The 54984-nt window shown below is 60.9% G+C and overlaps 3 protein-coding genes across 4 annotated transcripts; all 3 read left to right on the forward strand.

Moving 5' to 3' along the window:
* The first annotated feature begins 5567 nt into the window (after nucleotides 1-5567).
* On the forward strand, nucleotides 5568-20064 carry IL11 (interleukin 11). Its single transcript, XM_030544983.1, is given in 6 exon segments — nucleotides 5568-5681; nucleotides 16585-16748; nucleotides 17181-17267; nucleotides 17777-17935; nucleotides 19826-19882; nucleotides 19885-20064. Coding segments are annotated over 6 exon segments (576 nt in total). The 5' UTR covers nucleotides 5568-5674; the 3' UTR covers nucleotides 19987-20064.
* A 3401-nt stretch (nucleotides 20065-23465) lies between these two features.
* LOC115641541 (C-Jun-amino-terminal kinase-interacting protein 4-like) lies at nucleotides 23466-44980 on the forward strand. 2 transcript variants are annotated; one of them, XM_030544765.1, is made up of 27 exons: nucleotides 23467-24823; nucleotides 25169-25289; nucleotides 26337-26407; nucleotides 26800-26873; nucleotides 27175-27250; nucleotides 27642-27765; nucleotides 28022-28103; nucleotides 28680-28780; nucleotides 29784-29835; nucleotides 30637-30789; nucleotides 32633-32684; nucleotides 33130-33260; nucleotides 33418-33471; nucleotides 33593-33727; nucleotides 34317-34446; nucleotides 34607-34690; nucleotides 35862-35912; nucleotides 36422-36578; nucleotides 37560-37725; nucleotides 38794-38874; nucleotides 39708-39775; nucleotides 39850-39998; nucleotides 40940-41111; nucleotides 42227-42337; nucleotides 42598-42744; nucleotides 42993-43109; nucleotides 43616-44980. In XM_030544765.1, exons 1-27 carry the CDS (start codon nucleotides 24530-24532, stop codon nucleotides 43714-43716), a joined length of 3054 nt encoding a protein of 1017 aa, XP_030400625.1. In that variant the 5' UTR covers nucleotides 23467-24529; the 3' UTR covers nucleotides 43717-44980. The 2 variants fall into 2 exon arrangements, with proteins under 2 accessions (XP_030400626.1, XP_030400625.1); XM_030544766.1 differs by lacking the exon at nucleotides 35862-35912 and having other exon boundaries at nucleotides 23466-24823.
* A 1404-nt stretch (nucleotides 44981-46384) lies between these two features.
* On the forward strand, nucleotides 46385-49571 carry ISOC2 (isochorismatase domain containing 2). Its single transcript, XM_030544974.1, has 6 exons — nucleotides 46385-46555; nucleotides 47203-47341; nucleotides 47970-48182; nucleotides 48442-48512; nucleotides 48808-48925; nucleotides 49405-49571. Exons 2-6 carry the CDS (start codon nucleotides 47210-47212, stop codon nucleotides 49483-49485), a joined length of 615 nt encoding a protein of 204 aa, XP_030400834.1. The 5' UTR covers nucleotides 46385-46555; nucleotides 47203-47209; the 3' UTR covers nucleotides 49486-49571.
* The last annotated feature ends 5413 nt before the right edge of the window (nucleotides 49572-54984 follow it).

The raw sequence follows: 54984 nt of genomic DNA on the forward strand, positions 1-54984 counted from the left end.
TCGCCCTGCCTGCCTTGTGTTCTCCCCGCTCCCTCCACTGGCTCGCACTGCCTCCCCCCTCGGGCACGGGAGGGGAATTTCTGATGGCCTGTTTACAGCTGCGGCCGGGGGTTTCTATGGCGAGGGAGCTGGCACTGAGCCCGGCGCACACTGGGCCCATTCACATGCCGCCGGGGCCACGGCCCTGCCGGATACGCTGCTGCTTAACGCAGAAAAGGCTCATTTCCCACCCCCACCCCCGGAGCAGCTGCAAGGCTGGCCTGTCCCACCAGGGGGCCCTGGAGGGAGTGGGGCAGGGGACAGCTCCCAGATACTCCAGGCTCACACAGCGCCCCCTGCTGGCGGAGGTGGGGCTGGGATAGCCGGGAGCCCCCCCAGCTGGAGCCCCCACTCCATGCCCACAGTGCCCCTGCTGGCAGAGATGGGGCTGGGATAGCTGGGAGTCCCCCCCCCCCGCAGCTGGAGCTCTCACCCCATGCCCACAGTGCCCCCTGCTGGAAGAGATGGGGCTGGGGTAGCAGGGAGCCTCCCCCCCAGCTGGAGCCCCCACCCCATACCCCACAGTGCCCCCTGCTGGAAGAGATGGGGCTGGGGTAGCAGGGAGCCTCCCCCCACAGCTGGAGCTTTGACCCCATGCCCACAGTGCCCCCTGCTGGAAGAGATGGGACTTGGGTAGTAAGAAGCCCCTCCCCCCAGCTGGAGCCCCCATGCCATGTCCCACAGTGCCCCCTGCTGGCAGAGGTGATGCTGGGGTAGCCAGGAGGCCCCTGCCCCATGCCCACAGCACCTCCTGCTGGAAAAGGAGGCATTGGGGTAGCTGGGACCCCCCCCAGCTAGAGCCCCCGCCTATGCCCCACAGCGCCCTCTGCTGGGAAAGGAGGGGCTGGGATAACCGGGGGCACCCCCCCACACACACACACAGCTGATAGCCCCCTGGAGGCCATGGCCCTGTGAGGTCAGGGCCAGACACAATGGGGCCTATATTCCCCCCTGGCCCCGGGCTGGCTTGCCCAGCAGGCCGAGGGGTGGGCCTTCCCAGCAGCTGTGAAGTGGGGCACTTATACTGCTGGGTTGTCAATGGGGCTTGTGGGCTGAGAGCTCGGCTCCCATAGAGTCGGGGTCACACAGGGGCTGGACCTGGCCAGCTGGGTGTCTGGCTCTGGGAGGGGAGGAGGGTCTAGTGGTTAGAGCTGGAGGGCGGGGGTCTGGGAGCCAGGACTCCTGAGTTCTCTCCCTGGCTCTGGGAGGAGAGTGGGGGGCGGGCTGGGAGCCATCTGGTGGGTATAGGATCCCCTAGCTACCCCAGGCGTGGGGGCAACCCTCGGGGGGGCAGCTCTGGGGGAGAAAAGCGAGCTCCCTCTCACTTCTCCATTGCTCTGGCCTGGCAGCTGCCCCACGGGCTGGGCGGGGGCTGGGAGGGGAGGCAGCCTGGAGACGTAAATCGGGGTGCCAGTGACACACACCAGCTAGGGAGAGACACAGAGTCATCGGCTGCCTGCTGGGCACCTGGGAAGGCAGAAAGCAGGCAAAGGGGACCCTCCCCTAGGAGCAGTGTGGGCCACAGCAGGCCAGCAGCGGGGGGCTGGGAGCCAGGACTCCTGGGTTCTCTCCCTGGCTCTGGGAGGGGAGGAGTCTAATGGTTAGAGCAGGGAGGTTCTGGGAGCCAGGACTCCTGGGTTCTCGCCCTGGCTCGGGGAGGGGAGGGGCATCTAGTGGTTAGAGCAGGGGGGGCTGGGAGCTAGGACTCCTGGGTTCTCCCCCTGGCTCTGGGAGGGGGTGGGGGCTGGTGGTTGAGTCGGGGCCCCAAGCGATGGTGCCTGTGAGCTGGGAGGGCCGGCTGACACATCAGCCGCAGAGGAGCCAGAAGCCAGGGGGCTTGGAGCATGTCAAGTCCAGTCTGACGGCAGCTGCGGCTCCAGGGGTGACTCTGAACTGACCAGCATGGCTTTGACTCAGCTCTCAGTCCGGCGGTGGGGGGGGCACACCTGGGCTGGGGGGGCTTGTGAAATCCACACAGGGCCCTGGGCTGCACAGTCAGCGTCTCCCACGCCAGCAGAAGGCCAAAGCTTTCATCTCCTGGCCACCAGACCACAATGCACCAGGAAGGGGACCTAGGGGGCGCCCCCCCACACTTGGGCTCTTACGTGGGGCTGAATCTGAACTCAGGTGTCCTGGCTCCCAGCCTCCTGCTCTAACCACTAGACCCTCCCAGAGCCAGGATAGAACCCAGGAGTCCTGGCTTCCCTTCCCAGGTAGCTTTGGGGCCAGACTGGACACATGTAATGAGGAAAATGAAGGAACCAAAAAATCCTTTTAACCCTGAAAAGCCCAACTTTCAGTTCAGTGCAGTGACCCCACTGAGGCTCTGGGGAGGGATTTTCCCTGATTGTCTATTCCCCCCAAGGCCGTGGGGTCTAGTGGTTAGAGCTGGGGGGGGTGGGCTGGGAGTCAGGTCTTGGGGTGCTTTTTCCAGTGCGGCGCTAGGGGGGTGCTGTGCTGTGGGGGGGCATGTCTCAGTAGGGAGGGGATCTCCCCGAGCCATCAGTGCTGGCTCCCATGCCCCAGTGCGTGGCTCCATCCTAAACAGACCCCCTCGCTCCACCCCAGAGGGGCTGCATCTCGGCACTGGGTGAGAGGTTCCCTGCATGACCAGCCCCCGCGCTCCACCCCAGAGGGGCTGCATTGGTACTGTAGGATACACTAAGTTTCCGAAGAGCCTTCGGAAGTGTTTTGGGGGCCTCCTGGCCCAGGCTGCTGTCCCTCGTTCACCCCCTGAGCAGCCGGGGGGAGGGGCAGCTCGGCCCAGGGTCGGGGAGAGGGATGTGTGGGAGGATCGATTGGGCCTGGCTCTTGCTTAAGAGACAAACAAGGAAGGAAATTTCACCAGAATTCCCCTGAGAGTCCAGGGGAGCATTGGAGATAACAGAGCCGGACCCAGGGGAGAGGGAGTCCGGTTCCCAGTGACGTGGCGCGAGCCCCGGCACGGACACCCAGCCACGCCCCAATGACACGGTGTGAGCCCCAGCACGGACACCGCGCCACGCCCCAGTGACACGGAGCGAGCCCCCATGGACACCCCACTGTGCCCCCAGTGACACGGTGTGAGCCCCGGCACGGACACCGCGCCACGCCCCAGTGACACGGTGTGAGCCCCGGCACGGACACTGGGCCATGCCCCAGTGACACGGTGTGAGCCCCGGCACGGACACCGCGTCACACCCCAGTGACACGGAGCGAGCCCCCACGGACACCCCACTGTGCCCTCAGTGACACGGTGTGAGCCCTGGCACAGACACTGCACCGTGCCCCAGTGACACGGTGTGAGCCCCGGCACGGACACTGCGCCGTGCCCCAGTGACACTGTGTGAGCCCCGGCACAGACACCGCGCCACGCCCCAGTGACATGGAGCGACCCCCACGGACACCCCACTGTGCCCCCAGTGACATGGTGTGAGCCCCGGCACAGACACTGCACCGTGCCCCAGTGACACGGTGTGAGCCCCGGCACGGACACTGCGCCGTGCCCCAGTGACACTGTGTGAGCCCTGGCACGGACACCGCGCCACGCCCCCAGTGATGCGGCACGAGCCCCAGCATGGACAGCCCGCCATGCCCCAGTGACGCGGTGTGAGCCCCGGGAATGGACACAGTGCCACGCCCCAGTGATGCAGTGCAAGCCCTGGCACGGACAGCCCACTGTGCCCCCAGTAATGCAGTGAGAGCTCAGGCACAGTGACCCTGCTGTTCCCCAGTGATGCAATGCGAGCCCCGGCACAGACACCCCACTGCGCCCCAGTGATGCAGTGCAAGCCATAGCATGGACAGCCTGCTGTGTCCCAGTGATGCAGTGTGAGCCCTGGCACAGGGACCCTGCTGTGCCCCAGTGATGCAGTGCGAGCCCCAGCACAGAGACCCTGCTGTGCCCTCAGTGATGCAATGTGAGCTCCAGTAAAGGAACCCCACTGCACCCCCAGTGATGCAGTGCGAGCTCCAGTAAAGGGACCCTACTTCATCCCCAGTGGCACAGTGTGAGCTACAGTACAGAGACTCCACTGTACCCCCAGTAACACAGTGTGAGCCCCAGCAAAGGGACCCTGCTGTGCCCCAGTGATGCAGTGCAAGTCCCAGCACAGGGACCCTGCTGTGCCCCAGTGATGCAGTGCGAGCCCCGGCATGGGGACCCCGCTGTGCCCCAGACCCTGAACTGTCACTGCCAGTGGAGATGGGGTGACAGTTCCTGCTGTAGCACTGTCCCAAGGACACTGGTCATCAATTTCATGGCTATCCCTCTGGGGCTATGGGGGAGGTTATCGCAACCCCCATCCCCACTGCATTCCAGTGACCGCAGTTGGCCAGTGCATCGCATGTCTCCCAGCCAGCCAATAACGGGCGTCCAGCAGCACTGGGTCAGTTGGGTCCCCAGAGTGCCAGAGATAAAGGGCCAGATCCCCACTGCGGACCGGCCCACTAGACTGGGCTTAAAACAACTAGGAGCAGCCAGATCTCCATTGTGTCGGCCTGTGTCAGTTACTAGCTATTGCGATAGCCATATCTCTGGCTGGTCCTCTTCATCTTTCTTTCTTTCTTTCTTTCTTTCTTTCTTTCTTTCTTTCTTTCTTTCTTTCTTTCTTTCTTTCTTTCTTTCTTTTTCTCAATCACCTCCCCCCCTTCCTTTTTCATACCCCTTCATCCTTCCCAAAGTCTCCCCAGTAGCCAGCTCTCCTCTGAGGTGTGTGTGTGAAGGAGAAGAAAAGAAAGTCACCGATGTGTGTGTGGTGGGGGGGTGACGCCTCTCCCAGAGACCCCAGCGGTAGTGGTGGTGGCAGCGGTGGGATTAGAGCATGACTTCATCACCCTTTCCCTCCCCCCAAGAAACTTTTAAAGGGAGAGCGCGCCGGCTGGCAATGCATTCTAGAGATGTGTGTCATCTCTTGCCCTATTGCACGCCACCCACTTCAAACGTGCGCTGCAAGTCAGAGGAAGAGATTTTCGAGTGGTGATCTCTCCCTCTCCCTCTTGCGCTGCCTTTTTCTTTTTTTTCTGAATGGAAAGGAATGAGTCAAGATGTGTCATCCTTTGAAAAAACATTCACACACTTACAGAGAGGGCCCTGCGCCTGGTATATAAAGAGCAATTTGTAGTGGTGTGACATGCACACACACACACACACACATACACACACACAAAGTACAGGGAAGAGGTTGTGCGGCACTTCATTTTTTTTCACCTGCAAGGGGGGAGGGCGGGGTGGGAGGTGTGCGTGTGTTGATTTTTGTGCCTGTATGTGTGAGGGTGTGTGTGTGTTGGTGGAGAAAGTGTAGGGGAACGATCCCCTATTTTTTTTTCCAATCTACCTCAAAATAGTAATCAAAAAAGCCCAGGGATTTTTTGGAAAGCAGGTGGCCGCGAAGAAAATACGTTTGCCCCCAAACCCAACCAAAGTGGGAGAGCGAGAGAGAGAAAAAAGCCATCACCCAACTGTACAAACAAATGCAAAAAGCAACTGACCAAAAAAACCAAAATATATCAAACCAAAGCAAAGCGAACCACAAACTTTAAAATCCAAAGCAGAAGAAAGGACAAAATATTGTGGGAGAAGAAAGCGTTAAAACTCAGGGACCCCACAAAATTACCTTAACCTCAAAGCCACTCAGCCCTGGCCAACCCTAAAAACATGAAAAGTAAGTTCTGATTTTTTGCTGTTTTTTTTTTCCTTTTTGCCTCAATTTCCAAAAACGTTGCTGCTTTTTTTTTCTTCCTCTTTCATGAAGTAATTTCTTCCTTTACAATTCTCTTTCTTTCTAGCCCCAGCCGAGTAACTAGACCCTGCGTGTGCACGGAGAGATACCCGTGCACATGGATCTCCAGCTTTCAAGATGCATGTGCTTTGTATGTTTCATGGGCTGTGCTGATCAGTTACAATTGCTTCCTGGCTGGATGTACCGCTCAATGGTGTGTTTTGTGCGCGGGCGTGTGTATGGACACGCCCTGGGTATGTCTGAGGCGGTATCTGTATTGATCATTTGCAATTGGTAGGTGGATGGTTAATGCATAGATTGATGCTTCTGCCTCTCTCTCTCCATGCGTATCATTAGCATGCTGTGTCTATCTGAAGCCGTTGGTGTATCTGTTGCGCTACGTTTGCAATCTGTCTCTGCGGAGACTTGGGAGGGTGAGATTGTTATCAGTCAATGCCGGGATTAACCAAAAAATGTTTCCATTGGGAGCCATTGAACTTGACAGCAAAGTCAGAAAACTTCTGCTTGAGAACGTAGCCGAGTTTGATTGAAGGGTATTTGCTGGGCGTCTTTTTCAGGTGTGGACAATTTGTGCGATCTGGCGTTCGCTTTCGGGATCCCACAGGCCTCTGTTATCAAGCGTCTAGTGTCTCCTCCCCCCTGGAATGTCCTGTGACTGGGACTATTGAATATTGAAACGGATTTCAAAGATGCCTGAGCCCCATCGTTGTGCATAGCCGTGCAAATTTAAATGGGGGGGAAATACATCAAGATGAAATTATCTGTTGAACTGATGAAAATAGAAATTGAAATCTGCCAAGCCTAGGTTTATTTAAGGCAGAGATAGCTGCTTCTCATAGAAGTGTGTGTGTGTGTATATCTATACTGCATGCACAGATGCTTCTGTCTTACTCCGCTGTGTGCACGTGTTTATATTTACAGAGACACATCCATACTGTGTCTGCCCGATACTGATCCTTGGGAATCCATCTATTGCCTGTGCTTAGGCACATAGCCAGTGCCCAGCGAGTTGCATCTGTCTATAACAAGGGTGGGAAAACTACAGCCCAGGGGGCCACAGCCGGCCCTTCAGACGTTTTAATCTGGCCCTCAAACTCCTGCCTGCCTGCCTGCCAGGCTTGCTCCGCACGGCTCCCAGAAGCAGCGGCACGTCCCCTCTTTGGCTCCTATTTGCGGGGATAGCCGGGGGCTCCACACGCTGCCCCTGCCCCAAACACTGCTCCACAGATCCCATTGGCCAGCAAACAAGGCTAAAGGGAGCTGCGGAGGCGGCGCCTGCGGATGGGACAGCGCACTGAGCCACCTGGCTGCGCCTTCACATAGGAACCGGAGATGGGACGTGCCGCTGCTTCTGAGAGCTGCTCGAGGTAAGCGCCACCCAGAGCCTGCACCCCTGACCCCCTCCCGCCCTGCCCCAGCCCTGATTCCCCTCCCGCTACCCAGAGCCTGCACCCCTGACCCCCTCCTGCACGCCAAAGCCCTGCCCCAGCCCTGATTCCCCTGCCGCCCTCCGAACCCCTCGGTCCCACCCTCCTGAACCCCCAGCTGGAGCCCTCACTCGCTCCTGCACCCCAACCCCCAATTTTGTGAGCATTCATGGCCCACCATACAATTTCCATACCCAGATGTGGCCCTCGGGCCAAAAAGTTTGCCCACCCCTCGTCTGCAGCAATGCTATTGCCAACATGTTGTGTGGGTCTCATGGACCTATTGTTCCTCTGTACGGTTCAGGGTATGTTTAATGAACAGACAGATTTGTCTCCTGTATCGATGGCTGTGTATATATATGTCTGCATGCCCATGCCATGCAGATCTGACATGATCTATGGGTCACGTGCAGTGGGTGAGTTTCTTGCCCCATAGATGCGGCTGGCTCACCGAGGGGCACGATTGTGCCCTGGACACCCCAGGTGGCGTGTTGATGGAGTAGCCTGCTGAGTCCATTACCCGCTCTGCGGGGCAGGCCGGGGAAACACTCGGGCCGTACCGACGTGGGCAGATACGCAGCTCGTAGCAGGGTGGACCAGCTCCTCGGCCGGTGTGAGCCAATGAAGCTATGGCAAATGCCTCCGGCTGGGGACCTGGCCCAGTCTGTGTCTGGGGAGGGGTTTCATGTTGAGCAGGTGCTTGTGTTCGAATGACACGTGCAGCCCTATTGATCGATCTGTCCTCTGACACCCCCATCTAGCTAGCTATCCCCAGACTCCCCCTCTATCTATCTATCTGTCTATCCCCAGCCACCCCCTCTATCTATCTATCTATCTATCTATCTATCTATCTATCTATCTATCTATCTATCTATCTCCAGCCACCCCATCTATCTATCTATCTATCCCCAGCCACCCCATCTATCTATCCCCAGCCACCCCATCTATCTATCTATCTATCTATCTATCTATCTATCTATCTATCTATCTATCTATCTATCTATCTATCTATCTATCCCCAGCCACCCCATCTATCTATCTGTCTATTCCCAGCCACCCCATCTATCTATCTATCCCAAGCCACCCCCTCTATCTATCTATCTATCCATCTATCTGTCCTCAGCCACCCCCTCTATCTATCTATCTATCTATCTATCTATCTATCTATCTATCTATCTATCTGTCCCCAGCCACCCCCTCTATCTATCAACACCCCCCGATCTATCTATCCCCAGCCACCCCATTATCTGTCTCTCCCAACACCCCTCGATCTATCTATCCCCAGCCACCCCATCTATCTATCTATCTATCTATCTATCTATCTATCTATCTATCTATCTATCTATCCCCATACACCCCCTGCCCCTATATGGCTGGTACCACATATTGATCACATACAGTCTTGTCTGTTTTGGGTGTGGACCAAACCTGCCTTGCCATCGAAGGGCAGGTGGCTTGATACTGAGCTGAAAGCCCCGTGGCTGGCCCAGCTCGGCAATCAGGGCGCAGGCTCCGGGTTGCAGCGTAGATGGGCAGGCGCAGGCCGGAGCCCTGGCTCCGACACCCCTGGCTCTCCGACTCGGAGCCGCAGGCTGCGTCTGGCAGTGTGGACGTGCCGGAGTGAGATGCTAGGGCAGAGGTGGGCAAACATTTTGGCCCAAGGGCCACATTGGAGAATAGAAATTGTCTGGCGGGCCATGAATGCTCACAAAATTGGGGTTGGGTGTGGGAGGGGGTGTAGGCTCTGGGGTGGGACGAGGGATGAGGGGTTTGGGGTGTAGGAGGGAGCTCTGGGCTGGGACCGAGGGGTTTGGAGGGTGAGAGGGGGATCAGGGCTGGGGCAGGGGTGCGGGAAGGGGGGCAGGTTCTGGCTGGGGGCGTAGGCTCTGAGGTGGGATGGGGGATGAGGAGTTTGGGGTGCAGAAGGGTGCTCTGGGCTGGGACCAAGGGGTTCAGCGGGCAGGAGGGAGATCAGGGCTGGGGCAGGGGGTTGGGGCATGGGGAGTGGCTCAGGGGTGCAGGCTCCAGGCAGCGCTTATCTCAAGCCGCTCCTGGACGCTGTGTCATGTCCCTTCTCCTGCTCCTACGTGGAGGCGCGGCCAGGCGGTTCTGCGCCCTGCCCCATCCGCAGGCACCGCCCCTGCAGCTCCCATTAGAGCGTGTTGGAGCCGGAGCAGGGCCGAGCCGCATGGCGCAGCTCGCGGGCCAGCTTAAAATGGCCTGCCTGGGCTGGATTCCCTCCCCCGCCCAGGGCTGACCCAGGCCGGATTGCTCCCAGTGCCCTCTGGTGGCCAACCCCCAGATGCCTGTGACACGTGTAGGAAGTTTGGGGGTTCTCAGCTGTGGGTGGAGGGGGCGTTACATGGTGGGGGGAAGGCCTGGGCTCCTCCACGGGTGGGGTGCTGGGGGGCTGCAGAGGAGAGAGGGGCATAAAGTGGGAGGACGGGGGGTGGGGTGGGGGCAGCATAAGTTTGTGTAACCCCCACATGCTGGGAGAGCCTGGGGGCTGATGGGCACTTGGGGCGTGTGTGTGTGTGTGTGTTAGAGATGGGCGTAGATCTCTCTCTGTGTATCTGTGTATAGATGTCTGCATGATCTTATTTAGATTGTGTGTGTGTAGATCTGTGATTTCTCTGTGTGTGTGTGTGTGTTAGAGATGGGCGTAGATCTCTCTCTGTGTATCTGTGTATAGATGTCTGCATGATCTTATTTAGATTGGGTGTGTGTAGATCTGTGATTTCTCTGTGTGTGTGTGTGTGTGTGTGTGTGTGTGTGTGTGTGTGTTAGAGATGGGCGTAGATCTCTGTGTATCTGTGTATAGATGTCTGCATGATCTTATTTAGATTGGGTGTGTGTAGATCTGTGATTTCTGTGTGTGTGTGTGTGTGTGTGTGTGTGTGTGTGTGTGTGTGTGTGTGTGTGTTAGAGATGTGCGTAGATCTCTCTCTGTGTATCTGTGTATAGATGTCTGCATGATCTTATTTAGATTGGGTGTGTGTAGATCTGTGATTTCTCTGTGTGTGTGTGTGTGTGTGTGTAGATCAATGTGTGTTACAGCTGTGTGTAAATGTGTGTGTGTATCTCTGTGTGTAGATCTGTGATGTGTGTGTGTGTGTTAGAGCTGTGTGTAGAGCTTTGTGTGTGTGTTCTTGTCTACATCTGTGATTGTGTGTGTAGACGGGGGGGCAGTTGCTATAGGTCAGTGGAGCTGTGCTGATTTACACAAAAGCTCTGTGTGTGTGTGTGTGTGTGTGTGTGTGTGTGTGTGTGTGTGTGTGTGTGTGTGTTTAACCCTTTCCTACCCCATGGCTCTCCCCCAACCAGCGGGCCCTACAAATCCCACTACAACCCAGACCCTGCCCAAGCCCCTCTGCCGGGTGGCTCCAGGCCCAGGGTCCCATGCACTGCTGGCTCCGTGGGGTGGGGGTCCCAAATACCCCCCACATGCTGGAGAGGTGGTCGGGTCTGTGCAGGACTCCCACAGCATCCAAGCTGAGCGAAACGGAGGGCCTAGGGGCTGGTTACCCACCAGACACAGCTGGGAGGTAGAGGAGGATGGTGGATAATAGGGGCACAGGGAGATGGTGGGGGCGCAGAGGGGCAGTGGGGACATGGGGGGATGGTGGGGTGCAGGGGGATTGTGGGGGTGCAGGGGGACTGGACTGTATGGTGGCTCCTGGGGGTAGGGGGAGTTGGAAGGGATTTGGGGAATACGGGGGGCTGGGGTGGGGGGAACCCAGGTGGTTTGTACAGGATGGGGGAGGGGGTATCTGGAAGTTGTGGGGCAGGGGCCCCTTGCCATTAACTCTTGCATTGCTGGGTGGCAGGTGTCTTAGTCTGATGGGGGGGTCCCCATAAGGTCTTAACAGCTCTTCCCCGGGCCTTCCCTTCCTTTCCCTTCCGTTCCCTCCCCCCATTTGCTGGGCTCCTGGGTCTCTCTGGGAGCTCTCCCCCTCCAGTGCAATCTCTAGGGGGTGAGACCCAAGGTGGGAGCCCCCCCACCTCACAATAGCTCCCCCTCCCCCGTCCCAGCTCCTCTCTGGCCAATGAAATGCGGTGTGGGGGCAGGGTTGGGGTTCAGTCCAGCACCCCCTGACTTGCCCCTTTCAGACCCTGCACCCCATGAGCATTTCATCCCCAGGACCCAAACCTCCCCGCTCCTGCCCACTCCCCATCTCACCCCATGGGGCACCCCACCCTCCCCCTATTGCCCCCATCCCAACTCACTCTCCTCCTCCTCCTCCTGTCCCCTGGACCCCCAGACTCCCCCACAAACTATGTCCCTCCCCCCACCCTTGCATCCTACAGGCACCCTTCCCCCTCTTCCCCGTACACCCACCCCCCTCCTCTCGTGCCCCTGTGGATTCCCCTTCTGCACTCCAAGGGCAGCCCCAGCCCCACCCTGCCCCTCCCTCCGGGGCTGGGCCAGGTGTTCTGGGGCCTGCTGGGTGACTCAGGGGGAGCAGGTCCCGGCATGCGCCAGAGTGAGCTCATCACGGGCTGCAGGCCCCGGCGTGGCCCTTGGTCAGCCGTCCCGCTCGCTTCCCAGGGGTGGGGGGGGGGTGGCTGGGCAGGTGGAGGGGGCAGATGATGGATCAACCATTTATAGTAGTGATAAATCCTTTTATCTATCCCCATCTACCCCCTCTATCTATCTATCTATCCCCAGCCACCCCCTCTATCTATCTATCTATCTATCCCCATCAACCCCCTCTATCTATCTATCCCCAGCCACCCCCTCTATCTATCTATCTATCCCCATCAACCCCCTCTATCTATCTATCTATCTATCCCCAGCCACCCCCTCTATCTATCTATCCCCAGCCACCCCCTCTATCTATCCCCATCCACCCCCTCTATCTATCTATCCCCACCCACCCCCTCTATCTATCTATCTATCTATCTATCTATCTATCTATCTATCTATCTATTCCCATCCACCCCCTCTATCTATCTATCTATCTATCTATCTATCTATCTATCTATCTATCTATCTATCTATCTATCCCCACCACCCCCTCTATCTATCTATCTATCTATCTATCTATCTATCTATCTATCTATCTATCTATCTATCTATCTATCTATCTATCTATCTATCCCCACCCACCCCCTCTATCTATCTATCTATCTATCCCCATCAACTCCCTCTATCTATCTATCTATCCTCATCTACCTCATCTATCTATCTATCCCCAGCCACCCCTCCATCTATCTATCTATCCCCAGCCACCCCCTCTATCTATCTATCTATCTATCTATCTATCTATCTATCTATCTATCTATCTATCCCCATCCACCCCCTCTATCTATCTATCTATCTATCTATCTATCTATCTATCTATCTATCTATCTATCTATCTATCTATCTATCTATCCCCAGCCACCCCCTCTATCTATCTATCTATCTATCTATCTATCTATCTATCTATCTATCTATCTATCTATCCTCAGCCACCCCCTCTATCTATCTATCTATCCCCAGACATGCTGCTATGTGTGTTTCTGAGCCACTTCCGTCAGCCTTTACCGAGAAATGCCTCCCTCCCCATTCTCCCTCTGCACCCTCCCCATTCCCCTCCTGCCCCCATCCCCCTCCCATCCTCTCCCTTCCCCCATGCCCCACCTCCTCCCCCTGCCCCCATCTTCCCGTCCCCCTCCGTCTCCCCCCTTCCCCCCTCCCTCTCTCCATCCTCGCCCTGCCCCATCCCCCCTCCCCATCCTCCCCCTGCCCCCAGCCGGGTTCAGACCCTGGATGCTGCTTTCCGGAGGCCCTGGGGGATGGAGGGTTTAGGTAGCTGGAGGGGTGAAGGAGGGACCTAAACCAACCCCCCAGGCTCCAGGCGGGACACTCAATCCCACCATGGCGGGCGGGGGGGGAGCTGGGGGCTTACATTGACCAGACTTGGTCCAGCCCCAGGGCAGGGACTCGGGACTGGCTGACTCAGGGGGGCAGGGAATGGGGCTCGTGGCCTTTCCCCTCTAGGGGGAGCCAGCTCCCATCTGGCCCCAGGGCAGGGACTGCCTGGCTCGGGGGGTGGGGAATGGGGCACAGGGACTTTCCCCTCTAGGGGGCGCCAGCTCCCATCTGGCTCCAGGGCAGGGACTGCCTGGCTCAGGGGGTGGGGAATGGGGCACGAGGCCTTTCCCCTCCAGGAGGCGCCAGCTCCCCTCCAGCCCCGGGGCAGGGGCTGGCTGCCTGGGGGGAGAGGGGGTCACGGACTCACAGGTTGTGCCCACTCTTGGCCCCATGCAGCCCGTGGGGGGGACCCCATTCAGTGAGACAAGAAAATCCCCCAATTTGTCACATGGGGATCCCAGCATAGGGACGTTTTGGGGGGCGGGAGTAGAATAGCCCAGCTATGTGGTCTGCATGGAGGAGGGGCACACAAGGGGGTTATTCCCATTAACCCCCATCTGGGGCAGTTATGGCTGGGGGGGACTTTAACTCCTTCGTGCCCCCTTGGGAACTTGGGATTTGCCCCTCCCAATACAGCTGGGGGTTTGGGGAGGGGGGCCAGGGGTTGTTCTTGTCCTTTCTGTCCCTGTATAGGCCTGGACCCCCCGCCCCCCACCCCCGCCAGTCATCCTGCTCCCCAGTGTCAGGGACTCTGGGCTGGTGGACTCCCACATGACTCTTGGTTACACCAAGCAGGATGTGGTGTGGTGTGTGTGTGGAGTGGGGTGTGTGTGGAGTGGGGTGTGTGTGTGTGGTTGTGGCGTGTGTGTGTGTGTGTGGTGTGGGATGGGTGTGTGTGTGGTTGAGGTATGTATGTGTGTGTGTGTGGTGTGTGTGTGTGTGTGTGTGTGTGTGGTGTGTGTGTGTGTGTGTGGTGGTGGTGGTGGCAGGGGCTGGGGGAGAGCAGCCAGGCTGGGTTTGGAAATAGAGGAGTCCACAGTAAACTGGGCAAAAGACCCTACCATAACAGCCCCTCCCCAGGGGACCCTACAGTAACAAGCTGGCATTGGTGAGGCTGGGAGGGACTCTGGTGAACTCCAGGGCTGTGCGTGCTGGTTTGTTATTGTAGGGTCCCTCATGAAGGCTCGCCAGCTTGTTATCATGGGTCTCTCATAAGCACACACTGGTTTGTTACTGTAGGGTCTTCTGTAAAAGCGGACTAGTTTGTTGTTGTAGGGTCTGCCATGAATACACACTGGTTTGTTATTGTAGGGTCTCCTGTAAACACTAACAGGTTTGTTACTGTAGGGTCTGCCATGAATACACACTGGTTTCTTATTGTATAGTCCCCTGTACACACAGATTGGTTTGTTATTGTAGGGTCTGCCATGAATACACACTTTTTTTATTATAGGGTCTCCTGTAATCACTAACAGGTTTGTTATTGTAGGGTCTGCTGTGAATACACACTGGTTTCTTATTGTAGGGTCTCCTGTAATCACTAACAGGTTTGTTATTGTAGGGTCTGCTGTGAATACACACTGGTTTCTTATTGTAGGGTCTCCCATAAACACTGACTGGTTTGTTATTGTAGGGTCTCTTGTAAGCGCACACCAGTTGATTATTGTAGGGTCTCCTGTAAACACAGACTGTTTTATTATTGTACAGTCTGCCATGAATACACACTGGTGTGTTGTTGTAGGGTCTCCTGTCCACACAGATTGGTTTGTTGTTGTAGGGTCTGCCATGAGTGCCTGCAGGTTTGTTGTTGTAGGGTCTCCTGTACACACAGCCTGGTTGGTTATTGTTGGGTCTCTCCTAAGCGAACACCAATTGATTATTGTAGGGTCTCCTCCGTGCCCAGCTTCCTAGCGCAAGGAATGGGCCCAGATTCCTTCTGGCTGAGGGAAGCAGCAGACAGGAAGCGGCCAGGGAAGGAGGCAGGAGATAGACGAGCGATAAAGGAAGCTCTCCAACCACAGCTGAGCCGGCTTCTCCGGCAGCCCCTGCCAGCTGCACGTCAGGGCCGGAGAATCCCCACCAGCCTGCCAGTCACCTCGCCTGCCAGCCAGCCAGCCACCGCCGGGCAGGGTGGGGCCTGGGGGGGCCTGGGAAAAGGGGGAGGGGGCGAGAGAGAGAGCCGTGACCTTTATCCCTCTGTCATGGAGTCACCGGGCGATGCTCTGGACCTGCTCCCCACAAAGCCAGGCAGGACTTTGGGGAGCCTCCTCTCCCTCGGAGCAGACTGTCTCCAGGGCCAGAAGCTCACACGGTGTCACCTCCTGGGTCTCTCCTTGGAGCGTTCAGCATGTGCCGCTCCATGCGCTTCCCACAGCGAGTCCGCCCCAGCGGGGTCCTGGGGAAGCCAGAGGGTCCTGCACCCCCACTTTGCAGTCAGACGTGACTCTCAGCCAGCCAGTAAAACAAAGGTTTTTTCGATGACAGGAACAGGGTCTAAAACAGAGCTTGTAGGTACCGCGAGCCGGACCCCTCAGCCGGGTCCATTCTGGGGGGCAGTGAGCCAGACCCCCACGTCTGCACTTCACTCCTTGTCCCCGGCCAGCTCCAGACTAACAACCCCCTCCAGCCCCTCCTCCTCTGCTCAGTTCCTTTCCCGGGCCAGGAGGTCACCTGATCCCTTTGTCTCCAACACCTTCAGCTGGCACCTTTGCAGAGGAGGGGCCCAGGCCATCAGTGGCTAGGAGACAGCGTGCCAGACATTTAGGTGCACTGGCCCTTTGCTCTGCAGCAATCACACACCCTTATCCCACCTAGATACTTAAGAACTGCAAAGGGGACACTGAGGCACCAACACCGTATTCAGAGAAAACATTAAGAATATTCCCAGTTCGCCACACCCTCTGACAGCCCATAAAAACGATGCCCAACGGGGACAAACCAACCCCGTCCGCCCAGAAAGCAAGGACACAGATCCAGCCAAATCTGGCTTAGGCACACGCCAGCGCTACCCCGTTCCCGAGAAAGGAACCCACCCACCACGGGCCCGGGGGCCAAGCCCATGCTCGGTGGAGACAGAGGGTGAGAAAGCGCGAGTGGCGAAGGAGAAACAGCACCAGGGAGCGAACCTGAGGAAAGAGGCAGAGCGAGGAGCGGAGGCTGGAGGCGGAGGGAGCCGGCCCGGCTGGGAGGCGAGAGCCGGAAGCCGTGGGCGATGGGCTGGCCCCGGCCGGCGGGAATGCACGGAATCCGGCCTGCCCGTCTGGCCCCAGGAATGCGGCCGGCCCCCGCTGGAGGGGAACCAGCGGCCCCCGGGGAAGGGGGGTGCAGTGTGTGGGGTCCAGCGGGGCACCCCACCCCAGAGGCAGCATGCACAGCCAGCAAGGGGCAGTGCAGCAGGGGGCACGGCTGGGATGGCAGAGGGGGGGCAGGGGGTTAGCCACCATAAATGCATTAGCTGCGCTAATAGCTGGCCAGGGAGAGAACCCAGGAGTCCTGACTCCCAGCCCCTGCTCTCAGCCCCCGTCTCTCTCCCCTGCAGGCAGTGTGTGCCGGTTGCTGGTGGCACTGCTGAGTCTGTGCGAGGGGCTGCGGGGGCTCCCTGCTCCCCGCCTGAAGCCTTCAGACCCCCGGGCCGATTTCGACTCCATCATCAGCCTGGCCAAGAACCTGCTGAGTGACACCAAACACCTGTTCCATCACTTCGTACGTCTAGTACCCACCCGCCCCCAGGCCCTGCTACCCCGGTACCTGTCCCCCAGCCCGGCCCTTGGATCAGACCCTGGGCCCAGCTACCCCGTACCCCCCCACCGGCCCTCGGATCAGACCCTGGGCCCTGCTACCCTGATATCCCCCCCCAGCCCTCTGGGTCAGACCCTGGGCCCAGCTACCCTGCATCCCTCCTCCACCCCCAGATGAGACTCTGGGCCCATCTACCCTGGTATCCCGCCCCCTCCTGTCCCCCAGACCCATCTACCCTGTTATTGCCTCCCCCCATCTCCTTTAAGTCTATGGGAGTGGTGTCGGGGGAGGTGTGGTGAGAATATTCAGGGATTTCTCAGCCCCGCAGCCATTCCCAGGGGAGGGGGCTGGGTAGACCTGGCTGGACCAGATCCAATCCCCTCCTTCCTCCCCCAGAAATCCCGGTACCCGGCCGAGGGGGAGCACAAGATGGACACGCTGCCCGTGCTGTCCATGAGTGCCGTGGAGCTGGCCAACATCCAGGTGAGCGGGTCCACCCAGCTAGTGGGTTGTGGGGGGGCCTGGGAGCCTGGACCGCTGGGTTCTATCCCAGATCTGGGAGGGGGGATCTAGTGGAGAGGGGGGCTGGGAGCCCAGACTCCTGGGTTCTATCCCAGATCTGGGAGGGGAGGGGGATCTAGTGGTTGGGGGGCTGGGAGCCAGGATGCCTGAATTCTATCCTCAGTTTACGTCCCTTCCCGTCTATATACAGAGGGGCTGAGCCCCCCCCCCCGGCCCACTGCCAGCAGGGGTGCAGGGGAAGATGCTTGGCCGCATAGTGGGGCTGCAGTGCCCCTCGTGGCCGTCTGCGTTTCACCCCCCTCTGCCACTGATTGTAGGGGATCCTGGCGGGTGTAGTGGCGGGGGGACTCAGGTCTAGGGAGATCCCAGCAGGTGCTGCGGGGGGGATCCTGGCAGGTCTGCAGGGCAGGCCCTGGGGGCTCCCTGCTGTGGGGGCTCTGTGGCTGTGGGTAACACCCTCTTTGCCCCAGGTGCCCGGGGGCCTGGCACGGCTCAGTGCAGACCTGCAGAACTACCAGAAGCACCTGGAGTGGCTGCGCCGGGCGGGGCCAGTGCTGCGGCCCCTGGAGCCAGACTTGGGAGCCCTGCATGCCCGGCTGGAGCGCCTGGTCAAGCGCCTGGAACACCTGGTATGGGGCGGGGCCTCGGGCAAGGGGCGGGGCCTGGGGAAAACACCTGGCCTGGGGCATCTGGTACAGGGTGAGGCTTGGGGGGGACGGACACACACCTGGCCTGGGGGGCGGAGCCTGGGGAAAACACCTGTCCTGGGGAATGAAGTCTGGGACACCTGATATGGGAGGGGTGAACCTGGAGGTAGCACCTGAATAGACCTAGCATCAGGGGTGGGGGTTGAGGCACCTGGGATGTGGCAGGGCTGGGGGCCAGGGGTGGGGCCTGGGGAGCTCCTGGGCTGGAGGGTGGGGTCAGTGCTGGACACACATACACCAGCAGGGGGCAGCGCTGGACACATACACACACACACACCAGCAAGGGGCAGGCAGGGGCGGCCCCAGCACACCAAGTGCGTGCTTAAGGTGGCAAGCTGCCGGGGGGCGCTCTGCCAGCGCCGCAAGGGCAGCAGGCAGGCTGCCTTCCACGTCTTGCCTGCGGAGGGTCCGCTGGTCCTGCGGCTTTGGAGCCTGCGGGAGGTCCGCTGAAGCCACAGGACCAGTGGACCCTCCGCAGGCAAGTTGCGGAAGGCAGCCTGAGTGCCGTGCTTGGAGCAGCAAAATGTCTAGAGCCGCCCCTAGGGGCAGGGATGGGCACACACACACACACACCCCAGCAGGGGACAGGGCTGGGCGCACACACACACACCCAGTAGGGGGCAGGGCTGGACGCACACACACACACACAAACCAGGAGGGAACAGTGCTGGACCTGGACACACACACACACCAGCAGGGGGCAGTCTGGGCACGTGCACGCATGCACACCAGCAGGGGGCAGGGCTGGACACACACACACACACACAAACCAGGAGGGAACAGTGCTGGACCTGGACACACACACACACCCCAGCAGGGGGCAGTCTGGGCACGTGCACACATGCACAACAGCAGGGGGCAGGGCTGGACACACACACACACACAAACCAGGAGGGAACAGTGCTGGACCTGGACACACACACACATACACACCAGCAGGGGGCAGTCTGGGCACGTGCACACATGCACACCAGCAGGGGACAGGGCTGGACACACACACACACACACACACACACACACACACAAACCAGGAGGGAACAGTGCTGGACCTGGACACACACACACAAACCAGGAGGGAACAGTGCTGGACCTGGACACACACACACCAGCAGGGGGCAGTCTGAGCACACACACACACCCCCAGTAGGGGGCAGGGCTGGACGCACACACACACACAAACCAGGAGGGAACAGTGCTGGACCTGGACACACACACACACACCAGCAGGGGGCAGTCTGGGCACGTGCACACATGCACACCAGCAGGGGGCAGGGCTGGACACACACACACACACACACACACACACACACACACACACAAACCAGGAGGGAACAGTGCTGGACCTGGACACACACACACCAGCAGGGGGCAGTCTGGGCACGTGCACACATGCACACCAGCAGGGGGCAGGGCTGGACACACACACACACACAAACCAGGAGGGAACAGTGCTGGACCTGGACACACACACACCAGCAGGGGCAGTCTGGGCACGTGCACACATGCACACCAGCAGGGGGCAGGGCTAGACACACACAGACCAACAAACCAGGAGGGAACAGTGCTGGACCTGGACACACACACACCAGCAGGGGCAGTCTGTGCACGTGCCACACATGCACACCAGCAGGGGCAGGGCTGGACCCACACACCACACACAAACCATGAGGGAACATTGCTGGAACCTGGACACACACACACCAGCAGGGGGCGTCTGGGCACGTGCACAGCATGCACACCACAGAGGGTCAGGGCTGGACACACACCAACACACAACTCAGCTCCTCTCTCTCTCTCTCTCTCCCCCACCAGAGTGTCCAAACCTGTAACCTGGCCCGGCCCAGCGACCCGCTGCCCACGCTGCCCTCGGCCACGGCACGCACTGGGCGGTGGTGCAGGGCCGGCCACGCCCTCTGCACACAGCCTGCACCCTCTACCTGGAATGGGCCGGCCCCGCGGCCCCCTGGTTCTGATTCCGCAGCAAGCTGTGACGAGCGGTTGCGGGGGGGGCCCTGCCCCGGGGACACTGGGGTCCCCCATCCAGCATTCCAGGGCACAGGGACCCTGCCCCCCAACCATGGCCTCCCCAGGGCCCCCCACAGCAACAGGCGGTGCGGGGACCCTGTCCCTGGCTGTGACCCCCCCAGGGCCCTTCCACACCAATAAGGGGGGCTTGGTGGCTAGCCCCTGCCCCCCGATGTAGCAAACTCTTATTTATGCAACGCGCTATTTATTTATTTATTTACGGTAGCAGGTTTCTTTTTTTGTATTCACTTCTCCTAACGATCCCCCCCATCAATCCTAACGATCCCCCCCCATCCAAAGGGGGGACGGCACAAAAGCCCTTGGAGCGAGGCAATGGAGAAGCTGGAGGAGGAGAATCTCATGCCCCCTCCCTCTGCATTTCACTCCCTCCCACACTTGGGGTATCCCAGCCCCCTCCTGTGGGACTCTCCTCTGTCCCCCCACTTCCGTCACCCAGCCGCCTCCTTCTTCCCCCCTCTCTCGTTCCTTCTTTCTCCTCTCATTCCTTCCTTTCGCTCTTTCCTTCCTTCCTTCCTCCCTTCAGTCTCTTTTGTTCTTTCTTCTCTCTAGCCTCTGATTTTCCCATCCTTTCCCCTTTCTTTCTCCATCCCCTTTTCTTTCTTTCTTTCTTTCTTCAATCTCTTCTTTCATCCTCTTCTCTTTCTCTTCTCCGTTCCACTTGCTCTCCTCCTAGGGCAGCAGTGATCCCTAATGGCCGCGCTCTGAACTGCAGCCCTCCCCCCCCCCCCCCGGCCCCTCCGGGGTGAGGATAGCACAAGAGCCACCCTCCTGCCTGCGCCGGCCCTGGAAAGCCTGCGGCACCCTGCTCCGGAAGTTCACCACACTCACAGATGCTGCTGGCCCTGAAGAGTTAATGGCAAAAAAGCAGAAGGGAGCCAGGACTCCTGGGTTCTCTCCCCGGCTCTGGGAAGGGAGGGGGGTCTAGTGGTTACACCAGGGGGGGCTGGGAGCCGGGACTTCTGGATTCTCTCCCTGGCTTGGAGAGGGGAGTCTAGTGGTTACAGCAGGCCAGGGCTGGGAGCCAGGATGCCTGGGTTCTTTCTGCGGTTCTGGGAGGGGGGTCTAGTGGTTACAGCAGGGGGGGGCTGGGAGCCAGGACACCTGGGTTCTCTCCCTGGCTCTGGGAGGGGAGGGGGGTCTAGTGGTTACAGCAGGGGGGGCTCAGAGCCAGGACTCCTGGGTTCTCTCCCTGGCTCTGGGAGGGTGAACTAGTGGTTAGAGCAAGGCAGGGCTGGGAGCCAGGACTCCAGGGTTCTCTCCCCAGCTCTGGGAGGGGACAAGGGTCTAGTGGTTAGAGCAGGGGTCTGGGAGTATGGTTTGGACTGAGGGGCAGGGCTTAATTTGTAATGAAAGAGGTGCCAGGGCTCAGGCAATTTTTTGACTTTCATCACTGAAGCTGCCAGCACAGAGGTATCAGGGCACAAATTAAGCCCAACTGCAGGGCACCAGCCAAGCTGGGCATGTGGTGAAACTCAGCAAGATTCTCTTGTCAAGGAGAAATTTCCACATCATTCTTATGGCTGATCCCAGGTTCCCTGGGCAGACAAGTCTGTGTGACGTGTATTATATCAGCAGTTGGGCCGACAGAGATCGGGGCCATGTCAGGCCAGGCGCTGCCCAGACACAGAGTCGCCGAGATCAAGGCCCCATCGCACAGGGCGCAGCCCAGACACAAATTTCCACTAGGGGTATTTTACTCCCTACCATCCCAGATCCCACAGCTGGGCTGTATTTCCATATATCTACCCCCCTATCTCTGTATTTATGCCCTCGCTTTGGGTCACTCCCCCCCTCTCAGTATTTATAAATCCATTGGACAACGCTGTTTTAAATTATTTAATTTATTATCTATGCCAAGATCAGGTTGTTTTGCTAATTATTATTACTTGGGTCACGTTCATTTTATTTATTGAGCCATAGATTTACTCCTTTTTCAAAAGGCTTTAAAAAGAAAAAGAACGTGGAAAAGAAATGCCGTTTTGAAATAAAAACCTAAACGGATGAACAAGGAATGCCAGTGTCTTGATTTGGGGGGGTGCTTGGATCTTCATGGGAGGGGGCTGGTGATGGGGCAGCCCCACACACAGATTCCTGCCCCCCAGCCCTAGGGACCTGTCCCCCAGGTCTATAGCCAGGCTAATGGGTCTTTGGACCTGGGGTCTGGTTCCAGCCTGGTAAGTAGGGAGGGATCAGGTGTTGCCGGAGCCACGGGGGCTTCAACCAGGGAAGTTCTGGGTCTGGCCCAGAACGGACACAGGGATCCAGATGGGAAGTTCTGACCCACTGCAGAGCCAGGGGGCAGCTAGGAAATTCAGAGCTGGGATGGAAAGTCTGCAGAACTGTAGGCAGGAGGATCGGATCCCGCTCTGAGCCTGGGAGGGGTCCACTGGGGTCCATTAGGAGTCAGGGAGAAAAACCACAACCCCACCTGCCCATCCTCCCAGAGCATCCCCACCTGCCCCCTGTCCATCCCCCAGAGTTCCCCCCATCTGCCCATCCCCCCAGAGCTCCTCCAGCTGCTCCCTTCCCCCAGAGCCTCCCCATCTGTTCCCTTCCCCCAGAGCTCCCCCCAGAGCCTCTCCACCTGCCCATCCCCCGGGAGCTCCCTCCCCCCCAACCTCCTCACCTGCCCATCCCCCCAGAGCTCCTCCAGCTGCTCCCTTCCCCCAGAGCCTCTCCACCTGCCCATCCCCCCAGAGCTCCCTCCCCCCCCAACCTCCTCACCTCCCCATTCCCCCAGAGCCTCCCACACCTGCCCCATCCGTTCCCCCATCTGCCCCCTGCCCATCCCCCAGAGTTCTCCCCATATGCCCATCCCCCCAGAGCTCCCCCATCTGCCCCCTGCCCATCCCTCAGAGTTCCCCCATCTGCCCATCCCCCAAGAGCTCCCCCCACCTGCCCCTGCCCATCCCCCAAGAGCTCCTCCACCTGCTTCCTTCCCCCAGAGCCTCTCCACCTGCCCCACCCATCCCCCCGGAGCTCCCCCAAATGCACCCTGCCCATCCCCCAGAGCTTCCTCCCTCCACAGCCGCCCCACCTGCCCATCCCCCCCAGAGCCTCCCCCACCTGCTTTCTGCCCATCCCCCCCAGAGCCTCCCCATCTGCCCATCCCCCCGGAGCTTGCCTCCCCCTACACCTGCCCATCCCCCCAGCCGACCTTCCAGCAACCCAGCCCAACTTCTCCCGGCCGCACCAGCTGTCCCAGCCGCAAGGTCATGTGATCCCCGCATCATATGATCCAAGGTTCATTTCCCCCCCCCCACCTCCGAGCTAGTCCCTCCTCATTGGCCTCCCGGGGCGCTTCCTGCAATCCCCATTGGCCACTCCGAACGCCCGTTGCCCTCTGAGCCCCGCCCCCTCACCCCCCAGCGTCGGCGGGGGCGGGTTTAGAACCCTGAGACCAGCTGGAGCCGGCTAGTTGGCAGTTCCCCCACGTGGGTCAGGGGGCGCCTGGACAGACCGACGGACAGAGCCCGGTGCTGGGGGGCAGTGCCGCCGGGGGGGAGGGGCTTGGTGGGGGGGGCAGGAATCCTTGACCCTAAATCTTTCCCTGTGTTGGGATGCGACCCCCCCATCTGCTTTAGCCCCCGGGATTTGGGGGGAGGGGGGAGCTGCTGGCAGAGGAGAGTGTGGGGGGACCCCCTGTCTCTCAGGTCTACCTCCCCGGCTGGGATCTACCCCCTACACCTCAGATTCACCCCCCATTTCCCGGGTAGGGGGGGATGACAAAAAGCTTTTCTCCCCTTCTGATCTCTGAGGTGGAAACTTCCGTGTTTTGGGGGTGGGGTTGCCACGTGGAGGAGTTCCTGAGTTTATAAAGTGGGGGTGTCCCTCCCCCCCTCGTCCAGTCCGGAGGGGGAGTTCAGCATTGGGAATCGAAAGGGGAAGTGTGGGGAGCAGGAGGGAGGGGCTATGCCCCCCATCACCCTCCCACTCAGAAATCCAGTTGGGACCCCCCCACACACACACCCTGACTCCCCCACCCCCAGACCTCTGAAAATCAGAGGAATTCTTCCCCCTATTGAGCCCCCTCAAACAGCCCTGGTGGGTGACTTTTATTCTCATGACTCCCGCAATCCGATTAACTGACCCTGATCCCCCCCCTTGCTGCCCCCCATTTATTTTAAATCCTTGATTTTTTTAAACGTTGGCCCTCCAAAATAACCCAGTTTTGGGGGGTGTGAAAACTTTTTTAAAACTTCCCCCTGGATACTGCCTATTCCCCAGGACGTCCCCCTTGGGCACAATTCCAGCCCCCTCCCTTCCCCTGCCCCAGGACTCCCGTCACACCCCCGGGTGCCTCACCTCTGGCTTTGGCCCCCTTCTGGGGGCAGCAGGGGGGGCGTTAAGAACCTGGGAAACGGGGCATCAGAGCTAGAGGGGAGGTGCCTGGATCCCCTGGTGGGGTGCAAGGGGGCAAGCTGCCTTTGGAGGACAGGGGAAGGGGGCTCGAGGGGAGGGGAGCAGGGCATGGAGGAGGTTTTCGGGGAGGAAGGGGAGTCGGCCGCCCCTGCGCTTGGTGAGGAGATGGTTTTGGGGCTGGCTGCAGGGCTCTATGGAGAGCTGGAACGGCTAGTGGGGGCCTACGGGCGGGGGGCAGTGGCCGGGCTGCTGCCCCAGCTGGTCTCAGTGCTGGAGGCTTTGGAGCAAGCCGGGGGGCAGATCCAGGAGCGGGATGAGGCGCTGGAGCTGCTGCGGGACGACCGGCTTGGGCTCCTGGGCCAATACGAGCGGGAGCGGTCCGGGCGCAAGAGAGCCGAGGAGGTGAGGTCCCCCCTGAGCTGGACCCACAGCACCCAGACCATCCCCTGTCCAGTGTCCCCCAGTCCCAACCTGCAGCCCCCCATGTGGCGCCCCTCAACCCCGACCCGCAGCCCCCCTACCCCGTCTCCTGCACATGCCCCCCAATCCTGACCCAGAGCCCCCTGTGTGCTTCCCCCAATCCCAACCTGCAGCCCCCCACCCTGTCCCCCGCACAGTGCCCCTCAGTCTCAACCCACAGCCCCCCAGCGTGGTGCCCCCCTGATCCAGACCCACAGCCTCCTGTGCCTGGGATTGGGCCTGCTGCCCGGACTCCTGGGTTCTCTGCCAGTGGCCTCTTCTCCGCAGCGCTACATGGAGCTGGAGGACGCGGTGGAGCAGGAGCGCAAGGGGCACAAGGCGGTGCTGAGCCGGCTGGACGGGCAGAGCCGGCGGCTGGAGGAGAAGGCCCGGAGCTACGCGGACCAATGTGAGCGCCAGAGAGCGGGCGGGAGGTGCTGGGGAGTGCCAGGACTGGGGGTCATCCAAGGGGCTGTGGGGTAAACAGTGGGGGGAGTCTGAGGGGAGGAAGAAAAAAGGGTCATCCCCCCCGCCTCCACTGGTGTCGCAGCACAGTTAGGGCCCTACCAAATTCATGGTCCATTTTGGTTAATTTCATGGTCACAGGATTTTAACAATCATAAATGTCATGAGTTCAGCTGTTTAAATCTGAAATACCACCCTGGTGTCATTGTAGGGCCCTGACCCAAAAGGGAGCTGGGAGGGGGGAGAGTCGCAAGATGATTGTAGGAGGGTCGCGGTATTGACACCCTGACTTCTGCGCTGCTGCTGGCGGGGTGCAGCCTTCAGAGCCGTGACAACCACGGCTCCCCGGTCACCAGCCGCGGCTCCCCAGCCGCCCCGCTCTGAAGGCAGCGCAGAAGTAACTGCAACCCCCTACAATAACCTTGTGACCCCCCCCCACAACTCCCTTTTGGGTAAGGGCCCCCAGTTTTAGAAATGCTGGTCTCCCCCTTGAAATCTGTATAATACAGGGTTAAAGCACACGAAAGACCAGATTTCACAGTGGGGAGACCAGATTTTGTGTTTTTCACGGGTGTGAACTTGGTAGGGCCCCAAGCATCGACCTGGAGACCCTACAATAACAAAGCAGGATCCCCGGAGACCCTACGATAACAAAGCAGCCTCAGTAACTGAGACCAGACGAGATCAAACAGCAGCAGGTTGGGCCCAGCCCACGCTCCTGGCGTAGCCCTGGCCTGGCCCAGGCGTCTCCCCGACGGGTTTTTCCGGCTCCCTTAGACCGGGGGGTGGGTGGGTGGGTGTGGGCTGTGTCGTGGGGGGGGGGGAGTCAGAGCCAAGGGGCACAGGGTGAGGCCCTGCCCCCTCACTGGCCCCACCCACTTACTTTGAGAGGATTGGTGGCAGAATGGGGGCCGGCTGGGGCGGGCAGTGATGGGGTCTGGCTCCCTGCAGACTCAGGATGGGGGGGTTACTCGCTTCTTTCCCCCGGCAGTGGCCAGCCTGGAGGAGCAGAAAGCTGCCTTGCTCAAGGAGCTGTCAGCCCTAGGCCAGACCCACAGCAAGGTGAGACTCCCCCTCATGGCCCCCGTAGCTACCCCCTGCTGTTCCCACCCACCCCCCGGCCACCCCCTGCTGGCCCCACCCCACAATCCCTGCAGTGGCCTCCTGCTGGCCCCATCCCCCATGACCCCTACTGGCCCCACGCCCCATGGCCCACCCTTGGCTGCCCCCTAGCTCCCCCATGCTAGCCCTGCCCCCCATGGACCCCCACTGGCTGTGCCCTCCCCAGCTTCCCTACACCTGCCCCTTCCAGTCGCCCCTTTCACTGTCCCTCCTGTGCCCCCTTGTGGCTGGAAGACGCCCTGCGGGACTGGGTTACGTTGGGGTCTCTGGGGTGGGGGCCGAGCATGTTGTCCACGAGGGGCACTAGCCCCCCCCCACCTTCTCGTTGGCAGATGGTTCAGCGCTACAAGGAGCTGAAGGCCCTGACGGTGCCGCCCCCTGCCCCACCAACCTCCCGGCCTAGCGGGTATGAGCCACGGGGGGGCACCGTGTGTGTGGGGAGGCTCAGCAGGGGGTCACGGAGAGCCAGGAGAGGTCTGGGGGGAGTGCCCTGCTTGGGAAAGCAGGGAGCATCGTGTGATGGGGAGCAGGGGAGGGGACTTGGGGGGCACTGGGAAGCTGGGGAAGCTTGGTGGGGGGTACCAGGCTGTGTGGGAAGCTCGGAGGGGCACCTGGGAGGGGGGCAGCTCGACCCACAGGGAGGGGGCTCGGGCAGGGAGTAGAGGGGCACCATGACAAATGTCTGACCTTTGACTCCCCCCACCCAGTGTGGCGTCAGCCCCCCACTGGCCTCCCCTGTTTCTCCCCAGCACCTCGGACCCCGGCTGCTCCGAGCCCTCCAAGGTGGGTCCCCCGCATTTGTGCAGTGAGTTTGCTGAGGGCAAGATGGGCTGCTGGGCTGACCCCTCTACCCCCCCAAGGGGGTGTCTATAGGGCAGGGGGAGCTCGGAGGTATTCGGAGAAGGGGGCTATGGGGGAGGTTCCCCTGGGGGGTACATTTGTGGGGGGAGGATAGGTTGCCCTGGATTAGGGGTTCCCCTGGGGAGTACATTGGCAGAGGGGGGTGGGGCTCCCTCATTGTTCATGGGGGGCTGATGGCTTGGTACCTTTCACCGACGGGTGACCTGGCTCCAGGCAGGCGGAGGGGGGCACCCCAATATCCAGTGGAGCAAAGGCCCTGTTCCCTGACTCGGGCCGCCCCTCACCCCATCTGTGTCTGTTTTGGGGGGCGCAGGGCTCTGCAGAGGCTCCGGACCCAGCCCCAATGGAGGGGACCCCCGAACCCCAGCAGGATAGGGAGGGGCCCACCAGGAACAGCCACCCGCTGGCTCAGGAGCTGCCCCTGCCCGCCAGAGACGGTACGAAGCGTGTGGATGTGGGACAAGGGGCCTCTCCCCTCTAGGGGTGCTGGCTCCCATCCAGCCCCAGGCGGGGACTGGCTGGCTCAGTGGGGTGGGAAATGGGGCCCTGAGGGGTCTCGCTGGCTCGGGAGTAAGGGCGAGGAATGGAGCCTTTCCCCTCTAGGAGGCATGGGGAGGGGAGCTGGCTATCTCGAGGGGTCGGGGTAGCTGGCAGATTGGGGAGCCAGCGGTTTCGACTCGTGTCTGTTTCTAGGCTTGCCGCAGAGGTGCCAGGAGTTGGCTGAGATCTTGAGCTCCACCCCAGAGCTGGACCCCACTCCAGATCTGCCAGCCAGGTAAGGAGGCTGCTGTGCCCTGGGGGGGCAGGGAGGGGCCTGAAACTGCCCCCCTATCCCTGTTTCTCTGTGAGCCCGACACCAGGGGAGCCCCCGATTCCCAGAACATCCTGTACGCCCTCAATGACACCCCCATTCCAGCCGCGACCCCTTTCCAGTGCCAGCCACCACCCCATGGCTCCCATCTGGTGCCCATCTGTCCCTCTCCTGCCCCACCCCCAGCGCAGGAGGCGGCTGGATTGGGCTCACGGGGCACCGAGCCATGGGGCTGCGGTGTAGAGGGGGAAGGTCCAGCCTGCGGCGGGTCTGGAGGGTTTGGGAATTGGGATCTGGCATAAGCAGCGTCTGATTCCAGGCTCGGCATGGCCGGCTCTTACAGCCCGTAGCCAGCCCCCCAGCCCCAGCGCGGACGTACCTCCCAGCCGGGCAGGTAAACTGAGGCACAGGCTGTGGGAAATATCCTCCCCTTGCCATGTTCTGGTTCTCATCCGTCCAGCCCCCAGCGCACTGTCTCCACTGCGGGGGAGGATCTGGGGGGGGGTCCAAGCTCTGAATGGGGGTGTCTCTGCCCCGCAGCCCCCCAACCCCGCAACGCAACATGGAGTCGCTGTTCGCCGAGGTGTCGGGCCTGAGCCTTGAGCTGCTGGGGGATGTGGACGAGGGGGCTGATCTGCAGGGTAAGCTTAACACCTCCCTGTCTGAGCCAGCCCCGGGCCTGGTGCCCAGCCCGCCCCCACACCACTGGTCTCGCTCACCTGCTTCCTGCCCAGCTGGGCATAAGGTCCTGCCCCACCCCTGAGCACTGCCCCCCAATCCCCAGGCTGGGATCTGCCCCCCCACATGCCCCCCAGCCCCAGGCCGTGGGCCTCACCGTGTGGCAGGGCAAAAGGAGGCGATGGGCCTGGGGGTTTGGGCTGGTCAAACCTGCTGGCCCATATTGACTCCCCCGTATCACGGAGTCCCTGGGCGATGCTCTGGAATTGCTCCCTACGAAGCCAGGCAGGACTCTGGTGAAGTCTCCTCTCCCTCGGAGCAGACTGTCTCCAGGGCAAGAAGCTCACACGTCTTCACCTCCTGGGTCTGACCTAGCATTCAGCATCCTCTGCCCCTCCGTGTGCTTCCCACAGCGAGCCTGCCCCAGCGGGGTCCCAGGACAGCCACAGGGTCCTGCACCCCCATTTTGGAGTCAGACGTGACTCTCAGCCAGCCAGTAAAACAGAGGTTTATTTGATGACAGGAACACGGTCTAAAACAGAGCTTGAGGGTACAGAGAACAGGACCCCTCGGCCGGGTCCATTCTGGGGGTCAGTGAGCCAGACCCCCACATCTGCACTTCACTCCTCGTCCCCAGCCAACCCCAAACTGAAACTCTCCAGCCCCCTCTCCTCGGGGCTTTGTCCCTTTCCCGGGCCAGGAGGTCACCTGATCTCTTTGTTCTCCAACACCTTCAGCTGGCATCTTTGCAGAGGAGGGACCCAGGTCATTAGTTGCCAGGAGACAGAGTGTCGGCCAGTTTCTGTCCAGCCAGCATCACATCTGCCCTCTAGGGCTCTGCAACAATCACACCCCCTTCGCCCATCACCTAGATACTTAAGAACGGCATAGGGGAAACTGAGGCACCCACACAGTATTCAGAGAAAACATTATGAACATTCCCGCTTCGTCACACCCTGTCTGCAGGTGACGCTGTGCAGACCCTGATGATGGAGAATGCAGAGCTCCGGGATACCAGGTAAGAGTCCCCCCAAACCCAGGGCCGGCTCCAGGCACCAGCATTCCAAGCAGGTGCTTGGGGCGGCAATCTGCAAGGGGCAGCAGTCCCTGTGTTTCGGCCCCCAAGCAGCGTGCCGAATTGCCGCGGCGGACGGCGGGGGCAGTCCGTGTACCGTTAGGGTGGCACGTGCATTTCCGTGGCAGCGGCAATTCGTCAGCAGCATCTGTCTTCAGGCAGAAGCTTTCCCCGCCGCGGACAGCTGAACATAGAAGCCGCGGCTGCGAAAACGCGCGTGCCGCCTTATCGGCACCAGGACTCCCCCCGCCGTCAGCCGCTGCAATTTGGCGCACTGCTGGGGGCGCCGAAAACAGGAGAGCCGGCCCTGCCCGAACCACAGCACCCCGGCCCTGTTAGAGTCCCCTCCACCCTGCCCCTGCCATAGGGGGATCCAGAGGAAAGCCCCGTCCCTGGAGATCTGAGTGGAGACCCAGCAAACTTGATTCACGGGCGAGGGGAAAGTCTCCGTGCCCCATTCTCCACCCGCCCTGAGCCAGCCAGTCCCTGCCCTAGGGCCGCATGGGAGCCAGCGCCCCCTGGAGGGGAAAGGCCGTGTGACCCATTCCCTGCCCTGCTGAGCCAGCCAGTCCCTGCCCTGGGCTGGATGGAGCCGGCACCCCCTAGAGGGGAAAGTCCCCATGTCCCATTCCCCACCCCCCTGAGCCAACCAGTCCCCGCTCTGGGGTTGGACAGGAGCTGGCGCCCCCTAGAGGGGAAAGGGAGCGGACAGCGCTGGGCAGATCTCACTGTCGCCCCCCGCAGGCTGGTGCTGGACACTGCGCGCCGCCACCTCATTGCCCGGGTGGAGGAGCTGATGGGTGAGCGGGAGTCACTGCGGGAGGAGCGGGACGGGGCCACCGAGGCCCTGAGCCGCTGCCAGGGGCGTCTGCGTGAGACCGAGCAGGATCTGAGCAGGTGAGACTGGGGCAGGGGCAGAGGGGTGGGGGGACACATGCACCCTGGGGTGCCCCCTGGCTGGCTCTCGCCGTGCCATGCCAAGCAGGCGACCCCGCCTGGCTCCGAGATCACCCAGCCACCGGCGCGCGGAGACACACCCAGCGAAGCCATTCACGAGCCACATACAGAGTCCGCCCGGCCGTGCAGCCCAGAAACATCCCGTCTCCCGCTGCTCGGTGCCAGCTCATCCATCTGTTCACCTCTTTGTCCAAGGAAAGCACCCGTGCGCCAGCCGGGGCGAGCGAACCGATTCCCCCGGCACTGCCGACAAACTCCCCGCGGAGGATAAAACCCTAAAACAAGCTTATGTACTGCAAGCAGCGGGATTGGAGGGGGTACGAGTGAGGGGCGCCGGGCTCAGAGTCGGGTGTGTAACAGATAAGAGAGAAAACCGCAGTCGAAATGTTACCAGGCCGTGCAAGAGTTGGGTCAAACGGCTTTTCTGGCCCGAGCAGTTCTCGGTTCTCCGTGCCCAGGCTGAACCCCCCTTGCCCCCTCCTTGTTGCCTTCAGGGCAGGTGGGGCAGGAGAGAGGCCCTGGGCTGATGTCACGGACCCCAGGCCAGGGGGAGTTGATTGTTTTTTAGTGAAGGTGCCAAATTTCTTGGTCAAAATCCAGACCCCGGAGAAAATAATAAAACCATAATAATTATCGTTATCATGGGTGGGGCGTGAACCCCCATTTGGGGAGGCTAGTCCCTAGCCCCACCTCTTCTGCCCTAGGCCCTGCCCCTGTCCCTTCTGCCCTCCCTCACCCACCGGAGCCCTGAGCCCCCCCCCCAGCTCCACCAGCAGAACCGTCCCAAGCACTGGCCTGGTCACCCCAGCTCCCCTGGGCCGCTGGCCTCCCCGGTCCAGCCTGAGCTAGGGTGACCAGATGTCCTGATTTTATAGGGACAGTCCTGGAAAGCGAGGGCGGGGCCTCGGGACAGAGTGGGCGGGGCCTCAAGGCAGAGTGGGCGAGGTCACAGCCTGGCTTAGGGGAGGCGTGGCCTCCTCTGGCCTATTACGCCCGCTGCCCACGGTCATTATAGAAAATAAAGCAAAAGCTTTTGGGGTCGGCGCTAAGGCGTCTGGGGGTCCGGATTTGCCCTGCAGCCTCTTGGCTGCCCCGCCCGTCCCCGTGGGTGCGGGAGGTCCTGGTGCAGACGGGGTTGCGGGTTCGACGGGCCCCGCTGTGATGCGATGGGACGGGCCCGGGAAGAGAGCGGATCATGGGCCGTCAGCCTGTGGCTGGCCAGATCTGTCCTTTGTTGCCAGCGAACCAGGTCTGGGCGTCTTCCAGACTCCTGACGTAATTCAGTGACACACGCAGCGAACTGCTGAATATGCGGGCGCAGGGTGACATTGTGAGGTACAGGGTGTCACAGGGGCCCCCCCAAGGACACCGCCTTCCTACATAGCCCCCTGTGCCCCGAAGTCTGCAGGCTTAGGACCCCCAACCCAACCTGGATTGAGGCCCCCTCTCGTCCGAGCCCCCCAACATCCAGCTGGGGGGCTACACACCAGGGTCTGACCCCTCCTAACCCAGGACAGGGGTGTTGGAGCCCCATTAGAGAGGGTGATGGATGTGGGTGGGTTTTGGAGACCACATTAGGAGCACCCCAGATCTTGTCCCATTGGCCAAAGCCGGTTCAGGGGCTCTAAAATAATCTTAACCCTCCCCCCAACCCAGGATATGACAATATCGGCCCTGGGCTCCCCACCCCCCAGCTCTGCCAGTGCCCCTTGCTCCCGACCTGCAGCCCCGGGCTCCCCTCTCTCAGCTCTGTCAGCAGAATTGTTCTTTTCCCTCATTTTAGGATTCAGCAGGAGCTGGAGGAAATCAAGAAGCAAAACAGTGACGATGCTGAGGTACCAGATGGAGGGGAGTGGGGCCTAGTGGTTAGAGGGGAGAGGAGGGAACCAGGACTCCTGGGTTCTCTCCCCGGCTCTGGGAGGGAAGTGGGGTCTAGTGGTTAGAGGGGAGAGCTGGGAACCAGGACTCCTGGGTTCTCTCCCCAGCTCTGGGAGGGGAGTGGGGTCTAGTGGTTAGAGAGGAGAGCTGGAAGCCAGGACGCCTGGGTTCTCTCCCCGGCTCTGGGGGGGGAGTGGGGTCTAGTGGTTAGAGGGGAGAGCTGGGAACCAGGACTCCTGGGTTCTCTCCCCAGCTCTGGGAGGGGAATGGGGTCTAGTGGTTAGAGGGCAGAGCTGGGAACCAGGACTCCTGGGTTCTCTCCCCAGCTCTGGGAGGGTAGCTGCGGGTGGGGGCCTCGGGGTTATCAGTGACTCCCTCATCCCGTCCCCTCTCCTGCGGCAGGTGGAGGCCCAGACCTCGCAGCGGAAGCGGTTCACGCGGGCGGAGATGGCGCGGGTGCTGACCGAGCGCAACCTTTACAAGGAGCGGCTGATGGAGCTGCAGGAGGCCGTGAGACGCACGGAGATGCTCCGGTGAGAGACGCTGACAGACGGGCCCTCTGCTGGGGTGGGGCTGGGGCTGGGTATATGGGGGATCCTTATCTAAACTCCTGTGTAAGCCCCTCATGTCAGGCTGGGGGGGGCAGTGTCCCCCCAGCCCCTGACACACAACTTTGTTTCCTCCCTTCAGAGCATCTCGGGAGGTCCAGGCGGCTCAGATGAAGAAATCGTCCTTCTGGAAATTGTACGTCCACGAGGACCCCCCAGCCAGCCCCCCCCCCCTGCACATTGCCCCCCGCTGGGAGAGGCCGGGTGGGGGCCGCATTCTTCGTGGGGTCTCTGAGCTGCTTGTTTTCTCTGCGCAGCTTCGACCGGCTCTTCAGCGCCAGCGACTCCCCTGAGCGGGTCCCAGCGTCACCCCCGGTGTCTGAGCACCGGGGCAATGGGGGTAGGGCACCCCCTGCTGTGAGGTACCTGCCCCGCCCCACCTCCCCCACAGAGTGAGTATGGATGGATGGCCCCGAACGCCGGACGGGGGGAGGGGGACGGAGGGCAGCGCCCCCTAGTGCCAAGCTGGGGAGATGGGGCTGGGCAGGGGGATGGGCGGTGCCCCATAGCACCGGGCGGGGAAGATGGGGCCGGGATGGGGGGAGGGTGGCGGAGGGCAGTGCCCCCTAGTGCCAGGCTGGGGATATGGGGCCGGGATGGGGGGAGGGTGGCGGAGGGCAGTTCCCCCTAGCGCCGGGATGGGGGGAGGGTGGCGGAAGGGAAATCCCCCTAGCGCTGGGATGGGGGGAGGGTGGCGGAGGGCAGTGCCCCCTAGCGCTAGGCTGGGAAGATGGGGCTGGGATGGGGGGAGGGTGGCGGAGGGCAGTGCCCCCTAGTGCCAGACGGGGGAGATGGGGCTAGGATGGAGGGAGGGGGAGCGTAGGGCAGCACTCCCCAGCGCCAGGTGGGGGAGATGGGGCAGGGATGGGGGGCAGGGGACAGAGGGCGGCACCCCCTAGCGCCAAGTGAGGGAGATGGGACTGGGATGGGGGGTGGAGGGTGGTGCTGCCCCCTAGTGTCTGTGTGTGTCTCTGTCCCCAGCACGCAGGAGCCCCCCAATCTCTCCCCCCAGCAGCAGAAACGGGACCTTTACCGCCGGATCCGCTCCCACATCTGGAAGCAGCACGGCCGTGCCCCGGTTCACGGATGGAGCCCCCCGGCCATCCCCCAGGTAATTGCTCCCCAGGGCACCAGGAGCAGGAGGGGCGGGGATGGAGGGGGGGCAGTGATTGGGACACCCCGTCCCGTTAAGTCCCCAAGGCTGGGTCGGGATGAGGTTGAGGGGGTCCCCGCCTGCCCCCACGGCGGTGCCCAGGTCTCTCTCGTTGCAGGTTCGGGCGGAGCAGGCTGAGGGCCAGGATCTGCCCATGCTGGCACAGCTGCGGCTGCTGGACCAGAAAGATCCCAGCACCAAGGTGAGGTGAGGGGGCAGGGGGGGCTGGGTGGCGGGCGTGGTGGGGGGCTCAGAGGGGGGTGCTGGGCTGCAGGGAGTGGGGTGGGGGCTCAGCAGAGGGCGCTGGGCTGCAGGGAGGGGAACGGGGGCTTGGCGGGGGGGCGCAGGGCCGCAGGGAGCGGGGCGGGGGACTCAGCGGGGGGCGCTGGGCTACGGGGAGTGGGTGGGGTCTCGGCGGGGGATGCTGGGCTGCGGAGAGTGGGGCAGGGGCTCGGCGGGGGGTGCTGGGCTGCAGAGAGTGGGGCGGGGGCTCGGCAGGAGGTGCTGGGCTGCGGGGAGCGGAGCGGGGGCTTGGCAGGGGGTGCTGGGCTGCGAGGAGTGTGGCGGGGGTTCGGCAGGGGGTGGGGGGCACTGGACTACGGGGAGCGGAACAGGAGCTTGGTGGGGGGTGCTAGGCTGCACAAAGCAGGGCAGGGGGCTCAGGGGGGGCGCTGGGCTGCGGAGAGCGGGGCAGGGGGCACCAGGCTGCAGGGAGTGGAGTGGGGGCTCGGCAGGGAGTGGAGCAGGGTCTCGGCGGGGGGTGCTGGGCTGCGGGGAGTGGGGCGGGGGCTCAGCAGGGGGTGCTGGGGTGCCAGGAGTGGGGCGGGGACTCGACGGGGGGTGCTGGGCTGCGGGCAGTGGGGTGGGGTCTCGGCGGGGGTTGCTGGGCTGCGGGCAGTGGGGCGGGGTCTCGGCGGGAGGTGCTGGGCTGCGGGCAGTGGGGCAGGGTCTCAGCGGGAGGTGCTGGGCTGCGGGCAGTGGGGCGGGGTCTCGGCGGGGGGTGCTGGGCTGCAGGCAGTGGGGCGGGGTCTCGGCGGGGGGTGCTGGGCTGCGGGGAGTGGGGCGGGGTCTCGGCGGGGGGTGCTGGGCTGCGGGGAGTGGGGCGGGGTCTCGGCGGGGGTTGCTCTCCCCTGGCTGTCAGGGCTGATCCTGTAGCACCAAGCTGGTACTAGGGGCTTCTACAGGTATCGAAACACCAGAATAACCGTCCCCCGCACCCCACCCCAGAGGTGGCTGCATTTCAGCACTAGGCGAGTGGTCCCTGTATAACCAGCCCCTGCACCTCACCCCAGAGGGGCTGTGTCTCAGCATTTGGGGGGGCCAGCAGGGGGCTGGGCCCGGCGTCTCATCCCCCCTCTCTCCCTCCCTCCCAGCTGTGGTGTGCTGTTGGGATGGGGGTGCCTAGAACGGACAGCGGCGACTCGGTTAGTATCAGAAGTGCTACCCCTCCCATCTCTGCCGCGGCCCCTCCCTGCCCCCCGTGTGGGAGAGACCCCACGTCTCCCTGGTTGGGACGGTGGCATGTGGGGCACTTGCCCCCTCCATGGCAACCCTGTTTGGTGACTCTCCCTGCCCCCCTGCTTTGGGATGGTCCCCTCCCAAAGTAGAGGAGACTCTCCGAACCCCCACTGTTCTCTGAGGGTGGAGCAGGGACAGGGGGCCTATTTTGGGGGGCACCCTGGCACCCTTTTACTCAATCTAGGCAGCCCCCAAACTTTTGGGGAGACCTTGCCCCTCGAGCTAATGCCATACTTTGGGGACCCTCAGTGGGGTTGATCAGGCCTTGGGGAGCCCCTGTCAATCAGTGTTAAACCCCACCCCCTGGAGGGAGGAGACGGTAGGGGGAGGGAGGTGTCTCCCTCCCAATGGGTGCCTGGCTTTTGGGTTCCTCAGCCAGCCTCGTGGGGTGTGAGCATCTGTGTGTCTCCCGCAGGGGGCGCCCTGGCCTGCCCCCCCCAGCCTGCTGTGGGTCTGCTCTGGGACGCACTCGGCCAGCGAGGTCACGGTGATGGACGCTGCCCGCGCCAACCTTGTCCTGGCGCAGTTTGTGCTGCCCAACGCCCATGTGCTGTGTGCCGCCTGGCTGCCCGGTGAGTGTGGGGCACAGGGCTGCGCAGGGGTGGGGTTCAGCTGTATGGACTGCTATGGGTGGAGGGGGCTGTATGGACCAGGGCAGATGGAGAGGGCTGTATGGACCAGGATTGGGGCTGTATGGACTGGAGTGGATGGAGGGGGCTGTATGGACCAGGATGGGAGCTGTATGGACAGGTGGATGGAGGGGGCTGTATGGACTGGCGCAGATGGAGGGTGGTGTTTGGACCAGGGTGGGGACTGAATGGACTGGGGTGGATGGAGGGGGCTGTATGGACTGGGGCAAGGACTGTATGGACTGGGGCAGATGGAGGGTGGTGTATGGACTGGGGTGGATGGATAGGGCTGTATGGACCGGGGTGGGGACTGTATGGACCAGGATGGGAGCTGTATGGACGGAGGACTGGGGCAGATGGAGGGGGCTGTATGGACCGGGGTGGGAACTGTATGGACGGGTGGATGGAGGGGGCTGTATGGACTGGGGTGGATGGAGAGGGCTGTATGGACCAGGATGGGGGCTATATGGACTGGGGTGGATGGAGGGGGCTGTATGGACTGGGATAGATGGAGGGTGCTGTGTGGACTGGGGCAAGGACTGTATGGACTGGGGCAGATGGAGGGTGGTGTATGGACTGAGGTGGATGGAGAGGGCTGTATGGACCGGGGTGGGGACTGTATGGACCAGGATGGGAGCTGTATGGACGGGTGGATGGAGGGGGCTGTATGGACTGGGGCAGATGGAGGGGGCTGTATGGACCGGGGTGGGAACTGTATGGATGGGTGGATGGAGGGGGCTGTATGGACTGGGGTGGATGGAGAGGGCTGTATGGACCAGGATGGGGGCTATATGGACTGGGGTGGATGGAGGGGGCTGTATGGCCTGGGAGAAGGATGCTCTGCGGCACCCCAGAGGCTGTGTGGACCATACAGGCTATATATGGCCCTAGCCTCCATCTCACGAACCGGGCTATCCCTGCCAGGTCACCGGCCACCCAGTGCCGAGAGCACAAAGCTGGAACCCGAGATCCTGGAAGACCCCTTGGCCCCTGACCCCCCAGAGCCAGAGGAGGAGGCGGGGACCCTGGAGGCGGACAGTGATGCCATTGGCACCATGGACACTGTCTGGCTGGGCACCCAGGAGGGCAGGTACGGAGACACCCCTGTATAACCAGTCCCCGCACCCCACCCTAGAGGTGGTCGCATCCCAGCACTGGGTCCCTGTATAACAAGCCCCCGCACCCTACCCAAGAAGGGCTGCATCCCAGCACCGGGTCTCTGTATAACCAGCCCCCGCACCACACCCCAGAGGGGCCGCATCCCAGCACCGGGTCCCTGTATGACCAGCCCCTGCACCCCACCCCAGAGGGGCCGCATCCCAGCACTGGGTCCCTGTATAACCATCCCCCATCCCCCACCCCCGAGGGGCCGCATCCCAGCACCGGGTCCCTGTATAACCAGTCCCTGCACCCCACCCCAGAGGGGCTGCATCCCAGCATCGGGTCCCTGTATAACCAGCCCCCGCACCCCACCCCAGAGGGGCCGCATCCCAGCACCAGGTCCCTGTATAACCAGTCCCTGCACCCCACCCCAGAGGGGCTGCATCCCAGCACCGGGTCCCTGTATAACCAGCCCCCATCCCCTACCCCCGAGGGGCCGCATCTCAGCACTGGGTCCCTGTGTAACCAGCCCCTGCACCCCACCCCAGAGGTGGCCGCATCCCAGCGCCGGGTTCCTGTATAACCAACCCTCGCACGCCACCCCAGAGGGGCCGCATCCCAGCACTGGTCCCTGTATAACCAGCCCCTACACCCCACCTCAGAGGGGCTGCATCCCAGCGCCAAGTCCCTGTATAACCAGCCCCCCTCCCCCACCCCTGAGGTGGCCGCATCTTAGCGCCAGGTCCCTGTATAACCAGTCCCCCACACCCCACCCCTGAGGTGGCTGCATCTCAGCGCCGGGTCCCTGTATAACCAGCCCCCACACCCCACCCCAGAGGGGCCGGATCCCAGCACCGGGTCCTTGTATAATCAGCCCCCGCACCCCACCCCCGAGGTGGCTGCATCTCAGCGCCGGGTCCCTGTATAACCAGCCCCCGCACCCCACCCCAGAGGGGCCGCATCCCAGCACCGGGTCCCTGTAGAACCAGCCCCCGCATCCCACCCCCGAGGTGGCTGCATCTCAGCGCTGTCCCAAGCTGTCATGCTCTTCCCCCAGCATTTCCATCTACTCGGCCGTTTCCGACTGGCGCCGGTGCCTGCGAACGGTGCAGCTGCAGGACGCCGTGCACAGCGTGGTGTGAGTGTGGGGCCAGGCGTTGGGGGGGACAATGGGGGTGTCAGCCAATCATTCTTGTATTGGCAGCATCGTGGCTGGGTCGGTGGCCAGGTAGGCGGTGACACCCTGTGTTTGGCCAGCTGCCATTGGGAGAGAGACCCGCTCCAGAGCTTTCCTAAGTAGGGTTGCCCAGTTGGGTTGGCCGTAGTCCTCGAGGTTTCATCCTGTGACACAATCTTGAATTCAACATTCGTGTGAAATTCCTGGAGACTCCAGGAGGATCCCTGAGCGTTGGTCATCAAGAGACATGGGTCCGACACGAGCGAGTGCCTCCCCCAGCCCATCCGTCGTGGTTGAGAAATGTCCAGCTTGATCACTGGTCGCGACCTGGCTTGTCAGCGTCGGGCGTGAAACTCGCCTGGAAATGGCCTCAAAGCGTCGGGCGTGAAACTTGCCCGGAAATGGCCTCGTTAGTTCCCCAGCGGTTTAAGAGCCAGGTGTGGCCGCAATCACCCGCCACGTTTGTCTCTGTGCCTGTGGGGCCAGTCCTTAAGTCTGTCGGGGCCCAGTGCGGAGGGGCTGCCGCCACGGCCCGTCAGGAGCCCTCTCATGCGCCCCAGGTTCCCGTTGGGCCGGCGTGACCGGCCCCATGTCAGGCTAGCATTGATCCGTGACCACTCACGACTGCTGTGAGCCAGGCTGTCGGGCGATCGCAGGCACTGTGCCCTTGGGTTAGGGGCTTTGACCGAACTTTGGGCCTCCCCAGGGCATGCTGGGACACGGCCCTTGGCGTAAGTGGCCTGGCCGCCCACTCTGATTGAGTGTCTGTGTGTGTGTCTCTCTCTCTCTCGTAGCCACGCCCAGGGCCGCGCAGTGACTGCGCTGGGGAATGGGACCATTGCTGTCTTCCACCGGGACGCCGGTAAATACCAGACCCCCCACCCCCAGCTCCCCGCAGCCCCCTGCCCCACTCACTCCTCCCCCTTCATCCTGCAGCCGGCCGCTGGGACCTGCAGCACCCCCGGCTGCTGGACCTGGGGCGTCCCCGCCAGTCCATCCGCTGCGCCCTGGCCGTGGGGAGCCAGGTCTGGGTCGGCTACCGCAACCGGGTCTATGTGATGGAGCCGCGCAGCGCCAGGGTCCAGGTGAGGCAGTGGGGGTGGGGGAGCCAGGGATCAGTGAAGGTACAGGAGGATCCACTGGGGGAGGGGACCGGGGGGAAGGTGGGGCAGTAGATGGCGGGGGGGGGCAGTCAAGGTTCAGGGGGTGGGTGGAGCCAAGTCGAGGAGCAGGAGGTCCGGGGGCCACTCAAAAGGGAGTGAGGGATCGTGGGGAATGTGAAATCCAGAGGTGATCTCATGGGTCCCACTTAGAAATGGTGGATCGGCTGGGATCCACTTGAGTGGGGGTGGGGCACACTGGCAGGATCAACGCTGTGATGACAATAGATCTATATGGAGATCTCATGGGACCCATTTGGGAGGGGCTGGGATCAACTTGAGTGATATCAGTACATCTCATGGGTCTATGGGATCTTGGGGGAATTGGCACGTGATGGAAGTAGATCTCATGGGATCCAATCATGGGGTTGGGGAACCATGGGTCCTGTGGGATCGATTCAGTTGTCACTGGTAGATCTTATGGCATCCACGCAGGTGGGGTGGGGTGCTCTGGCAGGATCATGTGAGATCGACTCTTGTGATAGTAATAGATATATATGATGACCTCATGAGATTCACTTGGGGAGATTAGGGTATCCATGGGATCAGATGGGGTCAACCCAGGTGGTATCAGTAGACCTTGTGAGATCGACTCAGGTGGGGTTCAGGGAGCCATGAGATCGTGTGGGACAAACTCAGGTGAGGTTTGGTGGATCTGATAGGATCCCCTTGGATGAGGTTGCGGGGGTCATCTCAGGTGATCTCATAGGTCCACTCATGCTATGGGGGTTCCAATGGGATCTTGGGAGATCGACTGGATCGACTAGGTTGGGGATGGATTTGGAGCACCCTCGTGGGACTGATTCAGGGGAGAGAGGGATCTGCCAGCCCTGCCTCCAGCCCTTCGCTCTGCTTTCCCTCCCCAGCGGTACTTTGAGGTGACCGGGCGCCCTGAGAGCCAGGTGAGGCACATGGCGTTGGCGGGCGATGGAGTCTGGGTCTCGGTGCGGCTGGACCCCACCCTGCGCCTCTTCCATGCAGCCACTGGCCAGCCCCTGCAGGAGATCGACCTGACACCCTTTGTCCACAGCATGTTTGGTGAGCAGGGGATGGGCTGGCTTAGGGGGGTGGGGAATGGGGCACGGGGCCTGTCCCCTCTAGGGGGTGCCAGCTCCCACCTGGCCCCAGGGCAGGGGCTGACTGGCTCAGGGGGGTGGGGAATGGGGCATGGGGCCTGTCCCCTCTAGGGGGTGCCAGCTCCCACCTGGCCCCAGGGCAGGAACTGGCTGGCTCGGGGGTGGGGAATGGGGCATGGGGCCTTTCCCCTCTAGGGGGCTGTCAGGCTTCCCTCCCCACTCTGAACTCTGGGGTATAGATTGTGGGGACCCGCATGAAGGACCCCCTAAGCTTATCTCTGTCAGCTTAGGTTAAAAACTTCCCCAAGGCACAAATCCTTTCCTTTTCCTTGGACGGAATCGCTGCCACCATCAAGTGATTTAGACAAAGATTCAGGAAAAGGACCACTTGGAGTTCCTGTTTCCCCAAAATATCCCCCCCAAGCCCCTTCACCCCCTTTCCTGGGGAGGCTTGAGAGCAAACAAGGTGAGCACAGCCCAGCCCCTTGGGTGTTTAGGACACTAAAAACCAATCAAGTTCTTAAAAGCAGAACTTTATTACAAAGAAAAAGTAAAAGAAGCACCTCTGTAAAATCAGGTAATTTTACAGGGTAATCAGATTCAAAACACAGAGGATTCCCCTCTAGGCAAAACTTTAAAGTTACAAAAAACAAAACAAACAAACAACAGGGATAAACCTCCCTCTTAGCACAGGGAAAATTCACAAGCTAAAACAAAAGATAACCTAATGCATTTCCTTGCTATTACTTACAATTTGTAATTTTAGCTGCTTAGTTCAGGTCTGGCTTTAGGAGATGTATTTTCCCTGCCCTGGTCCCTCGCTGTCCTGGAGAGAACAACAAAGAGACAAAACGAACCTTCCCCAGCAGATTTGGAAGTATCTTCTCCCCTTATTGGTCCTTTTGGTCTGGTACCAACCAGGTTATTTGAGCTTCTTAACCCTTTACAGGTAAAGGAGGGATTTTATGCTACTCTTAGATGTATGTTCATGACAGGGGCGCCGGCTCCCATCCAACCCCAGGGCAGGGACTGGCTGGCTCAGGGTGGGGTCTCATCACCCCTCATCTTTCTCTCTAGGCCCAAACACTCTGGGTTTCTCCCTGCACGTCTCGGCCCTGGGCTGCTTCTCCCAGCGGCTGTGGATCGGCACGGCCAGTGGCACTGTCTTGACCGTGCCCTTCGCTCCAGGTGAATTGGGGTGCTGGGGGGGGAGCAAGGGGGTCCCCTTGGCATGGGTCAGATCCCACAGCCAGCCAAGCTCTGCTGGTGTGAAGGGGGTAGAGGTGTGCGGATGTGTGTTTCTCTGGGATCCCATGGGCAGGGGGCCAGCATCCTGCCCAACTGAGGGCGGGGGGGCAGAGGGTCCCCAGCTAGCCTGCTGGGGGCAGGGTCTCTGCAGGCCACACCCCCAAATCTCTGCCTCTCCCCATCTCTCCTGCCTTCTTCAGAGTTCTCAGGGCGCTCAGAGGCCCCCCCGGCCACGGGGACCCAGCTGGGCCCGTCGCCCACCAGCACCCCCTACTGTGCGATGGAGAGTGCCCAGGCTTCCTACCACGGGCACCGTGATGCCGTCCGGTTCTTCGTCTGTGTCCCAGGTACCCACCAGGATGCCTGGGTTCTGTCCCCAGCTCTGGGAGGGAAGTGGGGTCTAGTGGTTAGAGCAGGGTGGGCTTGGGGCCAGGACTCCTGGGTTCTCTCTCTGGCTCTGGGAGGAGAGTGGGTCTAGTGGAGGGGGGGGGGGCTGGGAGCCAGGACTCCTGGGTTCTCTCCTCGTTCAGCTGCAGCCTGGGAGTGCACCCTTGAGGAGGGTGCTGGGGTAATAGCCTGTCTTCCTCCACCCCAGGCTGCCTTAACCCTTCACTGGCCGGGAGCAATGAGAGCTGTGAGGAGGGAGCTGGGCAGAAGCAGCCCATGGCTTTGGTGCTGAGCGGAGGAGAGGGGTATATCAACCTCCGGATCGGTACGTGCCTTGTGGGGGGTGGGAAACGGTGCTTCTGCAAGGGTATCCAGATACCCAGCCCCCGCCCCACCCCACCCCAGAGGGGCTGCATCCCAGTGCTGGGTGAGGGGTCCCTGTATAACCAGCCCCCACCTCACCCCAGAGGTGGCTACTTCCCAGTGCTGGGCAAGGGGTCCCCAGATAACCAGCTCCTGCTCCACCCCAGAGGGGCTGCATCCCAGTGCTGGGTGAGGGGTCCTGTATAACTAGCCCCCACCCCACCCCAGAGGTGGCCGCATCCCAGCACCCCACCCCAGAGGAGAGGCTGCATCCCACCGTCAGATCAGGGGTCTCCATATAAACAGCCCCCACGCTCCACCCCAGAGGTGGCTGCATCCCAGTGCCGGGAGAGGGGTCCCTGTATACCCAGCCCCCACTCCAAACCCCAGAGGTGGTCACGATCTGCACTGGTTGTGGGGCACCCCTGAGGCTGCTGTGACTTTTTCTCTCTCTCTTTCCGTTCGCAGGGGACGACACAGACGATCAATTTGGGGACCTCTTGGTGCCCAATCCCCGTCTGCGCCGCTCGGAGCGCAGCCACCTCATTGTGTGGCAGGTCCAGGCCTGAGGCCAGGGTGATGGGTGCAGACGCTGGGTCCGGCCTGCCCTATGAGTCACCATGTCCACCCAATCACACCCAGATACCAGCTCCGGTCCTGGGGGGGTAGATCCTTCCAGCTCCTGATGGTGGGGGTGTGTGTGTGTTGGGGGCTGAGTTAACCCCCTGCTGCCCAGGGTGAGGACGAGGCCACGACCCGAGTTCCTGGTGTTCTCAGTGGCGGGGGGAGAGAAATTGGTCTGTCTCCCTACAGCCCCTCTCCCCATCCATCTACTGGATCTTCCCCATTTCCCTGTGCAGCTGCTGCCCCGCCCACAGTTCACGGCTAGTCTGAGACCCGCTCTGACAGCAGCCCCTCCAGTTCCCTGCCCCCGACCTCACCAGAACCCCTGGCCCTGCCCCCTTGCCCAACCCCCTCCCCACCTTGCCCTGCACCCTGCCAGACCAGCCCCTCCTTACTGCCCCCCCCATGCCTTTATCCCCCCATCACAACTCTATCTGTCCCACCTCCTGGCCCTCCCTCATAGCAGGGGGGGCCCCACCTCCAAGCCTGGCTACCGTAGCACCTCTGTGCCTTTAAAAGGGGGCGGGGCCACTGTCACACTCAGGAGTCTAGATGGCAGCTGCCTTCAGGAATATTGTTTACAAGCTCCGCCCTCCCTTTCAGGACCCTTCCGCTTCTCAGGGCCCCTCCCCTCTGGCTGCACTGACACCGCCCTCCCTGGCATCACCCACATCTCAGAGCCCCTCCCTCTTTTGTCCTTTTACATGCAAAGCGGGTGGGGCAGGGTAGAGTCCCAGGGCCCTTGGGTTCTATCTTTGGCTCTGCTAGGTCCTCCCCCTGCTCTGTGCCTCGGTTTCCCTTCTGTACACGGGGGCATTGGATCCTCAGGCCCTTGAGGCTTTAGGGCTTGGAGTCTGGCCCTGAAACCGCCCAATGAAATCCATTCTGATCTTAAGCGTTGGGGTGGGGGGGGTCTCCCTGTACCCCCCTGCACCAGGGCCACATGGGGGGCAGGCTATGGGGGCTTCCTCCCTGCCCTCCTTGCACTACGTTCCCCCACGCAGCGCCTCACTGGGGTTATGCCAGCTGCCCCCACCCCCTCAGGGCTTCTATGCCACATGGGGGACGCAGGCATGGGGTGCCCCATTGCTGCTACACGCTCAGGGTTGGGCTCTGTCCCATCTGTCTGTGTGTCTGAGCCACGGCGCCCCCGGCAGCATCTGGGAATCTTTCTATGGGACAATTTCTAATAAAGCTTTATTTTTCTGGGCTAAAATGTCATTGGGGTGGTATGCAGCCGGGGCGTTGGGGGGGTCCCATCTGGCCCAAGGGCAGGGGTTTGCCTGGCTCAGGGGATCAGGGAATGGGGCACAGGAGGTGGGGATGGCACTAGCTCCCATCCAGCCCTGGACGGTGGGGGGATGGGAAGAACTGGCTGGCTCAGGGGGGTGGGGAACAGGGCACAGAGCTTTTCCCTGCCAATCTGGCCTTAGGGTGGGGGGGCACTCCCTGGTGCGGAAAGTGGTGGGGGTGGTAGGCTGAGAAGGGGATAGGCGAGGGTCCCCCGGTGCTAACACAATCCCTGGCTCTTCCCCAGCTCCGCACAAAGGGGGTCCCTGTGTGCTGAGCCCTGGGGCGGGCCAGGCGGTGGTTCAACCAAATGCTTTTCCGAGCACAAAAGGCCGCTGGGTTGGGTTCTGACACCTTCCTTGCCGAGAGTGACCATTTTTCTGGGCCAGGGTCACCGCTTCACACCCCCTTCTCATACCAAAATCATGCCTGGGTGGGGGAGCCCCAAGAACTGGTTCTGCCCCCTCTGCTGAGCTTTTGGGATTTTTGCCTGAGAAGAAGGTCCAAAATCTCCCATTCTTCACCCCCAAGCTTTGCTCCTCGTCTCTTTCACAGATGGGGAAACTGAGGTGCAGGGATGGGGTTCGCTGGCAGGCCAATGGACAGCTGGGAATAAGTCCCGGGTCTCCTGGCTGGTGATTTACCCACTAGGCACCACTGCCTAGCTTTTCCCAACACCCCCATACCCCTCAGCCCAGCTCCAGGGGTACCTTCCCTCCAGCTCTTGTGCTTTCGGGCTGCCAAATTGATCCTCTGCCCCCCAATCCCTCTGGGGCTCTCAAACCTGGTTCAGGCTGCTTATTGGGTGTGTGGGACCGCGCAGGGACCCCAGCATGCTGGGATCTGTGCCCAGCTCTGCCCCCAGCCTGCCTCAGTTTCCCCGGCTGCACTTGATCATAGGGGGCTTGGGAATGGGGGTCCCAGCGCCCGTGCGCCCGCGGTCCCACAGCCAGGGATAGTCACGTAGGGGCTCCAGGGGCGGCAGCCCAGAAGTTCGGTTTTGGAGGGGCTCCCCCGACCTACACATTCAGAGGCCACCTCCTGCGTCATCCACTCCCTGATTGGATGGGGCGTGGTCTTTGGAACGTTGTGTCCGCCCTCCTTCCTCTCTTCACTCCATGATTGGGTGGGAGCTCACGGGGGTGTGGTCTTTGAAGCCTTCAGCAGGGCGCGTCTTATTTTTACGTCATTGCCTCCTTCTCCTTTCTGATTGGGGGGGAAAGGGAAGGGGCGCGGTCTTTGGAACGTTTTGTCAGACCATCATCTCCCTTACCTTTCTTGATTGGATGGGGAGGCTGTGGGGGGGTGGTCTTCAGAACGTTCCGTTAAGCCAGCCAGGGGCAGCTCTCAGCGTGCTACCATTGGCTGGGAGCCGGGGGCGGGGGATGTAGTGGGGGCGTGGCCAACCCTGCTTGGGCGTCTCTGATTGGTCGAGGGCGGGTTTAGCTAATTAGGGGCCCTGGGAAGCAGGGGTGTTCTAGGGGAGGCGCAGAGGTGAGTGGGGCAGAGGGTGCTGGGGATAAAGGGGGCTGGGGGTCAGGCTGCCCCGTGGGGGGTTGGCAGCTGGCGGGCAGGGCTGCCCAGGGACCCACCCAGCGGGGCATGGGCTAGTCAGGGGATCCCGGGGCAGAGGGCAGGGCAGCCAGGCGCGTCCCACGGGCTGGGGGGCTCAGGCTGCCCCCCATCCCCAGCGCTTCACCGGGGCACAAGCAATTCTCTTACTGACACAGCAGCCCGCACTGCCTGGGCCTGGCCCTGGCCCCAGAACCGCAGGAGCTGCTGAGCCCAGAGATCGGAGTCCCGGGGGGGCGGGGTCTGGCTGGCTCGGGGGGGCGGGGAATGGGGCGTGGGGCCTGTTCCCCCTAGGGGGCGCTGGGACCCATCTGGCCCCAGGGCATGGTCTGGCTGGGTCAGGGGGGCGAGGAATGGGGCGTGGGGCCGAGACTCATCCGGCCCCAGGGCAGGGACTGGCTGGTTCAGGGGGGCGGGGAATGGGGTGTGGGGCCTTTCCCCTCTAGGGGGCGCCAGCTCCCCTCCAGCCCCAGGGCAGGGACTGGCTGGCACAGGGGGATGGGGCACAGGGCCTTTCCCGTTCAGGGGGCATCAGCTCCCCATCTGGTCCTATCTTCTTCTGGCTGCAGGGCAGAGATGGCGCTGGCCCGGCTCGGGAAGGTGGTTCCCAAAACCAGCATCCTCTTCCTGTGCGACATGCAGGAGAAGTTCCGGCCCACCATAGCCCACTTCCCCCAGATTGTGGCCGTGGCAGCTCGCATGTTGCAGGTGAAATGCCCTGGGGCAGTGCTAGGGGTGCTGGGCTTTGAGCGGGTTCAGAAGTGGGTGCGGGGCCCTGGCAGTCAGGGCTGGCCCCAGTACACAACTAAGGGATGCTGTCCCATTGTCCCATTGTTTTATGCAGCTGTCAAAAAGTTGCCACATCCCACCCCAGGGGTGGCTGCATCTCAGCACCGGGTGAGGGGTCCCTGTATAACCAGCCCTTGGAAATGTGATGTCCAGGAGGCTCAAGGAGACAGCTGATGTCCCCAGGGGTGGGGGCAGGTTGCGCTTTCCGAGTGTCTGCTGAAAACAGGACAGAAAGGGTCAGGACTATTAGGCAGCTGCAGTTGCAGACGCTGGCCACTGGATGGCGGCCTAACCGTGGAGGATTGATGGTAATTCGCACCCTGTGAAATACTTTCTATTATTTATAACAGTTAGGGGAGGGTTGGTGGGAATTCCATGTTGTTTCATTTTGTCCTGCCCCTTGGGGTGGGTCTAGGAGGTGTTGGTACCTGCCCCATGGAGCTTATCTCTAACCACTAGACCGGACTCCCCTCCCAGAGCCAGGGAGTGAACCCAGGAACCCTGGCTTTCAGCCCTTCCCCCACTCTAACCAGCCCGCACTTCCCAGGTGGCGCAGCTGCTGGAGATCCCAGTGGTGGTGACAGAGCAGTACCCCCAGGGTCTGGGCCCTACGGTGCCTGAGCTGGGGGCCGAGGGGTTGAGGAAGTTCCCCAAGACCTGCTTCAGCATGCTGGTCCCGGAGGTGGAGCAGGAGTTGGGGGCACTGCCCCACCTGCGCTCTGTGCTCCTGTGCGGCATTGAGGCCCAAGCCTGCATCATGGTACGCGGGGGGAGAGGGGGGCGGCTGGGAGGGGAGCCAGGAGTCTGGGTCAGTGCCCTTGTGGGAAGCTACCTGCTGGGGATGGGACCCAGGAGTCCAGGTCAGTGCCTGGTAGGGAGGTACAAGGCTGGCTGGGCCATGGCTGTGATCGGGGAGGGGAGGGCAGGACTGGGCTGGCTGGGCCAAGGCTGTGATGGGGGAGGGCAGTGGGGGTCCAGGCTGACCAGGCCAGGGCTCTGACCCATCTCCCTCTCCCCAGAGCACAGCGCTCGACGCCCTGGAGCGGGGACTGGATGTTCACGTGGTGGCTGACGCGTGCTCCTCCAGAAGGTCAGGCTGGGAAGCTGGGATGGGGGAAGACAGCGGTCCTGGCTGGGACAGGAACTGGGGGTGTGAGGAGGTGTTCCCAGCAGATGGGGGGTGGCGGGGGTCTGGGCTGGGGGGGGACTGAAATGAGAAGCCTGGGTTGGGAGGGTTCTTATCAGATAGGACTGGGGGGGAGTTGTGGGGGACCTTGGCTTGGAGGGGTTCCCAACAGAGGGGGGAGCAGTGTGGCTGGGGGGGGCACTGGAGGGCAGGGGTATCCCTGCCCCCCACTCATGGCCGCCCTGATGTCTCTCCCCAGCCAAGTGGACCGGCTGGCGGCCCTGTCCCGTCTGCGGCAGAGCGGTGCCTTCATCACCACCAGCGAGGGGCTGATCCTGCAGCTGGTCAGAGACGCTGCCCACCCCTGCTTCCGACAGGTACCCCTCCTGCCAACCTGCCCCCCGCAGCTAGTCCCTGCCCTGGGGCTGGATGGGAGCCAGTGCCCCCTACAGGGGAAAGGCCCTGTGCCCCATTCCCTGCCCCCCTGAGCCAGCCAGTCCCTGCCCTAGGGCCAGGTGGGAGCCAGTGCCCCCTAGAGGGGACAGGCCCCGTGCCCCATTCCCTGCCCCCCTGAGCCAGCCAGTCCCTGCCCTAGGGCCAGGTGGGAGCCAGTGCCCCCTAGAGGGGACAGGCCCCGTGCCCCATTCCCTGCCCCCCTGAGCCAGCCAGTCCCTGTCCTAGGGCCAGGTGGGAGCCAGTGCCCCCTAGAGGGGACAGGCCCCGTGCCCCATTCCCTGCCCCTTGAGCCAGCCAGTCCCTGCCCCGTGGCGGATGGGAACCAGCAGCCCCAGAGCCAAGGTGGGGCGTGGGGCGCGTCCATCAGTCTGATATCTCATGCTCTGTTCTATCCTTCCAGATCCAGAAGGTCATTAAGGATCCGGCTCCGGACAGTGGCCTCGTCTCCCTGTTCCCGGGACAGAGCTCTGGCTTCAGCTAACCCTGTGGCTCCCAGACTCGCCTCCCCACCCCCACCCCAGCACTTGGGGGCAGGGCAGAGCTGGAATAAACCCTTCAGTACAGTGATCAGCTGTCACTGCGTGTGGGGGGGTGTCAGTTGTGCTGCCCCCTGCTGGCGTGTGTGTGCTTTTGCCTGTCCATCTCTCTGCTGTCGAGCGACCCTCGAAGCCTCGTGCCCCCCAGCAACCCGCGGCCCCCATTCCCAACACACTTCTGTTCCCAGACAGTGTCTCCCTCCCCCCACTACCCTCACCCAATCAGCCCCCAGTTCCCACCCCTCTGACCCCCCCTCCCATGTTTCCCTCTTGAGGGGGCTAGCTGTGCTCAGCCCCCCCAGCGTCTTCCCCCCCCCCCCCCCATGCCTATTGCTCTTAGTTCCAGCCTCCAACAGGGGCAGGCCTGGAACAAAGACCCAGGCGGTTACCGTGGCGCTGCTGTCTCCATGGCAACGGGATTATGTTCCACGCCGGGAACATCGGTTAATTGAGCAAATTGCCACATTTTGCTGATTCCAGCAACAGCCCCTCCCCTTTTTACCCCCCCCTCCCGCGGCATCCCAGCCTTGGAGAGCAACCCAGGCACATCGCCACCTGGATGCAGCCCCGCGGGGGTGGGTATATGGGGACCCCTCATCCAGGGCCGGAACATGGCCCCTCTGTGGTTGGGTGTGGGGGCTGGGTATACAGGGTCCCCTCACCTGGTGCCGGGACGCAGCCCCTGGGGTGGGGCATTGGCCTAGTTATATAGGGACCCCTTGCCTGGCACCACATTGCAGCCACCCGTTTGAAAGTGAATTAAACGAAATCAGATTCAGGACATTTTAATTCTGAACGTGCATCCGCCCATGCATTTAAAATGGCTCAACTAAGTCATTAAAAGAGGTGATAAAGGGTTAATAGTTTGTCTATAAGGAGGTCCCTCAGGACAGTTAATCCAAATTAATTCTGGAAGTGGATGAGTTAAACAGCATTCTATCCCTGTATGGACAGGTTTAGTTCTCTTTCACTGCATGAAGCTAAAGCGAAATCAGGGTACTTGAATTTGGAATGGGCGCATTCATGCAAGAGCTTAATAAGGTTTAACAAATCCACTTTGAATTCAGAGATGGAGTTGATCTGGATTAACCTTCCCAAGTATCCCCATGTAGACAAATCCTGAACCGAATTAAGCAGGAGTTTCTAATGCAGACTGACCAGTTTCCTGTGTATTCCTACCCATGGGGAATCCAGTTCTGTTGCCCTAGTGAGGCTGATCTCTCAGAGGGTTAACAGTGTTGCTGACATGAAATGCGTCCCCTGGCCTGTTTATGCCAAGGCAGCCTCAGGGGCCAGCGCGGGCGGCGCAGGCTGGGCTGTAAAGGTTATCCAGGCCTGGCGGGCACAGCAGCCTGCAGAGCTACATGGAGGGAAGCTTGAGTCAGTGCCGGCATTGGGGGGGCTGCTGGATTGGGGGGGAACCAGATCCTGTCCTGTCCCCACCAGCACCCTGTCTCCCCAGCCTGGGGCTAGGGAGTGCATCCCTCCATCCCATCCATTCCCCACCCCCGGATGCTGTCACCTCACCAGGCAAGCCAGGAGTATATCCTGTTTCCAAATGCTGATACTGCCAGCTGCCCAGTGTCAGCTGGGAGCGTAAACAAACCCAGAGGTGCTGGTGCCAGGCCCGGGGATGAGTAGAGAGGCAAGGACAGGCAGCAGCTGGGGGAGGGGTGGGGAGATGCTGCATAGCTGGGCTCGGTAATAGAAGGGGGTCCGTGCCTCCCGGCTGGCAGTGTAGGGGGTGAACAAGGGCCCGTTGGGGCAGGGAAGGGGCCTGATATGAGTTGTTGGGGGCTGCAGGGGGTGTAAGGGGCCTGGCTGGAGCTGAGATCTAGATCCCACCTTTCTTGAACCCCTAGTGCCCCCCCAGTTCTGATTTCCCACCCCCTCTCCAGCTTGCTCTCCAATCCCTTTCTATCCTCAGCCCCTCTGGCTCTGGGGAGTTTGGACCTGGGGTCTCCAGCCCTGAAAATAGGGAAAGGAGTGGCTCTGTGTGGGTAGCAATAGTAGGTTGTTATCCTGTTAGCTGGAAGAACTCCTGGGGGACTCGGTGGCCTGCTGGGGATCCCCATTCAAGTCCTTTTTTGGGTTTCCGTGGTGTTTCTTTTGCTGTCAAAATTGTGCAGAAAATGCATCCACCTCTGTGGTGCACCTAAGAAGTCTGGTTCTTCTTGGGCTACAGGCAGTGTGGGCTAGCGGGAAGAGCCATGGGCTGGCACTCCGGACATTGGGTATTCTCAATTCTCCTTTGGGTGACCTTGGGCAAGTCGCTTCTTTTCTCTGTGCCTCAGTTTCTTCTTCACAAGGGACCCCTTGTGACTATCCCGTCTGACCCCCTGGATCGTCCAGACCAGAGACCGGCCCTGAATAATTCCCAGCGCAGAGCGATTAGAAAAACAGCCGGTCTTGATTTAAAAATGGCCGGTGCTGGAGAATCCACTGCAGTCCTTGGGAAAGCGTCCCCCATGGTGAATTACTCGCATGACTCAAAATTTACACCTGATTTCCAGGCAGAATTGGCCTAGCTTCAACTCCGACTTTGCTAGACGAAGAGCCCATTATTCAATATTTGTTCCCCATGAAGACAGGGATCAAGTCACCCCTTAACGTTTTCTAGCTTGGGCTCCTGGAGTCCATTGCTCCAATCATGCTCATAGCTCTTCTGTGAACCTGCTCCAATTTATTGCCATCTGCCTCGAACGGTTGGCACCAGAACTGGGCACACTCAGGCCAAATTCAGAGGCTGAATAGCCTCTCTGCACTGACCCAAGATGCCCCTGTTTGCACATCCCAGGATCATGTTAGTCCTCTGGCCTCAGCGTCGCCCGAGGAGCTCAGGGTCAGCTGATTGGTGTCCCAGTGTTTCTCAGAGTCGCTTCTGCCCAGGAGAGAGTCCCCCAGCCTGTTAGCGTGGCCCACATCCTTTGCTCCTAGATGGACGTGTTGGCCTTTACCCGTATTAAAACGCCCGCTGTTTGCTTGCGCCTGGTTGCTCTGAATCGCTGAACCACCCGCTGCATTGGTTACTTTCTCCCGATCGTCGTACAAAACTCATCAGTGGTAAGCGTACGTTTTCTTCCAGGTCGTTGATAAAAAAGTTGAAGAGCAGAGGGCCCAGGACTGAGCCCTGAGGGACCCTCTTCCCCCCACCCACCCCCGGAAACAGACCCACTCCATGACAATTCCCTATTTGCAGCTATATTCTGAGATCTATCAGTTAGCCAGTTTTTAGTCCACAGAGCATGGGCCAGGGTCATTTTCTAGCGGTCTAGGGTTTTTAGGGTTTTTTTCATCAAAATGTCATGCCTTCATTGGCCAAACTCAACATCTCCCCAACATAGCTAGCGAGTGAGTTTGACAAGCTCCCCCGAGTTCCAGCCCCCTCCCCTCCACCACGTCTGTCCCGCCTTTCCACTCGGCTGCCACTCAGGGGGTCTGTCTGGCCCCTTCTCTGCACTCTGCGATTCAGCTTCTTTTTCTTTAATTGTGGGCCCAGGGTTAATTTGTGAGGAGGAGCCAGCCCTGTAGATCAGGCGTCCCATGGGGGCTTTGGGAGGAGAGTTAGTGAGATGCCCCAAAAGTTACAGGGTCATGGCCAGCTTGCTTGCTGTCTCTTCACCCCTATTTACTTGCTAGCTTCTCTCTCAATCTATTGACCCCCCCCCCAGAGTTTCCTTCTCTCTCTTCCCCCTCCTCCCAATCCACCCCACCCCTTTAAACTAAACAAGCCACCAGCCCCCCAACCCTCCCACCCCTTCCAAACCGAACACTGCAAAAAGGATGGAGACGGACAACCCACTTCAGCCAATCAGGTGCTCCTGCATCCTGCTCCTCAGCCAATCAGAAGCTGGGAGTTCACCGTTTTTGTTAATGAAACCTTTTCTCCCCCCCACACCCACTTCCCAGGGTGGGGGGAGCAGAGAGCAGAGCGGAGGGGGGGGGGATTTCCAGGGATTGGGAAAAAAGAAGTCTGGGGGGGGGCTGTAATTACCCACCCATTGGCCAGCCTCCACCAATGAAAACCCTCTCCCCCCTCCCCATCCCAAGGCTGGCCAGCCAATGGCATAGCCCCAGCAGAATGTCTAATTCACCCGCTGGCTTCCCCTCCCCAGCCAAGAATTTTAGGGGGGGGGTAATAGAAAGTGCGGAAAGATTTTTTTTTGTAGGGAAAAAGAGGGGTTGGTGGGGTGGGGCACTGGCCTCTGTCCAAGCCGGGGCTAAACAAGGGGGCACAGGGCACGAATTGGGGGCGCTGGACACCGGCTCTTTCATCCCCCCCTCCATTTTAAAAAAAAAATCTTTTTTGCATCCGCAGCTGCGATTTTTTTCCAAGCAGAAGTAAAGGCACTTGGGGTTTTGTAAACGGGAGCATTTTTTTCTACCAGCGGATCGAGGTAAGAGCGAGCCCCCGTGCCAAGGCACCACTCCACCCCATTTGCCACCTGTGCCAGTTATGGCGTGGCCCCCACTTGGGCACCTTCCTCAAGGGAAGCCGGGTGTGGATGGGCGCGTTCGGGGGGGCATGAGCCGCGGCAGAGGGGAGGGATGGTGGGCAATGCTTAACTTGGGCCAGGGCTGAGCCCTGGCACCTCTGGGCTTGGCAGTTCCTAGCTTTGGCACCTCTTTCATTACAAATTAAGCACAGAGGGAGGCTGTAACTCTGTGTGTGTGTGTGTGTGTGTGTGTGTGTGTGTGTGTGTGTGTGTGTTCTCTCAGAGCAGCTGATGCCCCCATGGGCTTAGTTCTTGGGTCTGTCCTCGGGCAGAGGGGGGCACACTAAGAGATGGGTGTCACACGGGATGGGTGTCTTGTGTTTGTGTGAATGTCTTGTTGATTGCAGGCTGGCCTGGGCACTGGGTTCTCTCTGTGTGTGTGCGTGCGCTAATACCAGTGTGTGCATCATGGTTTGTGCTGAATGTGTGAAAGTTGGTGGGGAGAAGGTGTCAAGGGTTGTGTTGAGTGTGTGTGAGCGAGTTGGGCTGTGTGTCGAGGACTGTGCACGTGTGTGAGTTGTGTGTGTCAAGGGTTGTGTGTGAGAGAGTTGGTGGGTGGCTGTTGAGGGTTGTATTGGGTGTGTGTGTGAGAGAGAGCATGTGTGCCTGTGTGTCAAGGTTTGTGCTGACTGTATGTGTGAACTGGGGGTTGGGTTGAGTCTGTGTGTGTGTTTGGTTGTGTCAAAGTTTGTGTTGGTGTGTGTGTGTGTGTGTGTGTCTGTCTGTCAAAGGTTGTGCTGAATGTGGGTGAGAGAGAGTCCAGTTGTGTTTCAGTCTGTGCTGGTTGTGTGTGTAAAGGTTTGTATTGGTTGTGTGTGAGAGTTGGGATTGTGACAAGGGATGTGTTGATTGTGTGAGTGAGAGAGTAGCATGTCACGGTTTGTGCTGAGTGTGTATGTGAGAGAGGGTTCAGTTGTGTGTCAATCTTTGTGTTGATTGTATGTGCTG

Source organism: Gopherus evgoodei, unplaced genomic scaffold (genome assembly GCF_007399415.2).
Source record: "Gopherus evgoodei ecotype Sinaloan lineage unplaced genomic scaffold, rGopEvg1_v1.p scaffold_35_arrow_ctg1, whole genome shotgun sequence".
Taxonomy (NCBI): domain Eukaryota; kingdom Metazoa; phylum Chordata; order Testudines; family Testudinidae; genus Gopherus; species Gopherus evgoodei.

Coding starts and splice junctions, on each gene's coding strand:
- LOC115641541 (XM_030544765.1), top strand. CDS start 24,530: ATGGAGGAGGTTTTCGGGGAGGAAGGGGAGTCGGCCGCCCCTGCGCTT. Junction 27,766..28,021: donor GCCCCTGCCCGCCAGAGACG/GTACGAAGCGTG, acceptor GTCTGTTTCTAG/GCTTGCCGCAGAGGTGCCAG. Junction 35,913..36,421: donor GAACGGACAGCGGCGACTCG/GTTAGTATCAGA, acceptor TGTCTCCCGCAG/GGGGCGCCCTGGCCTGCCCC.
- ISOC2 (XM_030544974.1), top strand. CDS start 47,210: ATGGCGCTGGCCCGGCTCGGGAAGGTGGTTCCCAAAACCAGCATCCTC. Junction 48,513..48,807: donor GACGCGTGCTCCTCCAGAAG/GTCAGGCTGGGA, acceptor GTCTCTCCCCAG/CCAAGTGGACCGGCTGGCGG. Junction 48,926..49,404: donor CCCACCCCTGCTTCCGACAG/GTACCCCTCCTG, acceptor CTATCCTTCCAG/ATCCAGAAGGTCATTAAGGA.